Source organism: Phragmites australis, chromosome 22 (assembly GCF_958298935.1).
Source record: "Phragmites australis chromosome 22, lpPhrAust1.1, whole genome shotgun sequence".
NCBI classification, from domain to species: domain Eukaryota; kingdom Viridiplantae; phylum Streptophyta; class Magnoliopsida; order Poales; family Poaceae; genus Phragmites; species Phragmites australis.
In genome coordinates this window covers 5,737,338-5,808,550 of record NC_084942.1, presented here as the reverse complement: position 1 = coordinate 5,808,550, position 71,213 = coordinate 5,737,338, and the positions used below count along the sequence as shown (strand labels likewise).

General features: G+C 47.9%; 3 protein-coding genes across 4 annotated transcripts; 2 read left to right on the top strand and 1 right to left on the bottom strand.

The window, feature by feature from the left end:
- Positions 1-27,577: 27,577 nt before the first annotated feature.
- LOC133904845 (3'(2'),5'-bisphosphate nucleotidase) lies at positions 27,578-31,393 on the top strand. The gene is made up of 8 exons (XM_062346437.1): positions 27,578-27,873; positions 28,433-28,508; positions 28,759-28,832; positions 28,918-29,120; positions 30,255-30,465; positions 30,607-30,705; positions 30,783-30,936; positions 31,025-31,393. The coding sequence occupies exons 1-8, from the start codon at positions 27,604-27,606 to the stop codon at positions 31,195-31,197; spliced, it is 1,260 nt and encodes a 419-aa protein (XP_062202421.1). The 5' UTR covers positions 27,578-27,603; the 3' UTR covers positions 31,198-31,393.
- Positions 31,394-43,532: 12,139 nt separating this feature from the next.
- LOC133904482 (3'(2'),5'-bisphosphate nucleotidase-like) lies at positions 43,533-44,306 on the top strand. Its single transcript, XM_062345997.1, has 3 exons — positions 43,533-43,631; positions 43,915-44,068; positions 44,152-44,306. The coding sequence occupies exons 1-3, from the start codon at positions 43,533-43,535 to the stop codon at positions 44,304-44,306; spliced, it is 408 nt and encodes a 135-aa protein (XP_062201981.1).
- Positions 44,307-44,858: 552 nt separating this feature from the next.
- Positions 44,859-48,634, bottom strand: LOC133905338 (2-oxoisovalerate dehydrogenase subunit alpha 2, mitochondrial-like). Of its 2 annotated transcripts, none has more exons than XM_062347107.1 (9): positions 48,212-48,634; positions 46,765-46,902; positions 46,481-46,663; positions 46,214-46,371; positions 46,035-46,134; positions 45,840-45,966; positions 45,616-45,755; positions 45,342-45,527; positions 44,859-45,256 (listed from the first exon to the last, which is right to left on the bottom strand). In XM_062347107.1, the coding sequence occupies exons 1-9, from the start codon at positions 48,446-48,448 to the stop codon at positions 45,089-45,091; spliced, it is 1,437 nt and encodes a 478-aa protein (XP_062203091.1). In that variant the 5' UTR covers positions 48,449-48,634; the 3' UTR covers positions 44,859-45,088. The 2 variants fall into 2 exon arrangements, with proteins under 2 accessions (XP_062203091.1, XP_062203092.1); XM_062347108.1 differs by having other exon boundaries at positions 45,840-45,951.
- Positions 48,635-71,213: the final 22,579 nt, after the last annotated feature.

The following is a 71,213-nucleotide window of genomic DNA, read 5'->3' as shown; positions in this document are numbered from 1 at the left end:
ACCTCCGAGCACCCAGCACCCCGAGGATAAGGATGGGCATTCTCGGGAGAGAGTGCTCGGGGATGTGAACAGTACCCCCGAGCACTCGGTACCCCGACGACTCAGAAAGGCCCCCGAGGGGCCTGCCGATGAGGTGTCAACCAGCCAGAGGTCCGAGGCCGCATTTAATGAGCGTGCGTGGCCTGACACCTCCAACTGCTCCCGCCGCGCTCAGCGTCAGTTCCTACCACATTTTGGCAGAGAGGCGTGGGGTCGTTAATTGCACAGGTCCCGTCCCGTGCCATCCGGCTTGTCTCGGGATAACGTCATGAGGATCAAGGCGTTCCGTCTGCTGCACTGCTGTGGCAGGGGAACAAGACAGGGCTAGCACGCCGGGTTGCTCTGCGGCTGCCCTGTGGGCCCTCTCCACGGCGCCCGTTGCCAGGGTATTTATGGTGACGGGCGACCGGGCGTGCGACGCATTTTCCACCCCCGGTCACTTCACCCAGAAGAAATGATGACGCCCTTTCCATTTATGGCGTCTCAGAACTCGAGCCCCCTCCTTTTCCGTTCGGGGCATGTCGTGGCCGGCGAGTACTTAAAATAGCCGGCAACACAGAAGGGAGAAGAACAGCATCGACGACGAGAGACAACACCAACAACAACGAGAGACAACACCATCAACAACGAAAGAAGAACAACGAGAGTCCAGGAGTAGACACGAAGAACACAGCGTAAGAGAGACACTGTGAGCAAGGTTGAGCACAGTTCCAGCCGAAGAACAAGGAGCCTCAAGCTCATAGTTAGGCCAAATTCTTGTAACCAGCAACATCCTTGAGGGACTTCCTCGGGACAGTTATAGCATCCATACAGGAGTAGGGTATTACGCCCCCGTGCAGCCCGAACCTGTCTAAATTCCAGTGCATTTACTTCTTCTTGCACTAGGTCATCACCCCCACCACCGACCGTTGCATTAATTCCCATTTATTTCTCTGATGAACTTATTCAGGATCATCCCCCCGGCCGAATCTCTAAAAAGGGGTCTCTCAGGATCCCTGCGACAGGAGTTAATCCTCCAACAGCTGGCACGCCAGGTAGGGGGGAAGCATCCCTGAATCTGTTTGTTTGTTTTCTTCCACAGAAAAATGGCCGGTGGTCACCGCCTCCAGCGTTCCGGCTCCAGTTCCAGCGGGGAAATTCAGCCCCTCGCACAGGAGCCCCAGCCGCTGCTGCGTCCCAGCAGCAGCCGCGATCTGCACGTGCGGCGTTCCCCTCCCAAGGGGACCAAGGTGCAGGGCCCAGCCGGGCCGCCGCCACCGCCGGTGCACCATCCGACCCCCAGCAGGTGGTCGAGACTCCGGCCGCCAGGTCCGCATCTGGACAGCGCCGGGCGCCCCTCTGGCGTAGGCTCTTCTTCGGTGAGGCCAGCCCCGGGAGCGCGCTGCTTGCGGCGCATGCTCTCCTCAGGCATCCGCCTGTCCAGGCGACGGCAGAAACCCCGGAAGGCCGCTGGCTACAAGAAGTCGCCGCCCTGGTCGGCACAGCCCGCCGCCAGGTGTTGGCCGAGAGTTCTCGCGCCACCACCCAGCGTGGCGCCGCCAGAACCAGCCCATCAACGGGTAACGTTCGCACTGGCCGGGGGCATCCAGGCGGAGCGCCGCCCCCCTGGCCGCGTCCGGAGCCCAGGACCTCCGCTTACGTCTCAACGAGCGGAGGGGCCTGGAAGATGCGCGTGTCACTCTTGAGCGCCAGCAGGAGACCCAGTAGGAGGCCGAGGCTAAGGACCTGGCTTCCTCTTTGCCGGCCCACGATCGCCAGGATTCGCCGGCTCACCGGCGTTAGCCGCCAAGGAACGCCACCCGCGCCACAGGGTACGGCACCAGCTGTCGTGCCTTCACTAGTGAGCTCCGCCGGGTCAAATGGCCCTCCAAGTTCCGCCCTGAGGTGATGGAGAAGTACGACGGGTCCATCTACCCCGTTGAGTTCCTCCAGATATACACTACGGCCGTCCAGGCGGTCGGTGGCAGTGAAAAGATGATGGCAAATTATTTCCATGTTGCCTTGAGGGTCTCTGCCCGTTCTTGGCTCATGAACTTACCCCCAGGATCTATTAGCTCCTGGGATGACCTTTGCCACCAGTTCGTGGCTAATTTTCAGGGCACATTCATGCGCCCCGGCTTGGAGTGCGACCTCCACGCCGTCAAGCAACAGGAGGGGGAGACGCTATGGCGCTTCATTCAGCGTTTCAGCCAGGTCCGCAACACTATCCCGCGGATAGCCCCCCACGCTGTCATCGTCACCTTCCGGCAGGGCGTTCGCGGCGATCGGATGCTCGAGAAGCTAGGTACGCACGAGATCGAAACCACTGCGGAACTCTTCGCGCTGGCCGACAAGTGCGCCAAGGCAGCGGAGGCACGGGCTTGGCATGCTCCACACCCCGAGCGCCCTGCTGCCGACCAACCAAGTTCTTCCCGCTCTGACAGGCGGGAAAAGAAAAAGAGAAGAAGGCGCGAGGCTACTCCCGTCGAATCGGCCCAGGGCCTCACCCCTAGGCCGGCCCAAGAGCCCGGTCGCCGACAAGAACGCCGGGCAGCCGCCGATAGACGGCCTGCGCCAGCGAGATCCCCGGCCAGGGCCCCTCCTAGGGCTCCGGCTCCCGCAAGGGCTCCAGTCCCCACCCGGGCTCCCACTCCAGCAAGGGCCTCCGCTCCTGCGGGGCCCGAGCCAGGCAAATGGTGCCCAATCCACCAGACCAGATGGCATGACCTCACAGAGTGTCATACGGTCAAAGGCCTCATTGAGCAGCGCCAGAGGGAGCGTGACGAGTCCCGCGGGCCCCCGGCAACGCAGAGCTCAGCTTTCAGGAGCCCGAGCATACCGTCGCCTTCATCGACGGAGGCGCCTATACGCCTTCCTCACGGCGTGGCATCAAGACCATGCGCCGCGAGGTGTGTTCGGCAACCCCGAGCGAAGAGGCCACAAGGCCCCTGAGATGGTCGAACGCTCCGATCACGTTCAGTATGGCCGATCACCCCGCCAGTACTGCAGGCGTGGGGCGACTGCCCTTGGTGGTGTCCCCCACCATCTGCAATGTAAAGGTCGGCAGAGTGCTGATCGATGGGGGTGCAGGCCTCAACCTCCTATCCAAGGAGGCCTTCGAGAAGCTGCAGGTGCCCTCCAGGCGCCTAAAGCCGTCGCTTCCATTCTGCGGAGTGACACCCGGGCACTCCCTGCCCCTCGGGCAGGTCGAGCTACCCGTGACCTTCGGGAGTCGGGACAACTTCCGCACGGAGAACATCCTCTTCGACGTTGTGGAGCTCCCCCTCCCCTACAACGCCATCCTTGGGCATCCAGCGCTCGCAAAGTTCATGATGGCTGCGCATTATGCGTATCTCACGGTCAAGATGCCGGGCCCAAGAGGCCCCATCTCCGTGACCGCCGACTCCGGCGGTGCCGTCTCCTGCGCCGAGCAGTCATACCTGGCCTTGGTCTTAGCTCAGGCCGAGGTCGAAGGCTGTCCAGGGGGCCTAGGACCCTCTTCATCCAAACCCCGACTCACCGCCGACACCTCTGTCCCTACAAAGGAGGTCGTGGTGGGCGAAGACGCCTCCCAGGTCATCCGAATCGGTGGTGACCTGGACGGCAAATAGGAAAGCGCGCTCATCACCTTCCTCCAGGCTAACGCCGACGTGTTTGCATGGCAACCGTCCGACATGCCCGGGATCCCTAGGGAGGTGATTGAGCACCACTTGGCTGTGCGTCCGGACGCACGCCCGGTGAAGCAGAAGGTCCGGTGGCAGGCGCCTGAGCGCCAGGAATTCATCCGGGAGCAGGTCAGCAAGCTCCTTGATGCCGGATTTATCCGAGAAGTCCTCCACCCCGAGTGGCTGGCAAATCCAGTTATGGTCCCGAAGGCCAATGGCAAGCTCCACATGTGCGTGGACTACACCGATCTAAACAAGACTTGCCCTAAAGATCCTTTCCCTTTGCCCCGCATAGATCAGATTGTAGATGCAACTGCGGGATGTGATCTTTTTGTGTTTTTTAGATGCAAACTCTGGGTATCACCAGATTCGCATGGCCATAGAGGATGAAGAAAAAACTGCTTTTACCACCCCGGTGGGGACTTATTGTTATATGTCAATGCCTTTTGGTTCGCGCAACGCTGGGTCTTCTTTCCAGCGCGCTATTCGCATCACCCTTGATTTACTGGTTGGCCGCAACGTCGAGGCCTACATCGATGATCTCGTGGTCAAATCCTGAGACCGCGCCACCCTGCTCGAAGACCATGCCGAGACTTTCAATAGTCTCTGCACTACCCGCCTGAAGCTCAACCCCGAGAAATGTGTTTTTGGGGTACCTGCGGGCAAGCTCCTCGGTTTCTTGGTTTCCAGCCGAGGGATCGAGGCCAATCCAGAGAAGATCCGGGCCATCGAGCAGATGCGACCCCCGGCTCGACTCAAGGAGGTTCAGCGTCTCGCCGGCTGCATGGCGGCCCTCGGGCGCTTCATCTCCAAACTTGGGGAGCGGGGGCTCCCCCTCTTCAAGCTTCTAAAGAAGAGCGGTCGTTTCGACTGGACGCCGGAGGCCGAGCAGGCCTTCCGCAACCTGAAGAAGTATCTCACCTCACCACCCGTGCTGCTGGCTCCGTCCGAAGGTGAGCCACTACTACTCTACGTATCGGCCACTCCTCAGGTCGTAAGCATGGTGCTGGTGGTAGAGCACGACGAGTGCACGGGGCCAGGTGCTGGGTCCCAGCTCTCGGCCGCCCTCGGGCACTCCCCCGTCCTTGCGGCTCCCCCCAAGCAGGGGGTCGAGCCCAAGCACCCAGCCAGCCCCGACCACGTCGCCGAGCCTGGGGGCTACAGCAGCCCCTCGGGTGAGGCCGTGGTTCGGGCCCGCCGGGTACAATGACCGGTGTATTTCGTCAGTGAAGTCCTCCGGGAGGCCAAAACAAGGTACCCCCAGGCTCAGAAGCTGCTCTACGCCGTGCTCGTCGCTTCCCCGAAACTGCGCCACTACTTCCAGGCGCACAAGGTCTCTATGGTTACCACGTACCCACTGGGACCTATCCTCCGGAACCGAGAAGGCACCGAGCGTGTTGTCAAGTGGGCGGTGGAGCTGGCGGAATTCGACCTGCAATTTGTCAATCGCCAGGCGATCAAAAGCCAGGCACTCTCTGACTTCGTGGCAAAGTGGACACCCGTCCCCGAGGTCGTCCCAGAAGAAATTTCTGCATATCCCGAGCACGATGCGCCCTGGTACTGGATCATGCATTTCGACGGTTCCCTCTCGCTGAAAGGCACGGGGGCTGGAGTGGTTCTCACCTCTCCAACGGGTGAAGAACTCCGGTACGTCGTGCAGCTACAGTTCCGCGCATCCAACAACATGGCAGAATATGAAGGTCTCATTGCTGGCCTCCGAGCCGCGGTGGGCCTCGGGATTCGTCGCATCCTGGTCAAGGGAGATTCCCAGCTGGTAGTCAACCAGGTATCCAAAGAGTACCAGTGCACGGATCCCCAAATGACGGCGTACGTGGCGGTAGTCAGGAAGCTGGAGAAGCGCTTCGATGGCCTGGAGCTGCGGTACATCCCTCGCCGCGATAACGCTCTGGCCAACGACCTCTCCTGCCTGGCCTCCTCCCGTGCGCGTGTCCCTGCCAGAGTCTTTGAAGAAAGACTCACATGGCCTTCCGTCCTGCTTGCCGAACAGGGCGAAGGGGAAACCTCGAACTCAATTCAAGGGACCCCGGCGGTGCCCTCAGTGGGAAGCCCCGTCAGGGTGCCGCCGTCCGGCGAGTGCGCTACACTTGCTGAATATTCTCAAGATGCCTCGTGGATGGACGACATCCGAGGGTACTTGAAGGAAAAGTTCCTCCCCGGGGATGAGGCGTCTGCCGAAAGAGTTGCTCGGCAGTCCAAACGCTATGCCATAGTAGATGGGGATCTCTACCGGCGTAGCGCAGGCGGTGTTCTCCTGAAATGCATCTCCCGGGCAGAAGGTGGCGAGCTTCTCGCTGAGATCCACGAGGGCGAGTGCGGTGGCCATGCATCGTTCGGCACGCTGGTCGGGAAGGCCTTCCGACAAGGTTTCTACTGGCCTACAGCCCTCCAGGATGCTTCCGAGCTGGTTCGGCGCTGCAGAGCGTGCCAGTTCCATGCAAAACAAATTCACCAGCCAGCTTAGGCTCTTCACACCATCCCCCTGCCATGGCCTTTCGCGGTCTAGGGGCTGGACATTCTGGGTCCATTCCCCCGAGCAATCGGGGGCTATGAGTACCTCTACGTCGCCATCGATAAATTCACCAAGTGGCCGGAGGCGGTCCCAGTCATCAAGGTGACTAAGAACACGGCGCTCCAGTTCATCCACGGCATCACCTGTCACTTTGGTGTCCCGAACCGGATCATCACCGACAACGGTACCCAGTTCACAAGTGCCCTGTTCGGGGACTACTGCGAAGACCTCGGCATCAAGCTCTGCTTCGCCTCCGTCGCTCATCCTCGGAATAACGGGCAGGTTGAGCGTGCCAACGCGGAGATACTGAAGGGGCTCAAAACCCGGGCCTATGACGTGCTCGCAAAGCACAGGAAGGGGTGGGTCGACGAGCTGCCTGCCGTGCTATGGGCCAATCGGACCACGCCAAGCCGCGCTACCGGGGAGACTCCTTTCTTCCTCGTGTACGACACTTCTCCCCTCCAAGCTCACTCTAGGCTCCCCTCGGGTGCATGCCTATTCTGAAGGCGAACAGGAGCAGAAGAGGCGCGACGACGTCAATTACTTAGAGGAGCGTCGGCGGCGTGCCGCCGTCCGGGCAGCTCGTTACCAGTAAAGTCTGCGGCGCTACCATCAGTGCCATGTCCGGGCCTGGTCTCTCGAGGTGGGGGATCTAGTTCTCCGACGCATCCAATCACGCGAAGGAAAGAATAAGTTGTCCCCTATGTGGGAAGGCCCCTTCACCGTGATCGGGGTCTCGCGAGAAGGCTCCTTCCGGCTGGCTGCAGAAGACGGGCAACCGCTCCCCAAGCCGTGGAACATCGAGCACCTGCGCAAGTTCTACCCGTAGATGGCCATGCTCGCGGCTCAGGTCAACCAGGCCGGGGGCTTCCCCCCCCCCCCCCCCCCCCCGCCCAAGTTGACCGGGGGCTACCACTAACTGGGTAAGTCACCCAACCTTGTAAAAAATTATCAATTCAGTATGAATGTTAAAATGCAATCATGTGTCAATTTCATTTTTCTGGATTCCATATGTTTAATCTGTCTGGTGAGATGCTCGATTGTGCGAGAAAAGTTCGCTCTCTCTTTTTCCCCGCTGATAAAAGAATCCCGATCGGTATGCGCGTGGGCAGTTGCCGCTGACTTACGTCTGATGTGGTAGGCTGTGGTGTTCGGTGTCGTGGCAGGCTCCCGGGCACTACCGAGTCCCTGGGCGCCTTGGGTAATCCTATCGCTCGAGCTGCTCGAGTAGTCCAGAGCCTAGGCCCCAGGGGCGGGCTGTCGGTGCTCGGTCTGGTCTGTCATACCCGGGCGCCACCGAACCATGGGACCTCTGGGTTATACCTCTGTCTGCTCTTGTCCGCCGGTCTGGGCATTCGAGAGGTCTCGGGTCGAAAACGAGGGCAGTCTATAACAAGTACCGCACTAACAGAGCGCACCAAATAAGGAATTTCTCCATTTTCTCTTAAGTCACAGATCGACAATCAAAGCAAAAGCATCTCGACCGCGAGGGCCTCGATGCCTAGGTCGCTGCTTGGCCCCAAGGGTCCTCGGGTGGTCCTACCGCTTAAGCATGAGTGGTCGAGATCACCTGACCCCGGGCTCCTCACACGCCCCTTGGTGCTCGGGCGCCCCGACCGTGGGAACCAAGTCCCCAGGCACCCCGAGCTCGGAGCGCATACCCCTCCTGGATCGGTTGGCCGAAAGGCCGACAGCTATCCGGTGAGTGGCTAAATTCAGACGAATTTACGTTCAATAATATTTTGTTCCCGAGTCATCCTTGGGGGCCCTCGTATTCTAATCTGCCCGGTGAGATGGTCTCCTCGCGCACAAAGCCCTACCGTGTGTCCACGTTTTCCTAGAATGACAGAACGGTCCGTAGAAAGGTGTACCGTATGTGCGGTAATGTCCGATCGAAGTCTCTCATGGTGGTCGTGGTGTTTGGTCTGCTTTTAGGGCCCCGAGCACTACCGAGTCCCTGGGCGCCCTGGGTAATCCTATCGCTCGAGCCGCTCGAGTAGTCCAGAGCCTAGGCCTCAGGGGCGGGCTGTCGGTGCTCGGTCCGGTCCCTCCTAAGCCCGGACACCACCGAACCATGGGGACTCTTGGTCGCATTCCCGCCCGCGCGTGTCTCCGGTCTGCTGACTGAGTGGTCGCAAGGTGGAAAAGTGTTCATCGGTCATGGCGTGCTCCGTGCTGGATCAATCTATCTCCCGAGCAAGAAAGTTCGTGCCTTTGTCTTTTGACTTAGCTGATGCGGACTCGCGAGGGCTCGGGGGCTGAACGCACCGAGAAGGACAATCGGGATGACTTCGTTCTCGAGGAAGGAAAGGTCGGGATCAGTCCGACTGAGTACTCCTCGGGGCACCAAGAGAAAACATCATAAACAACATCAAGCACTCAAGAGAATACTGGAGTTGCGACCCCAAGGGAAGGCTTCCATTATATTCACAAAGAAGGATAGCTGTTCTGAGGGATCACTCCCATATTTACATCAACTCAAAAAGAAAAGAAGAAGAAAAGGCTACTACAAAAAGCCTAGTCGGAGTCGGAGTCAGAGCCTTCGTGGTCGCTCCTCGGGGCTGGGGGCGGCGGCACCTCCTGCTTGAAACTAGCCGCCACCACGGCGGCGGTGCTTCGAACTGCCTCCCGAGCGACCTCCTCCTCGGCTTCGACCACCCCTTCCTGAGCCGGCTCCAGCGGGAAGTTTGGGTCTCGGCTCCGGTAGCAAGCCAGGACGTGTTCGGCCACTACTTGGGCCAAACCACGCCCCTCCCGGGCGGCGAGTTCCTAGACAGCCCAGGGCAGCGCCTCGAGGCGCTCGCAGACCTACTGGAAGCCTAGGGCGTACCGGCCAGGGCCTCCCACCTTCGTCTCCACGATGAGTTGCCCGAGTCCGGCCGCCGCCACGGAACGCTGCATCCGCCAGAGGATGTCATCCAGCATTAGCTGAAGGCTGGCCCGCGTGACAAAGGCGGCCTCGAGCTCCTCCTTCGCGATCCGCAGCTGTTCCTCGAGCCCCTGGCCCCCGACCGCGCCAGAAGAGCCGGCGCCGGGTGCGTGGCCGGCGGCCAGCTTTACCTACCCCGCCAGCTCGGACAGGGCCTGCTCGCAGGCGGCCAGCTCCGCCTCGGACTTGGCGATCTGCTCCTCCCTAGCAGCAGCGGCCGCCACCGCCTCGGCAGCCTCCGACTCCCGGTGGGCCAGCAGTCCTCTCGGGCACCAAGTCCGCCGCCGTTATCTCGGCGTCGACCTCCCCGATTGCGACGTCCTCCTCCCGGCGTTGGAGATCCCCTTCGATGTGCTGGAGCTCCTCTGCCCAATGTTGGAGATCGGCGCGGGTCCGGTCGACCTCGCCCTCCTGACGAGCTAGGTCAGCCTGGAGGGCCTCTTCTGCCCTCTCGCGGTTCACGACCGCCTCCTCCCGCTCCTTCGCCCGCCTCTCCCTGGCAAGGGCCCCGGCAGCTTCTTGCCGCGACGCCTCAGCCAGGCGGGCGGCGTCTTCTCGCTCCCGCGCAACTTTCGCGCGGGTGTCCTCCAAAACCTTCCGCTCCCGCATGACCTCCGCGCGGGTCTCCTCCATAGCGCGCTGTTCGTCCTCGTTGGCGACGCGCACCGCGACGAGGCGGGATTCGAAAGAGCGCCAAGCAGTGGTAAGCTGCGCTCTCTCCGTGGCCACAGCGACGCGCTCTGCCTCCAGCTGCGCCACCTCCTCCGCTACGGCCACCTCCAGCCGCCCCATCGCCTCCCGGACGCTCCCCAGCGCGACCGGGAGGGGTTCGGCGGGCTGGTTGGGCGGCGGCTGGGCGCTGGGTCCTCTGCGAGCCTCCCTCGGGGGGCTCGGGGTCCCCGAAAGTTACCGCGCGGTCGCCAGCCCCGCGCTCGACGCGCTAGGGGTGGGCTCAGACGGCGCCGGGCGCTCGGGCGGCGGCAGCATCTCTGTCCCGGCCGCCGCGTCAGCCGTCACCCTCTCGGCCGCCACATCCGCTGGTCCCAGCAAGGACATCGCGTCCGCCGGCTCCGGCCCCGCCGCCGCGTCCGCCAGTTCCGGCACCGCCGCCGCATCTGTCTGCCCCGTCTCCGCCACCGTGTCCGCTGGCCCCGGCCCCGCCGTCGCACTTGCCAGCCCTGGCTCCGCCGGCGCGCTCGGCTTGGGGGCTGGCGCCGGCCTCGGCGCCTCCAGCCGCCCCTGGCCCTCAACGGCGCCCGTAGACGGCCTGCAGGGGAAGGACAAAGATCAAAACCAAAGTCCAGAGCTTAGTTCGGGCGAAGCACGCCCAAGAAGGAATGAAGGACAAGACTTACGCAGTTGTAGGCCTTCGGTACTGCCATTTGGCTGCCGGAATCCTGAACTCCGGGCTCGATGGCGTCGGCCCGGAGTCCTCCCTCCTCCTCTTCCGCCGGGGGTTCTGCGGGGCCGCGCGTGGTCTCCGGGCGCCGGATCGGGCCCCAGCCGAACAAGGCGCGGCTCCAGAACTGGGAATGCCGCCTCCGCCGATGGCGACGGCGGGGACTCCGTCACGAAAGTGAAGATCCGGGGGTGCTTCCCCCGGTCCTCCGACACCGCCGCCGCTCCGCTGCCGGCGGTGCCTCCTCCTCCGGTGCGGTGGTTGCTACCTGCAGCGGCCCCACTGCTGGCCTGCGGCTCGCTGCTCGCGGCGCCCGGGCCACCAGTCCGCGCCAGACCACTTGCGGCCCCCTCGCCGGCCGCCTCATCCAACCCGGGGATTTCAGCAACCTCGAGACTCTGGCTCCTCGGCCGGTCGACCAACCCCTGGGCGTCGAACTCCGGCAGCTTCGCCTGGATCGCCACCCGCTCGGGATTGGCGCAGAGCGCTATTTCTCTCCACGGGAGCTCCGTCGGGCTCATCTCATCCACGCCGGTCACCACCCGGAGCATGCCCCTCAGTTCCGGCGTGCCCAGGTCCCAGTCCGCACCGATCTGGGTCCGGGTGATGTCCTCATGCCTGGTGTAGAGCCAGCAGGGCCAGACCCGCTCCCGCAGGGGCGCCAAGCGGCGGCGCAGGAAGTCCGCCACCACCATCACCGAGGTGAGCCTAGCGTCGCGCAGGAACCTGATGAGCTCGAAGACCGGCTCCAGCCACGCATCCAACGGCAGCGGTACCTCCACGGTCGCCTTCTGGGGCTCCACCGCCGCCTCCGGCAGGGTGAGACGGTCGTGGGGGTCGATGTCGACGTAAAACCAATCGCGCCGCCACTCCTCCCACTTGCTTCGCAGCACCTGGGGGATGTATCGCTCCCCCATGCCGTCCCGCAGCCGGAGATTGCAGCAGCCCGCGACGTCCACGGTAGAGTAGCCCCTCTTCTTCGCGGCAGGAGCATCACCGACGGCGCCACTCCCATGAACATCTCGCAGAAGTGGGCGAATACCGCCAGGATGACGACCGAGTTGGGGCTCAGATGCACCAGCTGAATACCGTAGGTGTCGAGGACTTGAAGAAAAAATGTCAAGAACGGCGGCACCAGCCCAGCCGCTACGAAAGATGTGAACAGGACGATGCGCCCGGGGCGGGTCGTCGCCGGTGGGAAGCTCGCTGGCGTCACCACCAGGGCCCCCTGCTGGCCCTCAGGGACCAACAACTTCCTGATCTTCCCCGTCGCCTCTTCGTTCATTAGACGACACTCCGGTAATACGCCATCCAGAGTCCCGTCGCGGCGGCTTCCTCCAGCTCTCGGCATTTCGTCGGGGGGGGGGGAGATGGTCTGGATGGCGGAAAGGAAGATGTGCTCTGATCGCCTAGGAGATTCTAAGGGCTCAAGAGCGCGAAGGAAGCAAGAGCAGGATCACGAGATGGCGTAAAGAGGAGGGCAGTTCGCTCCCCTCCCCCTTTTTATACCTCAGAGAATTCAAACGTCTCCTGCCACGGCACACTCGGTGGGACGGTTTCCTCGATCGACGCAACTGCCAGGCGAGTCTCCCACAGGTCGTGCGGTGTCAGCGGTTGCCAGGCGTACTTTCCTCGATCTGCGCAGCTGCCGCGCGTGCCGCCCGTCCCGTTGTTATCCCCATCGGGAGTTGTTTGGACGCGTGTCCATTCATCTCCCCGTTGGGCCGTACCAAAGGCCCGGACCGAAGGGGCCACCTTCTGAAAGCTTGCCACGTGGCATCCGCGCCGGCTTTGATCTCGTTCGCGACGAAGGGCCCATCCGCAGTCTCTGGGCCATCGCCTGCCAATGGGCCCGGGGGCTACTGTCGGTGTATCAGGAACCGGGGGTCCCCGAATAGCGAGGTCAGGCCAGCCATCCGCCACATGGCGCCATCCCACGAGGTCTCTCTTGTGGGATGAGAAAAGGCCAAGTCCCCGGAGAAGGTGCTCGGGGCCAGAAGGTGCTCGGGGCCACAGTCAGTGGTCCCCGAGCACCCCAGTTCCCCGATGATCCACAGAGTCTAAGTACCAGGAAGAAAGTGCTCGGGGAGGTGCCCGGTCACCCCCGAGCACCCTAGTCCCCCGACAATCAGAAGAGCTAAGTTCCGGGAGAGAGTGCTCGGGGCTACGTGCGGCACCTCCCGAGCGCTCGGTTCCCCGAAGATCCGTACAAGAGTGCTCGGGAGAGAGTGCTCGGGGCTGCACGTGGCAGCCCCTGAGCACTCGGTTCCCCGAGGGTTCGTGCAAGAGTGCACGGGAGAGAGTGCTCGGGGAGGTGAACAGTACCTCTGAGCACCCAGCACCCCGAGGACAAGGATGGGCATTCTCGCGAGAGAGTGCTCGGGGATGTGAACAGTACCCCAGAGCACTCGGTACCCCGACGACTCAGAAAGGCCCCCGAGGGGCCTGCCGATGAGGTGTCAACCAGCCAGAGGTCCAAGGCCGCATTTAATGAGCGTGCGTGGCCTGACACCTCCAACTGCTCCCGCCGCGCTCAGCGTCAGTTCCTGCCATGTTTTGGCAGAGAGGCGTGGGGTCATTAATTGCACAGGTCTCGTCCCGTGTCATCCGGCTTGTCTCGGGATAACGTCATGAGGATCAAGGCGTTCCGTCTGCCGCACTGCTGTGGCAGGGGAACAAGACAGGGCGAGCACGCCGGGTTGCTCTACGGCTGCCCGGTGGGCCCTCTCCACGGCGCCCGTTGCCAGGGCATTTATGGTGACGGGCGACCGGGCGTGCGACGTATTTTCCACCCCTGGTCACTTCACCCAGAAGAAATGATGACGCCCTTTCCATTTATGGCGTCTCGGAACTCGAGCCCCTCCTTTCCGTTCGGGGCATATTGTGGCCGGCGAGTACTTAAAATAGCCAGCAACACAGAAGGGAGAAGAACAGCATCGACGACGAGAGACAACACCAACAACAACGAGAGACAACACCATCAACAACGAAAGAAGAACAACGAGAGTCCAGGAGTGGACACGAAGAACACAGCGCAAGAGAGATACTGTGAGCAAGGTTGAGCACAGTTCCAGCCGAAGAACAAGGAGCCTCAAGCTCATAGTTAGGCCAAATTCTTGTAACCAGCAACATCCTTGAGGGACTTCCTCAGGACAGTTATAGCATCCATACTGGAATAGGGTATTACGCCTCCGTGCGGCCCGAACCTATCTAAATTCCGGTGCATTTACTTCTTCTTGAACTTGGTCATCAGCCCCACCACCGGCCGTTGCATTCATTCCCATTTATTTCTCCGACGAACTTATTCAGGATCATCCCCCCGGCCGAATCTCTAAAAAGGGGTCTCTCGGGATCCCTGCGACAGGAGTTAATCCTCCGACAAGGCCCCTGAACATCCGAGCTCCTTCTCCATCGCCATCACCTCCTCGTGCTCCTCCAAGCTCTCGACAGTTTGCCTCGAGACGTGCTCCTCCTCGAGGGTCATCTTTCATCAAAAGCGCTCTCAAAGCAATCTTCAGAGTTTGCACTCACAATGCTACTCAAATCAAGGAGCAAGGTGTTCGCTTAAAGAAAATGGAGAAGCGTCAGAAAGAGATGTACACCACCATGAACCTTCAGCCACCTTATTCACCCATCGCTTTGGATGAAGCGGAGAGTGCACCAGTTGAGTTTGAAAACCCTTGGGCATGGTATGATGAAGCCCAAGCAGCTGCAAAGAGTTCTCAACAACAAGCGCAAGATGACTCCTTCGACGCCGCTCATGGCAACGACTCTGAAGGGAGTGATGATGAAGAAGATGATGAAGATGGCAGCAGCGATTAGGCTCTCTCTTTTTTGTGCTTGATGCCAAAGGGGGAGAGAAAGTTATCCATTCCATAGTTTCCTAGTTTCCTTAGTTTTCTAGCCTTGGACTCTGTTTAATTCTTAATCGTTGTTGGACAATTGGACTATTGTTTGTGATGAACCTTGTGATTATTTAAATTTGTAAGACTTTTATGTTAGTGTGATGATTGTCGTACTTTCTTAAGTTAAGTGTGGTCCATATTCTGTCATAAAGCATTTTGTCTTCTTAAGATTGTATCCCACGGATTCTAGGATATAGGGGGAGCTCTTGCGAATTTAAATCTTAAATATGTGCATTTGTGTATAACTCGAGTTTAAACCAATGCACACATTTAGGGGGAGCTCACCATATCTTCTAGAATTCAAAATCCTACTTCATATATCTTTGTGTAAGCTTTAATCGTGTTGTCATCAATCACCAAAAAGGGGGAGATTGAAAGTGCATCTAGGCCCCCTAAGTGGGTTTTGGCTTATTGATGACAAAACGATTAAGGAACTAATATGTTTATTTAAGTTATGAACAGGTTTAAGTATTAGTTGAAAAGAGAAGTGACGTTTGACGCTCGTCGAAACAAATGGAGAATCAACGAAGAGTACTCAATAGGATTTAAATTCTTTTATTTTTGAAATTGAGTCTAGGATAGCCGCTCTATTAAGAGGGTTGCTTTTGATTGCTTGGTTAGTGTCTCAATGCTCAAGATATCCCTTAGAACCAACTTGTTGAGAGACACAATCACCCATGGACACCGAGCTAGTTCTGCAAAAAATTCACTGAGTCCGGATACTCCGGTGTTCACCGGATACTCCGGTACTCAGTATTTAGTCTGGAGTCTCCGAGGTAGACTCCGGCAAAGAGTCTCGGTTACGGTTTATTTTTATTGGAAAAACACCGGAGTCTCCGGTGTTCACCGGATACTCCGGTAACTTATGGGTTATAGGATTGGAGTCTCTGAGGGAGACTCCGCCAGAGAGTCTCGGTTAGGTCTTTATTTTAATTGAAAAAGACCGGAGTCTCCGGTGTTCACCGGATACTCCGGTAAGAGATTTAGTTTTAACCGGAGTCTCCGAGAGAGACTCCGGCAGAGAGTCTCGGTTAGTTTTTAATCTTTTTGATAAAAAGACCGGAGTCTCCGGTGTTCACCGAATACTCCGGTACCTGGAGAGGCCGGAGGGTCCGGCTAGTCTCTGGACCTAGTGTTTTTGGAAGCCCTGTCAGGACCGGAGACTCCGGTGTTCACCGGAGACTTCGGTAATTTAACAGAACTGTAACGGCTAGTTCTGACACGTTCTGTGACCGTTCTGACGCCGTTTTTGGATTTAGGGCCGGATACTCCGGTGTTCACCAGATACTCCGGTCAGTTCAGACAAAACAGTAACGGCTAGTTTTTGAGAGAGTTCTATAAATGCTCCCACACCCCATGGCATTTAGAGCTTGCTGTTGCTGGTGAACTTTAGACCTCTTAAGCACTTTAAGAGCATTCAAAGACCCTCCAACCACCTCTAGTGCAAAGTTTGCAAAAATTTAGAGAGTTTGTGTTTGGAGAGGGTTTAAGCCACTTGAGCATTGAGTTCTTCATCGAGCATTCGCTGCAATCATTTCTCTTGAAGCTTCGTGCTTCTAGATGGCAAGACGTCGCCCATAGAGCACCCAAACTTGTGGATTGCCACGGGAAGTTTGTAAATATCTTCGAATTGAGTAAGAATTTCTAGCTTGATCTTGGTGGTCGCTAGAAGAGGATAGGGTTGGAAAAGACCCGGCTCTTTGTGAGCTCCTCAACGGAGACGTAGGCACTTCTTTGTGAGGTGGCCGAACTCCGGGATAATCTCTTGTGTTCGTATTCGTGCAATTTGCTTTATCGTGTGAAATTTGTGATTCTTCATACAAATTGCTCTAGTGATCATCTTGCTAGTGTTAAGTGTTATTATAGCTCTGTGATATCCAGTAGACCTAGCTTCAACCTTAGATTCTAGCTACTTGCTTTAATTCGTAGTTGTTCTAGAATTCCTGTATAGACCGGAGTATCCGACCTTCACCGGAGTATCCGGCAGATTTAATCCGTTGTTTTAGTTTTAATTTTAAGAAAAGCCTATTCACCCCCCCCCCCTCTAGGCACTTTCACTAACCCCTAGAAAGCTTCTCCACACCAAGGTGAGACTCCCTCAACCATTTCCCCATCATTTTCAAGCTCCAACCAATCCCTCATTAGTTTAGACCCAAGATCCACTCTAGCCATAGACTTCATCCATGGGGTCCTCGAGTTTGGCCCCGTGCATGTCATCCAAACCACCCAAGAAACACTCCCTAGCCTTGTATAGTATTTTGGTACCCTTCTTGATCGAAGGCATCACTGGAGCCTTCGCCGACGATCACACCAAGGTGCAGTCAGCCAGACTTAGTGGTCTGGCCACCACTAGGGCTAGTATGACCATCGGGTTGTGACTTACACTATGTCAGAACAGCACATTAGTGATAGGTGATAACCGTCATTAGTAACGAGTCTTATACCCATCACTCCAAAGGCATCACTAATGATGACACATTAGTGATGGGTCACAGTTGAGACTCGTCACTAACGTTCGTCTCCTATGGCCTGCGGGGTTTGTTGCCCATCACTAATGATGGTCTTTAGTGGCAGGTAGCAACAACACACGTCACTAATGTGTCATCATTAGTGATGATTGTGTACAGAAGCCCGTCATTAAATATCGCCATTAGTGATAGGATTCCATCACACACCCATCACTAAACACCATCTTTAGTGACGGGGTTCTAGAGGACGTCTGTCACTAATGACTAACATAAGTGACATGTGACAGTTTCATCCATCACTAATGTGCTAACTCCCCTCCCCAGTTTTCCCTATTTCCTAGCTACATCCTGAAGTAAAGTTAGGATTTGACAACCGTCTTCTCCTGCAAACATATCACAACAGCAAACATATATCCACCAGCAAACATCCACCATATCGACATTAGGTAACATCCACCATATCCACAAAGATACATCCATCATATCACTCAAGTTTAAACAATAACGTACATAAGTCGAAAGTGTAAATCAAGATAACTAGAAATTACATAAGTCCAAAGTGCAACCACAAAATACATAAGTCATTTTGTCGTCTCCCTATAATGGAACTCGCCTTTCGAAGAGACGACTTTGTTCAATATGAACGAGACGATCTATCCTCTAATGTTGAAAAGTGCAGACTCCTCGATGTTGTCGTGCGGTAAGCTGAATTCCTATAGAATAAAAATTGATGAGGACTTCACTCTTTTGGATACACACACACCGAGTATTCCTCCAACAATAGGTCCATTAACACGAGCTCGTGCACGTCAACTAAATCATGAGGTGAGCTCGTTCCTTAGTGTTCCTTTATATTTTGATAAGGATGGGATGCTACTGAATAATTGTGATGTATTGTTACTTAGGAACACGGGAGAAGAACAGCAAGGGCGCCCAAGCCAAGGTGGAGGTCCAATCAAGTTCGAGTCCGTTTCGGAGTCCAGGACCAGCCTGCACTAAAATCGTCGCCTAGGACGCATACGGACTCCGTTTTTGACGTTCTACACATGGTTCGAAAGCTAAGGAGATAAGCTTTCCAACGAGACTGGTCCCATGTCAACAGGAATCGTCGAAACAAGTGGGCGTCCAGAATCTATCAGGGTGCTGCGCCACCATCTTTTGGGCCGTTGGGCCGTGTAACGTGTTGGAGTCCGTTAGGGACGCATCCAGGGGTCCTTGGCCAACCCTAGTCTTTTATATACAGTAGCCGCCGCCCTAATTAGGGTTGGGTTTTGCTTAGATATTGATCTACACACAGATTGTGAGATTTTCGTTCTTGTTCCGGACCGACTAGGCCACTGCAAGTGTTTGTGGAACCCCGACTTCGAGTGCTTGAATTCGATTCGCAATATTTCAGATTGCATATTCTACGTTCTTGCTTGTGTTCTCGGTACGCTTGTAGAGATTGAGCATTCTTGGCGAGGTCAACCGCGCGACACGGTTGATAACCAACGGAGCTGTGGTGTAGTGATTGCAAGGAAGACGATCTGTTCGGGTCGAAGTCTTTGGATCATCGACGTCGAGTTCTCCACCTACCGACTTATCGCTACCTATCCGAAGATCAGGCCAACATTACTCATCAAAAATAGTAATGGAAAAGTATGCAATTAGTGTGAGCAAAATCATTTTATCATCGGATATTAGTAATGAATGAAAGTAGTTATGAAAAGACTAGGCAATTATCTTACATCTGGGGATTTCATATCATTTGCTGCCATTATTAGCAGCATGTGACACGCAATGTAGAAGCCGTAAGCGTTGCTCGGTGATTGTTGCTGGCACTGGAGAGAAAAAACCGCAATTTTCTCTAGAACTATACAAGAGGGTGTGTATCCGGAGAACAACAGGGAGATACCACCGAATATTATGGTTCTAGAGAAAATTTCTGTTCTAGAGAAAATTTTAGCAATAGTCTTGACAATGAGCCAAGAGGGTATGTATCCAGAGAACAATAGGGAGATGCCACTAAAATTCTCTCTAAAACTATATAAGAGCATAGAAACCTACTACTCGGGCCACATATCCTCGAACTGTCTAAAGTTCATGGACAATTCGGGAGCATCTTCTTATAAATATGATGAGTTATCAAACACTCCCGAATGGGAGACGTATGTGACACAAACTAAATTGACTTTCAGAATTTTCTTACAAATTTAGTTTTATTTTCCTAAATCTCATCATCAAAGAAAAAATGGATAATGCAGCAGATAAGCATGACCTTACGATGATTTAATAACATTTCACATAGATAATAATTGAATATCATGTGTAAAGAAAGAATTGATGAAATATCGAATAGGATTTCTGGATTATTGTAAAATATGCGACATTATTAGCAAAAATAATATTCCAACAATAACATTAGAAGGACAAATATACAAATAGTCTATAAACATGATCTTACAAGCATTGAACAAAAGCATATCATGAATAATTGAGCTACAAATGTATAATAGCATATGAACATCGAGTTTGTGCATAACAATTGCTCTTTCATTATCAATTCAGTTAGCCCCAGGGCTTATAATGTCCCTGCTCCCTAACTTTCTAAAAATTCTTCACCAATTGGGCAAGACAAGAATACAACTAGTGACTAATCCTGGAAAATTGCTGCTGCTCTACATAATATAGCCACCATTTTTAGAGAACAAACTACCAGTACGACACAAAACCAACTAGCATTTAGGAAAATGTACAGCTCATGCCAAACTACATTTAAATGGCTCTCTGAACAATTAACCAAACAAGAGTTTCTCAAACTGATAGCATAATAGAGATATCACCAAACCAATTAACAGGTGCTAGCAGCAGCAGTAATCCAACCAGCGCAACACAACACCATGCAAAGGATCTAAACTAGAGTATTGTAAGAATTGCTCAATCTCAGAATTTAACAATCATCATCGAGTTAAGCACATCTTAGGCAACAACACTGTCCAGCACAGCAGCACGACAGAGTTACCTAAACAGTAGAGCAGTCAAGTGTCAGCGAGGAGGGGATGGTAGGCATCAGCGTGGAGGAGGCGCCGAGCATCAGCAAGGAGGGGGCGATGGGCGTCTGAGAGGAGGAGGTGTCAGGTGTCAACGAGGGGGGCGGGTGTCCATGAGGAGGAGGCATCAGGCGTTAGTGAGGAGGGGGCGACGTATTGGGGAACGGGTAGACTACACTAGCATAAAACAAAATTTTCTCTACCACGTTCAACCTATAAACCATGCGAGTAGGGAATCATAGATCATTACTACTAGACACGTATTGTAGCAGAAGAAGAGTTAAAGTAGACCAATCCAACATTGAGCATGTCAATGTAGAAGAAGCAGCTCTCTGACCAGCTCTGAGCAGGTGCATTGCGCTCCTCAACCAGCTCCGAGTAGTTACGTTGCTCCTCGACCACCTCTGTGACCACAAAGCAAAAGTAGTCAATCATGTCGACCACCTCATTGACCATGAAGAGGAAGTAGTCGATCTCATCATAGTGTCGTTATTGTTGATCAGCACCACAACAACGGCAGCAACACCTCCACGGTATCCACACGTAAAGGGATGAAACATCGTACACCAATGTGCTAGCACCACATTCGGCTAGGGTTTCGTATGAAGTTCAGGAAGAGGTGGCAGCCAAGATTTTTGGTGGTCGAAAATCGATGTGCCCACAGCCCCTGCCTCCTCTTATATAGAGCACACTAATGGGCATTTGATCACATTAAAACCCATCATGACTCTAAACCCTAAAATACCTTTAATCATATTAAATCCCACTTGCAGATCTAATCTACATATACGATCACCTTTTGGACATATCACCAACACGACGATGGCTGTCGAGGAGGAGAGGGTGGAGGTGGTGAGGAGGAGGGGGCGGCGGGCACAGTGGGCATCGAGGAGGAGGGGACAACAAGCATCAAGGGTGTCGATGAGGAGGGGGCAGCAGGCGTCTCGGGACTTAGGCAAAATCGAGGGCTAAGGTTCTCGGGCATGTTGTATATACATTGTCTGGTCGAGCTGCTTGACGCAGAAATAACCCTAAACATCACTCACTAGTGGTGGGTGATAAGGACACCCATCACTAATGAGTTGAGCCTCCCGAGGCTATATTTAGTGACGTGTGCCTTCTTTACCCGTCATTAATGACTCCATCATTAGTGATGGGATTTTAGGTGACTCGTCACTATTATCTTTAGTGATGGGTCGTTCTCACGTCATCACTAATAACCCCTCATTAGTGACGAATCTTGGTCGGGTCCTAACCCGGGCCATACATTAGTGACGTGTTATCACTGGAGTTGTCACTAATAGTGCATTAGCGACGTGTTTTGGTCGGTCGTCACCAATAGGGTGTCACTAATGGTGGTTTCTTACGTAGTGTTGGTCGGTCAAACTTCTAGTCAAACTCCATACTCAGGAGTCAGACCACCACTAGACCCAGTTTGACCGCCAGACCCAGTGGTCTGATCGCTATGGGTCCGGTCTAACCACACGCCTACTCAATACTGATTTCTTCTCTATTCAACCCCCACGATCTGACCGCCTTCTGGGCCGGTCTGGCCGCTAGCCACTCAGACGTCTACTCAATTAGCATATGTCGTGCTAACACTTGACTTGCAACCCTATGATGCATAAGAGAAAAATGATGAGTAGGAACAAGGTGGCGGGGAGCCAGAGGTGTTTGTGACACGCTCGCAGTAACCTCGGTGCCATAGGGGCATGTGCAAGTGTGTAGTTTTGGGTATGAGAAAGGTTGTCTTGGGTGCCAAGAGGATGGACCCGAGTCGTGTGGGTAAAGATGTGCCCCCTGTAAGGTGTAAGATCAATTCGAATTACCGCACTCTCGGTTATGAGCATGCTTATGTCCATCCGCATCAATTGTAGAGTTATGATGTTGGGATGTATGTGGTATATTGGGAAGTGCTTAGTGATGGTATATGTCGAGATGAGTTTGTTCTACTGACAGTTATAGTTATGTTTATGATCTCATGATAGGAGGGGTACGTTTGTTAAGTTTGTAGATGCTCGCACTCTTAAGTTATAAAATACTTTTGCATATCAATTCATTTAACCTTGTAGTTGACTCCTTCTTACGCATCCCTAAATGCATGATCCTTGGAGTCAGGTTATTATATGTACCCACTATAGAATAATTCTTGCAAGTATATTCGTACTCACCTTGCTTTTGTTGAGTTTTTGCAGGTGAGAAAGAAGTAGTGTATGGTTACTTTATGCCCGCCGATATTGGTGACAGGCAGGATTAGTGTGGGCTACTCGTGGTGTTTCAGTGGTGCCTTAGAAAAAATGGTGCCACCTCTCTTTTAATGTTATAGACATTAATTCCGCTGCGTAGTGCCTCTAATTGGATAGGAGATGAAACTATTGTATTTTGTTCTCCTAGCATTTGTGATATTTAAAACTTTGAACTTGTAATAACTTAAAGACTTCTAATACATTTACATTACATGATATTTATTATGTCTTGATGTGATGGAACTTATTGTAAAGATTTTTGTTCCGATCTTGGGTACAAAACACATGCTAGGACTACCAGAATTGGATTCGTATTAATCATTGATGACTATGATTATTGTGGTAAGACGTGGGTTAGCACGTGGCATGTTAAGAGACGGACATGTGCTAACTCTCATCTTATTAAATGATCATTCTAATGATTAATTCGAATACAATTTGGATGGTTCTTCATAATATAGTTCTTTATTTTATGTGTGTGTTCTTTTTTGCAGAGATATACTCTTTTGTCATTTTGATAACCAAAGGATCGAAGCTTCCATTTACTTTTTAGGTATGCTTGTTTAAAATTGTTTGTATTTAGACTAAGAAGGTAACTACAAAATAAGTTTCTGATTGCACTAAGAAATATGATTAAACACTAAGAAATATATTATTACACTAATAACTAAGGTCATCATCAATGGATTACAAAATACTCCTAGATAATTATGCTCCTTGTCATTCCATACAAAAGAAGTCTAGATTACACAAAAACTAACATCCGAATTGCAAAAGATCAACTAAGTATATGCTATAGGTAGCCTACTCTTCTTATGCTAGCTTAGGCTTCTTTGCCAGCGGGCTGTCATCGTCTGATGAAGACGATGACCACTTCTTCAGTGGCGGCGGGCTGTAATCGACCGATGAAAATGGCGATGACTTTGATAGCTCATCATCATCATCATTATTGACAATGATGGGGTCGTTAGGACTTCTAGTAGTGGCAGCCTTCTCCTCCTCCTCCTCCTCGATCGAGCCCTCAAAGTTGACCATGTCCTCCTCCTTCTTTTCCTCCTTTTCTTCCTCTTCATCATCGATGGAGGAGTCCTTGGCATCGGCCGCATCCTCCTCCTCCCATCTCATTGCCGGGAGGCGTGGGGATGGATTGTCCTTCACATAGTGCTCTGAATCCTCATCGCTCAGGGAGGAGGCCGAGAGGTAATCGAGGGAGGAAGACCCATCGGAGGAGGTTAGCATTGCCTCCGAAGATGACGACGACGACAATGATGATGATGACGGTTGTGACGGAAGAGAGACTGGAGGTGGAAGTGGTGGAGGAGGAGAACCTATAATGGTGGTGTAGCTAGGATCTTAATTTGCTAGCATGCTAGATGAGGAGGAGCGACGCTTTATGGATGAAATGAGGAGGGATGGGGGTGGTGAGCAGTACTAGTATTTGTATTTAATGGTTGTTGTTTGAGCAAGACGAAGGGGCAATTGCTTCGTTCTTTCTTACTTGGATCTTTGTTTTTCTTGTTTTAAGTTATAGTTCTCTATTTTATGTTTATGTTATTTTTTCAGATCTACTCTTATGCATTATTTTGATGGCTAACTTTGCTAGAAGGATAGTTAGGGTCAGCCCAATGGTGGCTAATTACTTGGGCCTTGTTGATATGAACAATCGACTGCAATACGGATAATATTGTAGTCAATTTCGGTAACAGACCAACTGCACTACAGACCATATCTCAGTCGGTTTCGACAAGGAACCAATTATACTACTCAGCATAGCACAAGCAGTTTATGTTATGAACCAACTGTAGTCTTTGGTTAGCTTAGTCGGTTTGTGATAGCAACCAACTATAATAAAGATTATATCGATCGTTCTTATAGTTGGCTGGAGTAGTTGCTAATTTTTACAGTCACATTCTTGCTGTCGTTTCAAGCCCTGAATAGAAAAACGGTTACCAGCCGACTATAAAAACTATTTCTATAGTAGTAGAAGGATTGATGACAGATCGGGATGCCTCGACTCCAATTCTTGTAGTGGGAACCTCCATTGGATCTCAAGAATCCTACACCTAGAGAGGGTTGAGGGGAGGGAGCAATGTGAAGGTGCCTCCATTGCATGTCGCTTGACCAGAGCTCATAGGAGGACTCACTGGTGCATGGTTAGGGACCTCCCTAGAGGCACTCTGAGCTGCGTGGATGCGGGAAGAGTGAAGCGAGAGGGCATTAACAGCCCACACACCTTTCCATTTTTATGGCAATAACTAAATTACATTTAAGACTGAAAAATGAGGATAAATTTTCAGTTAATTACTAGAACAATATTAAAGAATGCCACAACAATTTCATGCCTCGAGTAATTCGTGCACAAATGTTTTTATAACGTGCACCAATGTTTTTATAATGTTTGTTAATCAACGTATATATGTAATATATCTCAATGTGCAAGATGGAATAAAACAATTCATCAACTTTGAGAACAATAAAAGTGAATTAAATAATAATCTTTTAAGGAATAACATGATGCAACAATTAACTGGTTTAGATTTTCTGAGACACAAAAAAGGGGACATATTTTAGATATTACATACATCTAGGAACAGAAAAACTAGAATGTTAAAAGCACATGTATTAAAAATTTGTAAAATGAAAATAATGAAACTCAACTCAAACTTTCCAACAGTTATGCCATGCAAACCTTGGCACCATATCTTGCAATTGTTTTAGGGTAAGGGAGAGAAAGAAAATTGTATTCTCCATGTCTCTTGTGTGCTTTTTCTGAATATTTTGTGGCTTGTTCAATTGTTGGTATTTACCATAGCCTATAGTATCACATGATCAATACATTGTAAATCATAAATGTTGACAAATTGAATGTACATGTGTGGAAATATCCAAATCCAGGTATTCAGTATTAATTTGAAATTGTCCAAAATCTAGTTGTTTATAGTAAATACAGTGATGTTTACTGTAAGCAACACAAATGATGTTGTTACCTCAGTTTGTTTTAATCCAACTCAAATCGCAAGTCTACGATGGGAACGTAAATAACATGAAAAGCATACTTTGCTATATATAAACAATTAGCTCACAGTTTTTGTTTTGTTTTGCATTGAAACAAATATTCTGTTGGGTGACAATTAATGAAAAACTTAGGCAATATTCCCAGTGGCTATCTGGTTAATATCAAACGTTTTCTTTTGGCAAAAGGTAATCCGACGTGTGATGCCTAAACATCAAACTAGCCAAAATCAACATTGTTGCATGTGATTTTGAGTTCCTTTACAACGCACAAGTATTTGGCCAGTAAAAAAGTAAAACAAATATCATCACTAAAGGTACAACACAATGGCTCCCACTCTCCCGTACGACTTAGCTAGTAGTAATAACATCCTAATGCTTCATGTGAACATAAAGGGTTTACATGATCATTTGATTGTTGTTGTATGGCAACATCCTGATTAATGTTTCCATTACAAAATATCTCACATTGTTCTTAAAAAAACATGTTAGTGTATATGTTTCGTAACTTTCGCCTTCAAGCTTCACAAATTGTTTGTTTAATAGTAATATTGGAAAAAATCTTGATCTTGCATGCTCAAAAAAATTCTAGAATACTTTCCATGCATTACTGATTTCAACATACCGGATATTAATTTGGATGTATGTTTTACGGTCTGTACTCTTTGCTATTCTATCTTTTCAGCTTCCAACAATGTTTTGGTGCTGCTTATTTTTAATAAAGCAGATATGAGTCTTATAGAAAATCAATTAAAACATATGGAGCAAATTTGGTCTTTGTTGTTAGGCACAACCTGAATGATTCGGAGCTTGTTGATTTGATTGTAAAACCTCGTAAGAGAAATCCAATAATTTATGTGGTCTTATCGTGGGTGGGTTGTCGACAATTCCCCGTAAAATTGACAAAAGTCACATATTTTAAGTGTCATGTGAAAATTTTTACCAAAAATGATGTGCTACGAGTACATATATGTGATTTTTTTTTTTTGCAAACCGTAAAGCTTCGGATCATGTCTTGTCCGGAGAAGAAACTTTTTGCCCCATTTTTGGAATTTTTTTTGTTTATATATTTTTTCTTTAATATTTGCAAGAATACACGTCCGTTTAAAAAAATCGTACAAGTAGACTACCGTAGCCTGTCTATTAGACGAGATTAAGTTTTCGTACGATGAACGGATGACACCTTGTGGACCCTACCTATCAAGTAATAAAAAACCGGTGGATATACGGGGCCCACAAGGTCTCGCCCGTTCAGTGGCGAGACATTAATCTCGCCTGCTGAACGGACGAGATCTTACGCCAATAGGTCCACCAAAACATATCGCCCATTGATCACGCTAGTACTTTCCGCATGCACTGTTCACCAAGCCATGTCTCATGTGTGTACGTTTGTGTATTTCCATATTATTTTTTAAAATCTCGATTTTATCTGGGAGTATATGAGTGATCTAAAAATTCTAAACATTTTCATAAGCAAACTAGAGCTTACTAGCAACTCATTTTAATTGGTTTGATCCAAAAAGCCTAAGCCAATGTTTAATTAAAATTCTCCAAAGCACCCTACTTTTATAAATTATAGAAATTTTTAATGCCTTGAATAAATTCCAAAAATCAGGGAAAATTCACTAATATTCTTATCATATAATGTAATAATTTATAAAAAATATTTTCAACCCTAGATTATTTGGTGAAAAAGTGAGTTACTTTGTAATGCTCTATTTATTTGTATTTTTATCATTTCATGTGATATTCTCTTTTTAATTTAATTTGATATTCTCTTTTTAATTCAATTTGAATTCAAATAAATTCAAGATGCACTACTTTTGTAAATTGATTGTGCATATTGAATTTGTTTGAATTCAAATTTTACTCTCAGATAAATTGAGATTTAAATAAAAAAAATATGAAAGCACACAAACGTACCCACACGAGACATGGCTGTGTGAACAATGCACACGAAAAGTACTCGCTCAACCAGTAGGCAATATGTTTTGGTGAACCTAATAACATAGGATCTCAGCCGTTCAGCATGCGAGATTAAGATCTCGTCCACTAACCACGCGACACCTTATGGCCTCGCATGTCTATCGATTTTTTATTACCTGACAGGTAGGACCTACAAGGTGTCACTCATTCATCGGGTGAGAACTTGATCTCGCCCGATGGACGGGTGACGGTAGGCTACTTCTGCGATTTTTCCAAACGGATGTGTATTCTTGCAAATATTTAAGAAAAAATATAAACAAAAAATCCCATTTCTGGACGTGTCGGAGGAAATTTCCATGGGCTCAGGCCCATCGATGCAGTGCATGTGTAACGACGGGCGGCTCATGGGCCGTTCGATTGCGCGCGCAGGCAACTTCATCTCTCACCCCCACCCCTACGCCTCCTCAAGTCCAACAATGGCTCCGCGCGTGGGCCTCCTCCCGCACGCGCTCCTCGCCTCCTCCATCTCCTCCCGAGTTCTCAACTCGCCTCCTGCTCGCCTCCCTTATCCTCCCTTCCCCACCTACCGCCGGTTCGCCTCCGCTCCACCGCGCCTCCGGCCTGGGTGCCAGCCGCCTCTCCTTACCGCGTCCGCCATGTCGTCGTCGGCCCCCGCCGGGAATCCCTACGCCGCGGAGCTCGCCGCCGCCAAGAAGGCCGTCGCACTCGCCGCCCGCCTCTGCCAGGTGCCCCCTGCCCCTCCTCCTCGGTTCTCTCTTTCTTCCACCCCTCGTGCGGTGCGACTGTCGTATTGCTGGTACTTTCCTTTTTTTTTTCTCTCTCTCTCTCCTCCCCCTCCCACCCTTCCATTCTCAGTGCTCGGTGCCCTGGAGGTGGGGAAGCGCTGCTAGTTCGTGATTACTCATCGATTTGGATTTCAATTTACACTGACAAGACAAAATTACCTTCCCGCAACAGTCTGAATTCTTGTGTTTTGTCCGCGTGGAATGGAGAAGAAACGAGCAGTAGAGCGTGCCCTACCGTTCATTATCCATCTCGCTATAACGTATTTGAGGGCATAACAACTGCTGCAATGTATCCATGGTTTTTAGTTGATCTCAAATTTGGATTCTGGTATAGGATAGTATGACTGTGGGTAGTCTTGGCTGTGATTATCAGCTTACTACTACATTCGGGGCTCAAAGCCTTCCAATAGGATAATTGAATCCTCTGTTTTCATGTTTGGATGCTTGCTTCTGCAGTTCGAATCTATTGCTATCAATCTGTGTGTTTTTTCCTCCCCAGATGGTGCAACAAGACATTGTGCAATCTGGCGTTCAGTCTAAGGCAGACAAAAGTCCTGTCACGGTGGCCGATTATGGTACATGCTGATCCTGCAAATGTCCATCTGCAAGTGCCTGTATTTCTGAATTGTTGATGGTAGTGCGAAAACCATAATTTGGAGTTAGTTGAGTAGCTTTCTAATATTTTTAGAGATGTTAGGAATGAGGATTGGCTAGGGATGGAAAGAACACTCGGGATGATATGTTGTTCGTCAGTCATTGTTAATGTATGAAACTTGTTGTTTCCCAGCTTGCTGTTTACTTACTACATTTCTTTCGCACATGTAGGATCTCAAATATTGGTCAGTCTTGCCTTGAAGATGGAAGTACAATCTGACTCATTTTCATTGGTGGCTGAGGAGGTAATTATATTTTTTTTCTATTTACTTGTTTCGTGAAGAATTCATGTGTATTTTTGTAATTAATTGGCACCAAATGCTTATGTAGGACTCGGAAGAATTGAGAAAAGATGGTGCTGAAGAAATTTTGGAAAATATTACTGATCTTGTGAATGAAACCATCTTTGATGATGGTTCATATAGCATCTCATTTTCCAAGGAAGGTATCCTCTCTGCGATTGATGATGGAAAGTCTGAGGGAGGCCCATCCGGACGACATTGGGTGCTAGATCCAATCGATGGGACAAAAGGGTGAGTTTGATAACTTGAACCAACAGGTTTCAGATCCTTGTACTGCAATAAAATGCCGGATTATTTCCACCATTTGCTGCACCATCTACTATAGATTTTTCTATGTCTTCCGGCTGGTCTAAACTAAGTGTTGCTGCTTTCATATGCTCCTTTATAATAGAATAAGGTAACAGACACCATACATTTATCATTTCAGACTGGAGTTGCTGACCTATCTCTCTATTTTTCTAATGTCTCTATTTTTCTAATGTCTGCACACTAAGATGCATTCATTCATTGCTATGTATTCCTTTATTATTAACGTATAATTGAAACATTTCCTTCTCAGTTTTCCTAGAATGCACTAAATTAAACCGATAAATTCAATATTGCATAGAGTCATGGACAGACATGGCAATATGTCATTTTTCTATAAATGATGCAAGCTTCTACATAGTAAATACTAGTGTTACATTAATTTGTTTTTTTGTTTTTACTTAAAATACAAAAACACTGATAAAGTTCAGTAGTTATCCATATTCCACTCTGTTTTCATGTTAACCATAGGCTAGGCACAGATGACACAGATTAATTTCATTAGATTAAAAATTAGTCATGAAAATAGTAAAGAATAGCACATCAAATTGGTACTTTCCAATTGCAACATTGGAAAATCCTTTTTCCCTTGACATACCATAGCACAAACAATTTGGTAGGAACGACACTAACATCTGACATGTGTCAGAACCACCTAGTACCAGAATGATGAATGCTGTGGAACCTGCAAAATGATACCTAGTTGAAGTGTGGATCTACTAAGGAAATTTCGTGAACTACTTCTGAGCACACCATGTGTGGTTCTCCTTCCAAATAAGAAATGTAAAGTGATGATATTGGTGGCGAACTGACCACACCAAATTCCCACTTGGCTTCTTTCCTACACTAGATTCTGATTAATCATTGTAGTGCGATCAGTCATAAACACGTATTGGCAGTTTACCACTGTCTGAAAAGATTTTTTTTCTGTCATTCATTTTCCCCTTTTGTTGATAAAATAATGGCATATTTTGTACCGCCTTTTGCTACTACTGTTTCCCCATCATGCTAATAAATGCCCTTTCCTCATCCAAACTTTGTTTCTATAACTTGAATCAGTTTCTTAAGGGGTGACCAGTATGCAATTGCACTAGCTCTGCTTGATGAAGGTAAAGTTGTCTTGGGTGTATTGGCTTGTCCAAATCTTCCTTTGTCATCAATAAGCAACCTCAATGGTAGCTCTTCGGGGGATCAAGTTGGTGCCCTGTTTTCTGCTACAATTGGTTGTGGGGCTGAAGTAGAGTCCCTAGATGGCTCTCCGCCACAAAAGGTAGCTCTTTTATTTGATATGATGACTTTAACCTACTTCCTCGGCTCTGGGTTTAAATTTTTTATATTTGTGCTCACTTTTTAGCTAACTAAGTTTCAAACTTTAGGGTTTTTACTCACTCATGGCTAACTGTAATTTTAGATTAGTGTTTGCTCCACCGAAAATCCAGTCAATGCCTCATTCTTCGAATCCTATGAAAGTGCTCACTCCATGCATGATTTGACTAGCTCTATTGCAGAGGTTGGTCCCAAACTATTCTTTGCTTAGTCCAAGTCCACGAGAGTTACATAAGTAATCCAGTGTTTGAATGCTATCAGAAACTTGGGGTTCAAGCTCCTCCTGTTAGAATTGACAGTCAAGCAAAATATGGTGCTCTGGCCCGAGGTGATGGTGCCATTTACTTGCGCTTTCCACACACAGGTTATAGAGAGAAGATATGGGACCATGCAGCTGGCTCAATTGTAGTGACAGGTATGAAGCTCTCCCCCTTTTTTTCCTTCACAAAAGAACGATTCAAAGAGTTATATTTACTTACATTTGCTGTCTGTTGTTTTTGCAGAAGCTGGAGGTATAGTAACAGATGCTGCAGGAAATGATTTGGATTTCTCCAAAGGGAGATATCTTGATCTTGACACAGGCATCATCGCAACAAACAAGCAGTTGATGCCGTCGCTCCTAAAGGCTGTCCAAGAGTCTATCAAGGAGAAAAACCAGGCTGCTTCCCTCTTGTAGCTGTTATAGTGATCAACAAAAATGTTAGTTGCAATACTGTTTCCCATTCGTACTGTGTCATACAGGGGCACAGCCTTTCGTTGTGACATTGCAATTTCATGTTGTACCGTATTTGTTACATCTACCCAATGGGTGATCAGGCACCACTCTTTTTACTGAACAAAAACAATCGGAGAAGTTCATTCAATTTGCTTCAGTATACAAGTCCAAATAATTTAACTGGCTAAATGCTTAAGGAAACCGTGGAACTGCATATGTCAGTATTGATGATTTGGTACTGTCAGTATAGATGATTTGGTACAACTGCCCTGTTTTGGCACATGGCAACTGTATATGCTTATAATCTGAAGGCTACTCGCATTTTTATCATCATTAATAATTATGCAGTACCTCTCATCTCACTTAATTTGCTTGAGCCTTGGACTCGTCTTCTGCATCTGGAAATTCGGATCTCTTGCCGATTCTATAGCAAGATTTGATTAGATTATTTAAAATAGTGATTTGGTTTTGATTGCTGACACTAACCTTTGAAGGTATATATGAATGTCAAGCCAAGTAGGGCCTGTATTTGTACTGTTTGATGTGAGTTATCGAGTGATAGAAATTTGGAGCAGAAGCTGAGGAAGAGAGCTGTGTTGCACATTTTAACCTTCATTTTCCAAACTTAGAATGCAATCATAAATTCAGAGTGGCCTGAACTGGTTTTCCTGCATCAGGAAATCGGATCTTTTGCCGAGTCCTTAGCAAGATTTGATTAGATTTTGTAAAAGGATTATTTTGTTTGGAAGCATCGCAACGACCATGTGCTCAATGGAGCCTCCCCGCATATTCGACAAAAAAATAATGACATAATAAAAAGGGTAATGACGACGCGTATGACACTTAAGCTCAGAGTGGCAATGGAAGTGACTGTCAAACAAAGGGTAATGTACCAAATATTTGTTTTAAATCATCATGAGTACTTCATCGAACATCATATGCTTATGAACGGGCATGTAAAAAACTTTAGAATGCCTCGAGATTGAACCTTCATTTGCAACCTTTAGAATGCATCTTAAATTCCAAGGAAAAAATAGTAGCCTTATGAGGAAGAAAAATTAAATCAGAGCCACATATCACAGCTAACCAAAGTTATTTGATATAAAAAAAACAAAGTTGTTTGAGATAACAAAAAAACCAAAGTTGTTCTCAATTTTTTGCGTCCTAGTGCAATTTAGGGTCTAGTTGTTATAACTTTTCCCCATCCAAATTCTCTGGCGAAGTGATTTTACGGGAAAAATGATTATGTGACTGAAAGTAATTTTCTAACGATTCTCTAAGATAATTTTACAGAGAAAATGATTATGTAGGAGAAGTGAATTAAAAGAAGTTGATTTTTTTAGTTCTTAGTATATAGTTAATTTTAAAAAATCACTTCAAAAACTAAAAACTACAAAATACCGTTTAGGAGAAATTTCTGTAGGAGAGCACGGCCAAACATGCCCTTACTTTTCTTTTGACTCCATTAGCTCCGGCACCGCACCTCCGCCATGTCCCAGCCTCCGGAGGTCGCCGGCAACCCGTACGGGGCAGAGCTTGCTGCCGCCAAGAAGGCCATCGCCCTCGCCGTCTGCCTCTGCCAGGTTATGTGCTTCCTCCCAGATCTTTCACTCTGTTTCCCGCCTTTTCCTTCTGGGATCCGGTTTGTAGTTGGGTGCCTGGGTGGTACATTTGCACTTAGTTAAATTTTAATTTGATCAGATGAACTTAGTTTATAAATTTCTGAATCGTTGGGGCTGTTGCACGTTTAATCCTGAGCAAACTTAGTTGCATTTCCGTTTCTTTCTGCATGTGCATGGAATTTAGTATTGCATGGCCATTTCATTTTCTGCATTAGGATGAGTTAAGTAGGTGCTTAATTTCTGCATGGGTTCTATTCAGCGAGCATTCAAGTCTGCATTAATAAGTCAATTAGTGGGCATTAGTAGCATTAGTGTCTTGGGTAACGTTTCTGTATGGTAGTGTGCCGTTTGTATTGTGAGACCTACTGTTTGGCTTATAAATAAAAAGAGAAAATATAAAAGCAGTGACAAGTTAAGCGCAGCACAAATAATTCTTGTGTTTCCTGCTCACATGTGTTTGTGTTCTTGAGCTGGCATTTCCAACATTTAGTATTAGAGCTTGTGTTGTTGATCCAGGGGCAGCTATGTCATCGTGGGCTTCTAGGGGCGCACAGTCGAGGACTCCTCCGCGCCGAGGACGCCGCTCACCGTCACCTCATCCGCGTCGACCACGGCACCGTGACGACGGTGGCCGCGAGATGGTCGTGCAGCGCGTCGTCAAGGAGGCATCAGGCTCGGTGGTCTATCCCATGCTCACACGGACGAACTACACCGAGTGGGCCCTCGTGATGCGGGTGAACTTGCAAGCGCAAGGCCTTTGGGAAGCAATCGAACCCGGTGGCGGTGACTGCCGCGACGATAGGCTGGCGCTGTCCGCCATTCTCCGCGCCGTGCCATCGGAGATGTTGTCCACTCTCGTCATCAAGGACACCGCCAAGGACGCTTGGGACGCGATCAAGACGATGCGCGTCGGCGTCGAGAGTGTTAGAGAGGCGAACGCACAGAAGCTGCGACGCGAGCTCGGCGAGATCGAGTTCAAGGATGGCGAGTCTGTCGACGACTTTGCCATGAGGATCACAAGCCTCGCCAACAACCTCCGAGTACTGGGGGACGAAGTCACTGATGTTGAGGTGGTGAGAAAATTTCTGCAGGTCGTTCCAAAATGTCTCCAGCAGGTCGCCATCTCCATCGAGACCCTCCTTGATCTGAGCATGATCTCGATCGAGGAGGTGACCGGTCGCTTGCGCGCTGTGGAGCAGAGGTACAAGCTCGGCTCTACGAGCGGCAATGGCGGGCAGAAGCTACTCCTCACTGAGGAGGAGTGGCTAGCTCGCATGAAGAAGCGCGATGGCGAAGGAGGATCCAGTAGCAGCGGCAATGGCGGCTTCCATCGTCGTCATGGCAAGAACCGTGGGCGCGAACGCGGCAACGGGCCACGCGATGGCAACGCCAACACGTCCGGCCAAGGAGGTGGCCGGGACCAATGTCGGAACTGCGGCAAATATGGCCATTGGGCCAAGGATTGCCGCAACAAGCCGAAGCGGGCCGAGGCCCACCTGACACAGGGCGACGACGATGAGCCCACACTTTTGATGGCCAAGGCTTGTGTCGCGTCGCCCAGCACGTCCACTCCGCAGCTGGTCGAGGCAAAGGTATTCGTACAGCTAGATCAAGAGGAGGACCGCGACGATTGGATGTGGTACCTTGACACCGGTGCCACGAACCACATGACCAGGTCGCGCGCTGCCTTCTCCGAGATCGACTCCGGAATTTGAGGCACTGTCAAGTTCGGTGACGGCTCCATCGTCGACATCGAGGGGCGTGGCACGATCTTGTTCGCTTGCAAGACCGGTGAGCACCACGCGCTCACGGGGTGTACTTCATTCCCCGGCTCACCACCAACATCATCAGCATCGACCAGCTTGACGAGAACGGCTGCAAGGTGCTGGTCGACGGCGGCGTCCTACAGATCTGGGACACGGATCGACGACTGCTGGCGAGGGTGCGGCCCTCCCCCAACAGGCTGTACATGCTCAGCCTCGACATTGTGCGACCAGTGTGTCTGTCGGCAAGAGGCTTAGAGGAGGCATGGCGCTGGCACGCGAGGTACGGGCACCTCAGCTTCCAGTCCCTGCGCAAGCTCTCCAAGCAGGCCATGGTACGAGGGCTGCCGCGGATTGATCACATTGATCAAGTCTGCGATGGCTGCCTCGCCGGGAAGCAAAGGCGAGCATCCTTCCCCAAGCTAGCGAAGTATCGCGCAGAGCACGTCCTCGACCTTGTGCACGGCGACCTCTGCGGGCCGATCACGCCAACGACGCCAAGCGGCAGTCGCTACTTCCTGCTGGTGGATGACTTGAGCCGCTACATGTGGCTTAGTCTCCTCGCAAGCAAGGACCAAGCTCCAGTGGCAATCAGGCAGTTCCAGGCCATGGCGGAGGTGGAGTCGGGAAGGAAGCTCAAAGTACTCCGCACCGATCGCTGCGGCGAGTTCACGTTGGTGGAGTTTGGAGACTACTGCGCCGAGCGTGGTGTTCAGCGGCAGCTCACGGCCCCCTATTCTCCGCAACAGAATGGGGTTGTTGAGTGCCGCAATCAGACAATGGTCGCTATGGCCCGATGCATGCTGAAGGCAAAGGGCCTCCCCCGAACTTTTTGGGGTGAGGCCGTCTCCACCGCCATCTTCATCCTCAACTGTGCGCTGACTCGAAGCGTCAACGGGAAGACGCCATATGAGGCCTGGCATGGCGAGCGGCCGGCGGTGCACTTTCTTCGCACCTTCGGTTGTGTCACGCATGTCAAGAACGTGAAGTCTCACCTAAAGAAGCTTGACGACCGCAGCACTCCAATGATCTTCGTCGGCTACGAAAGCGGGTCCAAGACGTACCGGGTGTACGACCCCGTCAACAAGCGTGTGCACGTGACGCGCAATGTTGTGTTCGACGAATTGGCGCAGTGGAAATGGAGCTTAGAGGAGCATGAGGCAAATGGCGACGACTCCTTCATTATGGAGTACGTGATCAACAGGGAGCCAACGCGTGACACGCGTATGAGCTCCCCGAACCATGGCCGAACACCTCCGCCGGCAACACCTGTGGGTGCAGCGGATAGAACTCTGGTGGCAATCGAACATATCACGCCACCCACGCATGACTCCGGGCTTGATGCGGATGCTAATGATGATGCTCCTCAGCTCTACCGCACCATTGACAACATCATCGGTCCGACAACGCTACGAGGGTACGCACCGCGCCAACTTGACCTTGACGAGCTTCACATGGTGAGCGCTGAGGAACCAAGCAGCTTCGCTGAAGCAGAACAAAGCGACAGCTCGCGAAAGGCAATGCAGGAGGAGATGGACTCCATTACTGATAACAAGACCTGGAGCCGTGTTGATCTCCCTACAAGTCACCACCGATCGGCCTAAAGTGGGTGTACAAAGTAAAGCGTGACAAGCATGGAAACATTGTGAAGCACAAGGCACGTCTCATCGCCAAGGGCTACATCCAACGACAGGGGGTGGACTTCGATGAGGTCTTCGCTCCTGTTACCCATCTGGAGACAGTGTGACTCCTACTCTCCATCGCCGCGCATCAATCCTGGGAGGTTCACCATATGGATGTCAAGTCGGCATTCTTGAATGGTGATCTCCGGGAGGAGGTGTACGTCGCGCAGCCGCCCGGCTTCATCGACAACAAGCACAAGAACAAGGTGCTACGTCTCCACAAGGCGCTCTACGGTCTCCGCCAAGCACCGCGTGCCTGGAACGAGAAGCTGGACGCCACTTTGCTCACACTCGGGTTTCATCGTAGCAGCTCCGAGCATGGAATGTACACGCGAGGTGAAAGTGGGAGTTGGCTGATTGTGGACGTCTACGTCGATGACTTAATCATCACCGGTGACAACACCAGCGGCATCCTCGAGTTCAAGGGGGAGATGAAGAACTTATTCCGGATGAGCGATTTGGGAGCGCTCAAGTACTACCTCGGCATCGAGGTGCAGCAAAGCCCAGACGGCATCAAGCTCGGGCAATCCGCCTACGTGCTAAAGATTCTGGAGAAGGCTGGGCTGGTGGACTGCAACCCTTGTCAGACTCCAATGGAGGTACGCCTCAAGCTCAGCAAGTCGAGCTCATCCCCGCCAGTCGATGCTACTCTCTACCGGAGTCTAGTCGGAAGCCTCCGGTACCTCGTCCACACTCGACCAGACCTGGCCTACTCAATAGGCTACGTCAGCCGCTTCATGGAGGCGCCATGTGAAGAGCACCTCGTCGCCGTCAAGCACACACTGCGCTATGTTGCTGGGACAAGAACATTGGGTGTTCTCTACACGGCCAGGAAGAAGAAGAGTGTGTGGCCATGTCTGTTGGGATACAGTGATAGTGACATGGCCGGCGATATCGATGATAGGAAGAGCACCTCTGGGATGATCTTCTTCCTCGACGACAACCCCATCACCTGGCAGTCGTCCAAGTAGAAGGTGGTGGCACTGTCGTCCTGCGAGGCAGAATATATCGCCACGGCCTCCGCGGCGTGCCAGGGCGTTTGGCTGGCACGGCTTCTGAGTGACATGCTCAGCTCAGAGCCCAGCGTGTCAGTCCTGAAGGTGGACAACAAGTCCACAATCTCGTTAATCAAGAATCCAGTGCATCACAACCGGAGCAAGCACATCGACACAAAGTTACATTTCATCCGGGAGTGTGCAGAAAAAGGCCAGATCGACGTTGAGTTCATTGGAACAGCTGAGCAGCTTGGTGATATTCTCACCAAGTCCCTTGGTCATGTCAAGTTTCAGGAACTCCGCGCGAAGATTGGCATCATCAACATCAAAGAACTGCATCAGGATTAGGGGGAGTTTGTTGCACGTTTAATCCTGAGCAGACTTAGTTACATTTCCGTTTCTTTCTGCATGTGCATGGAATTTAGTATTGCATGGCCATTTCATTTTCTACATTAGGATGAGTTAAGTAGGTGCTTAATTTCTGCATGGGCTCCATTCAGCGAGCATTCAAGTCTGCATTAATAGTCAATTAGTGGGCATTAGTAGCATTAGTGTCCTGGGTAACGTTTCTGCATGGTAGTGTGCCGTTTGTATTGTGAGACCTACTATTTGGCTTATAAATAAAAAGAGAAAATAGAAAAGCAGTGACAAGTTAAGCGCAGCACAAATAATTCTTGTGTTTCCTGCTCACATGTGTTTGTGTTCTTGAGCCGGCATTTCCAACAGGGGCTTGCATTGGGGGAAATGAGGCCTTGCGTTATGGATCAAGTAGGCATTTGATATTGAGATGGAAATAGCTGAATGTGTTAAACAATTTACTGTAGTTTGTTTGTCTGTTTGGATTGCCATTGTATTTACTTGTTTCTTCTTGGTTTGTGTTTCCCACTGTTTCTTCGGAGAGTGCAGCGGGACATCTTGCAGTCTGACGTTCAATCGAAGGCAGACATAACTCCTGTGACAATCACAGATTATGGTAATTGTTGGTACTGGAGTTGTTGTAATTTATAAAAGAATGTGGAGAGCATGTCAATGATATGTTCGTCATCAGTTCTAGTTACTATATGGATCTCTTTCGAAAAATAAAATAAAACATATGGAACTTGTGCTTCTTCTGAACTTGATTTTATTGCTCATTTTGGTTTGATGACCAGGATCACAAGTATTAGTAAGTCTGGTCCTGTAGATGGAACTACCTTCTCATTCCTTTTCAAGTAGCTGAAAACCAACATATGCTTCTCTTTGTTATGTTATTGAAGGAACTGAGGCTCAGTCCGGGGGGGGGGGGGGGGCGTGGGGTTGTTGTAACTTGTAAACCCCCATCATCCGGTTCGAGTCTATTTTAACTCGAATTTAGGTGTCTATTTCTTCTTAATAAAAAACCACCTAATTTCTCCTAGATTGGGTTTTGGTTTGTTATGTTATGTGAGAAACTTAGTGAATAAGTGCATTGGTTGCTATGTGTGATGAGTCATTGACAATGCTTGAATTGAGTTGGACTTGGTTAGCATGTGTTTGTTGATTCTTGTTCTTATTCATAATTAACTCGAGTTGAAGGATAATGAAACTGGAATGATTTTCTCTGAGTCTAAGTGATTTACTCTCACCGGATTATCAAGTGCCTAGGAAATTGGCTTCACTCGATGATCCGATGTGGTGCTGATGCTGACGCCGAAGGTTTTCAGTTTAGCGGCAAAATTTGAAATATGCATTAGATGGTCCGGTGTTAGTTGCTTTGGACTATTTCCAGCAGAGAAGGATCCAAACTAAGTTCTAGTGAATTGTACTCACCGAACAGTCCGGTGATGAGTTATGTGAACACCGGAGAGTACACTCGATCTTTTTTTGCAGAGAGCAATTTTTTAGTGCATGAGAGACTTTTGTGCACCAGATTGTCCGGTGGTGGACAATGTGCATACCAGAGTATATCACCAGACTAATTATTGCATAGAGCAAATTTTCAGTGCGCAGAAAGAGTTATACTCACTGAATGGTCCGGTGTTCAGAGGATGAACATACAGGAGCATCCGGTGTTCACGATTTCTGCATGATGTACTTTAATTTTAGGATTTTTGTTTTGAACTAACCTGGAGATGGTTTTGGAGTGGGAGAAATATGTTTGCTTGTTTCATGGTGTGCAGATGATGGATGTAACTTAGCGGTCGACGACGGGATGATTAGGGCCAAGCGGGTGTTTGGTGTCGGACGGTCAAGGAGGCCGGGCGGAAGAGTGATACTAGCAGTACACGTGGAGGTCAAGCAAAGCATGATGTGATTGATGAAGACGACGTGTTGATAAAATCAAGCGAAGATACCGGTATAAGTGACAAAGTAGCCTAAGGGATCGAGAGTGAGAGAGACTTGCTGACAGTAAAGATCGTAAGATGAAAGACACACGTCGATATCAGAGCGCTTGTTTGAGGCAAAGCAAGTGACGGCTAGTCACACTTTGAAAAGCGTGCTAGGGTTTTGCGGTTTGGTCACAAAACCGCGGGAAGACTGGAGGGTCATATGGCATCATCGCGAAGCTTGCGTCGAGGCGAAGCTAAGTCGTGAAAAAGCTATGGCCGTTCGATTGACGGAGCGAAAAATGGACCAAAATGCTCTGGTGGTAGGTAGGAGTGTATTATTGGTGATGGGTAGATCTATTTCGGTGGTAGGTAGGAGAATTAGTAGATCTGTTCCGCCAAAAATGGGAATGGGTGCTAGGGTTATGAACTTATAATCATGGAATCGACTCGATCATCAGATTATAAGTTCATTCCATACCGGACCAGACCGTGCACATTCTTATTATGAGAAGTGGTCATTCGAGCCTATGGAAATAGGATACTCTGTTTACGTAGAAATCCCTACGTCCTTACATTCTATTTAGGATTAGGAATAGGTGTAATCAGACCTGCTTTTGACATATCTTTCCTATCCTTATTTGAGTACCATATGCACCTCTTTGGGCTTCTATTCAATCGAGAAATTGGATATGTGCTTATGACGTAGCACCCGGTGGATCTTTAGCTAGCGTGTATCATCTTACGAGAATACAGTATGGTATAGATAACCCAGAAGTATGTATAAAAGTCTTTGCCTAAAAGGATAATCCTAGAATCCTGTTTGTCTTCTGGGTTTGGAGAAGTGCCGATTTTCAAGAACACGAGTCTTATGATATGGTGGAAATTTCTTATGATAATCATCCACGCCTTAAACGTATCTTAATGCCTAAAAGTTGGATAGGCTGGCCCTTACGTAAGGACTATATAACCTCCAATTTCTATGAAATACAAGATGCTCATTGAATGATAATAAATTCATGCTCACTTATACAACACAACTCCGGATTTTATTCAAGTCAAGGAATATTTTTACATTCTATTCCTAGACGAAACGAAATACCTATTATATAGTCCTTACGTAAGGGCCAGCCTATCCAACTTTCAGGCATTAAGATACGTTTAAGGCGTGGATGATTATCATAAGAAATTCCCACCATATCATAAGACTCGCGTTCTTGAAAATCGGCACTTCTCCAAACCCAGAAGACAGACTGGATTCTAGGATTATCCTTTTGGGCAAAAACTTTTATGCATACTTCTTCTGGGTTATCTATATCATATTGTATTCTCGTAAGATGATACACGCTAGCTAAAGATCCACCGGGTGCTACATCATAAGCACATTGGGAACGTAAATAATTGTAACCATATACATATAAAATGATAGCAATGTAATCCCAATCCCTTGCTTTTATTTGTAAAGTCTCTATTCCTTGGTGATCGAAGCCCAAAGATCTATGAACCACCTCATGCTTGACTAGACAATTAGATAACCAACCCTGCTGCATTGTCTTGATCCCTCCCCCTTTGTATAAATATTTCACATTTCAAATGCAAGTTTTAAAGATTGCACTGTTATTTCTTTTTCTACACAAAAGAACCCCTCCTAATTCACTAATTTGGAGGAAGATACTGGACTTTTGGATTTGAAAAAAGTTTCAGAAGATATATCTAAAGTAGATGGTGATTGATAGAGCAATTCTTGCTCGTAAGTTCCAGTATGAGTACTACGCCGAATATAAATCAGTGATGGGTGTTTTGAGAACAAGGAAACTTAAAGGTCAAGACACCGTCTTAGATCTATAAATAAAGGGGTAGGGTTGTACAGAGAAGGTAAGCTAGCCATTTGAGAGCCTAGTAATAGATTTTGGAGGAGATGGGATGATACGCTTAGTCTTTGTAATAGGCTAGAGTTTCTGTGGGAGAAATAATTTTGTAATCTGCCGAAAATAGGGCTGACTTCTGTGCTAAATGAAGTTTATTTTCTCGCATGTGTTTATCTCCTTCTAGTCTCCAATTTAGTTCCCTTCCCTTTGGTGTAAGTTTTTCTATTTTCTTGTTAATTTTCGTTTTTGCCTTTGAGCTGTGATTTTTCAATCTTGGAAAGTTGTTCTTCTTATTGTTAGAGGCATAAACGTTCATATACTCATGTATTTAAGAGGGTCTTGAATCTCCTTGCCTCTAGATCATCAACTTAGAGAGTTATTTTTTCGGTAACAATCTTTTTATTTCGTTCTTCGTTCAAGTTTCAAGCTTTTGTGCACAAGGCATATGGAATAGTCTTGAATAGATCATATGGTTCATATTCCATCTATAGTATCATGTTGCTTTGGAATTTTCTTTCTCGCTTTGTCTCAAAGTTTATGCTTCCGTTTATATATTTTTGAGCTGCGTTGGGTGAACAAGGAGTAGGCTATCTATTTGGCAATAAATTTGTTAGACACGCATTTACCTCTCTCTAGTCGTCTATCTCGATCCTACGTTATGTTATTGTACACAGAACACAGAAGTACTTTCTTATAATTAATTAGTGAGATGTACTTTCACAGGATTCAGAAGACTTGAGGAAAGATGGCGCTCAAGAAATTCTAGAACACATTAGTAAACTTGTAAATGAAACCATCGTAAATGATGGTCCATACAACATTCCGTTATCTAAGGAAGGTGTGCTCTCTGCGATTGATAGTGGAAAATCTGTGGGAGGTCCATCCGGGTGACATTGGATATTGGATCCAGTAGATGGAACTAAAGGGTGAGTTTGATAACTAATACCTATTCATTGCATGTTTGACCACTGATTACAGCTTATCCCATACAGGTGCTCAGATTCAACAAAAGTAGATCTGCCGAATTAGATTGGCATACTCGAATCAAGTCATTTACCAATGTACAACTCATCTCTGGTTTCCTAGATCTATCTAGTCTAAGTAAACTAATACATTTGGAAGTCATAACATCAGTTACCATAACTTCAGTTACACATGGACATAGAAGTTGACATGGGATGGGAGAACACAGCAATATGCCATTTTTCTTCTTCTGTAAATTAGAAACACTGGGGGACTTGACTTATGAAATGATGCTTTTGTATTATTGGAACTATTTGTTTTATATGCACGAAATGCATCAGCTTCACAAAGTTGAAGTTTTTAGGCCATCTCCAGCAGAGGAGCCATTTTTCAGATTCGGCTGCTACAGTGATTTTGCGGAGTACTGTTTTGTGTACTGTAGCAACAACAGCAGAATCGGTGCCATGCGCTACAGTACAGCGGAGAGAGAAAGAGCGCTGCAAATCTGTGGGACAACTGTAGCACCCAGTAACACTGTAGTAGTACTGTAGCACACTGCTGACAGAGTCAGGTCCGGAGGAAGAAAACAATGTCTGGTACTGTAGCAGTATTGTATCAACGCTGTAGCTGTATTGTTTACAGAGGCTGACAGCGGATCCGGAGAGAGAAAAAGAGGAGTAGAAGGTAGAAAATAGAGTAGCTACTGGAGATGAAAAAATAAGGGATACTGTAATAGTGTTTTTGAAGATGAAAATTTAAGGTAGTTGCTGGAGATAACCTTAGTAGTATCGCATATTGCCTTTCCATACACATTAACTTGGTTAAATATGAAATGCGTAAGTTTAATAAAGTTTTCATATTTTTAACAAATGATTATGAATAGATCAAGAAGTCATTTTAATACTTTTTATTCCATTTGATTAAAAGCTATGACAATGCAGCACCTTCGTTACTCCGCCTAAATGCCGTTCTAATCTAAATTCTTATTGTGAAAACTTGATGCAGTTTCATAAGGGGGGACCAATATGCAGTTGCACTTGGGTTACTTGACGAGGGCAAAGTTGTTTTGGGTGTGTTGGGATGTCCAAATCTTGCTTTAAAATCAACAAATAAACACAATGGTGGCTCTTCTGGGGATCAAGTTTGGTTCCCTCTTTTATGCTACAATTGGTTGTGGAGCTGAAGTTGAGGCATTAGAGGGATCTAAGCCACAAAAGGTAATTAACGCTTTTGATTTTATTCATGAGTCATACCCACTTCCACTTTTTCTATGTTTTCATTTCTTTCTTGTTTTACCCTCGCTTTTCTAACATACGCTTTAGATTAGTGTTTGCTCTATCGACAATACAATCGACGCCTTATTCTTTGAATCCTATGAAGTATCACACTCCAAGCGTGATTTGACTAGCTCCATTGCAGAGATTGGTCCTTGACAATTATTTTCTTAGTCTAGAGATCTCAATAAATATATAAGTGAATACTTTGTTTTTATGTTATTAGAAACATGGTGTCCAAGCTCCTCCAGTTAGAATGGATAGCCAAGCAAAATATGGTGCTCTAGCACGTGGTGATGGTGCCATTTATCTGCGCATTCCACACAGAGGTTACATAGAAACGGTTTGGGATAATGCAGCTGGGTCAATTGTTGTCATAGGTACATAGTTATATCACTGGAAATGATTAATTGAACAATTAAATGATCTATTTGCTAATTTTACCCGTTTCTGATATTTGCAGAAGCTGGTGGCATGGTAAAAGATGCATCAGGAAATGATCTGGATTTCTCCAAAGGTAGACATCTTGATCTCGACAGAGGCATTATTGCGACAAATAAACATTTAATGTCATTAGTTCTGAAGGCAGTCCAAGAGGTTATAAAAGAGGAGCACTAGGCTGCTGCTCTCATGTGGCAGCTAACAAATTGATCCCAAATCTCAAATTTGTATCACAATACTAGTTTACACAACCTCGTGTACAAATAAGTACAACTTGTTGCACCACACGCTGTTATATCTTGTGAGTGAGCCATATGACGGTCACATGTCCTTTATCTAAATAAATAGATATGAGTTTATCCAATCAGGCTTAGCCTTTGTTTTGTGCATTGTTCATCTTTCAAGAACAATCTTAGTCAAAATTGACCGAGTTTATTATCTTGGTTCAGCAAATACTATGGTGACTCCCATGCCATGCAACAGGTCTATGATAGAATAAATGATTATTACATATATATGTGGTTCATAATGATTATTCTATATAAAAAATAAAGATAAGCAAACATATTTTTGGTATATATGAGGAACAAAATAAAATAAGTTCAAGATTGTAATTACATCAGGGACAAAAGTACAGGCATAATATGAGAGATAGGGGGTTCTAGTTCTGAACTTCTGATATATTATAAAACTAAATATTTTATATTCAGCTTTAAAAAAAATATTAAGGCATGTTGTGCTGCCGTTGAAATATCTCAGTATGGCATTATTCCCCATAAATATCAGCAACAGTATAGTACATCTATCAGGTTGCTGTGAACATCAGCCGACTGCATTATTATTTTAGAGCCTGTTGGATCAGCAGTTTATTGGCTGAATCACTATTATTGTTTATTAGTGCTATGTACCTGAATCATCAATACTTACACAACGACATCGCATATCTAAGGCCAAGAAAACTAAACAGGCACATCAATTGGGTAGTCAGCAGGGTGTTTCATGATTGTATCCCGCAGCGATTGCTCTTGTTCGCGTAGGTTGGAAGGAATTTGATCATAAACATCAGTGAATAGCTCAGCAACCGGTGGTTTGGGCGTTCTTTCTGCTACCTGAATGGCTTGAAGAAGCTGCACATTTGTTAACAGGCAGTTTCATATGTCATGTATCACAGTGCACTACAAACACTGAATCTTTGTGCAGCAACAATATTACCTCTTGTCTCACTCTGCTCCTGAGTTCAGATTCTTCAGCATCAGACCACCAGTCATTCCCCTGAACCCATTTTCTGTATTTGGAAATGGGATCCCTTGATGTGCGCCAATGCTCGATCTCATCAACCGGCCTGTACTTGGTTGAATCATCGGATGTCGAGTGATGGCCAACTCGATAAGTCAGTGCCTGAAAGTTCACTAGTCAATACTCAGATCAATTATATTCTGAAGTTTTGTTGTTTCAGGTAATGCAACTTCGTTGAGCTATTGTGGACCTCGACTAAGATTGGTCTTCCTTCAGTTATAGCCATTTCCCGGGCAGCATGGACTGCGCTGTACACAGCAAGAGCATCATTGCCATCTACTCTGATACCGCGGATCCCATAAGCCTGACCACGGATAACCACTCCATCACCTGCAAGAGCACTTGAATGTTAACCCAACATTGCATCGATCACTTGTAAAGGCCATGATTCATCACGGAGACACATTTTCGTACTTCTGAATTGTTCAGTAGTTGGGGTGCTGATTGCCCAGCCATTGTTGCGGCAGAAGAAGATCACCGGTGCTTCCATAACAGCTGCAAAATTCAGTGCCGCATGGAAGTCTCCCTGAACATTTTTCATCTGTCAGAAACACTGGGTATCAAGGTACTAGTAAGTAACTGATCAGTGACTGGTGATTGTTCATCTACCTCACTTGTGCCGCCATCGCCGATATATGTGACGGCACATGCGTTCTTTTTGTCCATCTTCAGAGAGTAGGCAGCTCCAACAGCATGAGGGAGCTGCGTACTGGGAAACAAACAGGAATGAAAAATCTGTCCTTCAGTTGCAAGAATTTTCTGACATGAAAGATCTAACTCCGACTTACGCAATAGGCGATGAGACCGTGAAATAATTCAAACGTCTCGATCCGTAGTGAATTGGCATTTGCCTCCCTTTACCATAATCCAGCTTGTTCCCGAAGCACTGGTTTGCAAACTCTTGCAGTGTGAAGCCGCGCCATAGAAGAACACCAGGTTCCCTGTACTACATTTTGGCTCCACAGGTTCCAGCCAAGAAAAGGACAGTGGGTAAATCACTTGTATCAGTAGTATTCCGAGATTAAGCTGAACTTTTTTGGAGCAATTGAACAAACCTGAGGCAGCACAATGTCATCGATAGTAAGTGCAGCAGCAGAGGCGATGTTGATCGCTTCCTCACCATTGGAAGTGAGATAAAAGGAGATTCTACCCTGCCTCTGTGCTTCATAGAAGATGGTATCCATAATCTGGAGGGTAACCATGTCGCTGTACATTTTCAGAGCCACCTCCTTACTGACCTGACAATAGTGAGTAACATTCATTCAGAACAAAATCTTCTGATCTTCTCTAGCAGCATATTTCAAGAGAATTCCTCACTATGGAGCGGTGAGCAGCGTACCTCTCGGAATCTACTGCCAGATATAGTTCTTCCGTCATCATCAAGAACGCGATAACAGTTGACCCTTTCCCTTTGCGACTCTGGAAGGAAGTTCATTTCAGCAACAAATGAAACCTTCCCACCAGGGAAGTCTAGTACCTGAAATGGTAACAGTAAAAATTAAGAGTCACACATACGAACAAATTTTGCGCTGAAATTGAAAGGCACAGCAACATTAGTCTACCATTGACCTTGGAGGCAATGGACAAATTATCCATTGAAGACAACTGATCACTTTGACCATGGCAAAGTGAGCATCACAAGTGTATAAAACCAACAGCAGTAAAGACCAGGAGAGACTCATAATCATTTGGTATCACCCTTCGACTCTGAAAGCAGAGGTAGTCTATAAGTTAGTTATTTATTTTGACAACAGTAGTAGATTGGTAGCAAACACAAGTTTCTATTTGCAGCCATAAGCTTATGAAACACAGTCAACCACACCAAACCCATTGACGCAATGACCCGTCCATCCTTATCTGCATAGTTTAGTACTTGTTGTCAATTCTATCCACAATTGTGATGTCCAACTTTTCCTTCTTCTTTTTTTCGTCGACGCATGGGAGGTTCATGAAAAGAATTGGCCGCGAGTAGACAACTTGGCGTGTCGAAACTTGAAACTCGGCATCTCAGGGGAGAAGTGAAGAGGACAAATGCAGTGGAAGAAGTGCTTGAGAAAAGAAGCACCGAGCTACTGACAAATGACACCAAGAAGGAACTGGAGAGGATACCGTATTCTCTCTTTTTTTGAAGACTTTTACGGTACACCTAAATAAGTGCATGCCGTCCATTTCCTTCATCCGGTGATTTAGATTGATCCAATGATAACCTATCGCCCACCAGTATCATAGGTATCATTAAAGAGTATCATGGGTATCATAAGGGTAGGATTGAAAAAAAAAAACCATGAGAAACTTGTAAATTATATGTTTAATTAGGGAAGGTTAAAATGTTAGTTTATTCCTCGGATAAGCTTTCACTTGTTCTGTTCATTTCATTTATTAGGATTTTCACCCTCCGTCGGCTGGTATGGGTGACGAAGGTCCGAAGTCCGGTCAGTCAATGACGTAATTATCCCTAAGGGTACTAAGATAATTACAATAATACCTACTAAAATGGACGGTTGGATCATAATAATGATACTCTCCACCATTTAATATCATGGTGTACGGTAAATGTTCTCTTTTTTTTTATCTAGCGCTAAACCTTTTCGAAAGCATATTTTGAGGCATGTCTGTCATCTAGTATAGTATCCAGGATGATCCTTGAAGATCCCCAAAAGAACAGCAAAATTGTTGTTTCAGAATTTCATATTCGTGCTAATCTATCGGATCCAGATTACAGAATAGACACAAATCAGGAAGCATGTCAGACACCAGCACGTGCGGTGGTCTGGTGGAAAGCCTACCTGATCGTCGCCGGCGAACCCGTTCTCCGGTTTCTCCACGATGCTGGTGCTCTCACCGGCGAAGCGCCGGACGGAGCAGAACCCACGGCTGAACTCCGCCGCCGCTGGCGGTCCAAGATCCGGCGGAGGTGAGCCCAAGAAGCATGGAGTGGTATCCCCGTGGCTAGACGGGAGCGGAGGGAGCCTTCTCGCGGCACGGCGCGCCAGCTTGGACGCTCTGGCCAGCCAAAGCGCCATGTCATACGCTGGCAATTTCTCACTGCACAGCTAGCTCGAATGCTCTAAAATGGTGACAGCTGGCCGGCGAGAGTGGCAGTATCTATAGGTGGCGGTGTTGGAATTGGGTAGAGCCAGACGAGAAGCTCGAGCAAGCAGTGGAAGATGAGAGAGGAAGTGAGCTGGAAAGAGCGAGTGGAGGTGGGAGGGAAGAGCAGACGGGCACGGCTCGCCGGGAGAGCGACGAACGTGGGGCCCACTGTCGGTGACGGTGGCTGCGTGTGGGGCCGGGTTGGCGACGGAAATGGACACGAGCTGCACCCGGGAGGCTGGAGCTTTGGTAGGAGAGACACAGGTATTTGGGGTTATTTTGTTCGGATGGAAATTCTACATGATTGAGTTTTTAAAAAGATATTTTAGCTTAATATTTTGATGTTAAAAAAAATAATTACTATGGATCTCATATGTCATACCCATAACTTGTAGAAAATTTAGCATGGCTGTTGTTAGAGGGTGAACTCCTCAAACGGGGATCTGGAGGGATCCCCTTCGAGATTCGGCCGGGGGATGATTCTGAATCTGCCTTGGGGATGAAATAAATGGGAACCGGTCGGGCTGGTGGACATGGAGAGAAACAAAGGGGTTTATACAGGTTCGGGCCGCACTGAGCGTAATACCCTACTCCTGTGTGTATATTGTATTATAAGGGCTCTTGGAATGCCCTTTCTGGATCTCCAACTCTCTAGATCTAGTGTGTATTACAAAAGTATTTTTGTCTATCTATCTTGAGCCCGGGTCTTCAAGTGCCGAACTCTCTGAGCTTGATCAACTTCCTTCTGAGCTTTGTCTTCTCATCCACTCTCCAGCCAGAGACCGAGAGAGCGAGAGAGTCTGAGCCTTCTCCTTCTTTTTTCTCCATCTTTCGATCCTCTTTTCCTAATAAAGTGCTCCCCCTCTTATACAACTAGGGGAGGCTTGCGTGCCCAGCATGGGGCATAAGTCCCCATAACTATAAATGGAGAGCAACCATCATGACGCTACAGTTTGATGTTACAGGGGTTGACAACACACCCTCTGAGCTGTCCCATCGGCCCTCACGTCCCAGCTTTAGCAGGCGCAGGGGAGGGGGCCCGCCGGGCAGCCTCTAAGCCGTCCCGCACGCTGCTCGGTCAGAGTGGGTCTGACACTGCAGGGGGCGCAGGCGATAAGCCTCGTTGCATTAAATGTCCCCACGTCTCCCTGCCAAGCAGTGGCAAGGTCTGACGGTAGGCGTGGGGGAAGTGGTCAGAAGTGACAGGCCATGCTCCTGTTGAAAGCAGCATCGGGCCTCCCACCGATTGACACCTCACCGCTGAGCCCTTGTGGGGTCCAGCGGCAAGGTGCTTCTAACGTCGTTGGGGAACTGTGGGTGCCCGGGGGCCACGCCCCGAGCACCCCCTCCCGGTACTGTTCATCTTGGGTCGTCGGGGAACTCAGGTGCTCGGGGGCCACTGCTCCCGGCCCCGAGCACCCTCTCCCGGTACTGTTGGCTTCGTGTCCTCGAGTACCCGGGGGCCACGTGTCCGTGGCCTCGAGCACGCCACTGCTCGGAACTATCTTCCTTAGGTTCTCGGGGAACTCGAGTGCTCGGAGGCCACTGTTTATGGCCCTGAGCACTCTCTCCTGGATATACCTTTCCTTGGTCCTCGGGGAACCGGGTGCTCGGAGGTCACTGTTCACGGCCCCGAGCACTCTCTCCCAGGTCTAACTGTTCGGGTCCTCGGGGATCCGAGTGCTCGGGGGGCCACTGCTCGCGGCCCCGAGTACTCTCTCCCGGTACTGGGTAATTGGGTCCTCGGGGAACCGAGTGCTCGGGGACCACTGTTCATGGCCCCGAGCACTCTCTCCCGGAACTTGTCTTCCTTGGGCCCTCGGGGACCTCCCGAGGAGGCGATCCCTGAGGCGTGGAGCCACGTGGCACTGCTGTTGTCCTGGCCTCGGGAGTCGTTGACCCCCCGATCCTATTTCACCGACAGCAGCCCCCGGGCCCATTTGCAGACGATGGCCCAGAGACTGCGGATGGGGCCTTTATTTCTTCGAGGCTGACTTCAGCATGGGTGCCATGTGACCTTCTGTTGTTTGATGATGTAGAGCGGCTTGGAGGGTGTCGTCGACGAGGTACGCTGGTCGCTGCGTCCGGCGAGCTCCGACTGCCGCCCCGCCTGGGGTGGGGCCTCGCCACAGCCCCTGAGCTCGCGCGGAGGATCCTGTGCCAGGGGCGCGCAGCCCCCGGGCGCTCGCGGGTAGGATGCTGCTGAATCAAAGAGACATAGACAGACACAAATTTCTTTGCTCGGGAAACAAAATCGCCTGGCACGGTACACGCCATGACTTGTGAACGCTTTTCACCCTGCGACCTCTCAAATGAATAGACCGGAGACACGCGCAGGCGGAAAAGCCACCATGAGTCCCCCACGGTCTGGTGGTGCCCGAGGGAGGACGGACCAGGCCGAGCACCGACAGCCCGCCCCTGGGGTCTAGGCAGTCCCGACCAACTTTTTGCTCAAGCGGTAGGATTACCCGAGAACCCAGAGGCTCGGTAGTGCTCGGGGTACTGCCACGACAGCCGGACACCACGGCCACCATGAAGGACTTAGGTAAGCGATCGTCGCCTGTGCGGTACACCGACTATTGTTTGTTCTTATCGTTTCGGAAAAGCGAACACGAAGGCGGGGTTTTTGCGCACGAGGAGATTGCCTCACCGAATAGATTAGAATACGAGGGTCCCGAGGAGAAACTCGGGAACAATAGTTTATTGCAGATGCATGAAAGGGATTTCATAACTTTGGTGACTCACTGAGTCGGGGGCCGGGCGCCCGAGAGCGTGGATCCCCTTGCACAAGACGCTTGAGCCCTTGGGACATCCTTTTAGCACCCGAGTACTGCAAATTTGATGATGGAGCCAGAGGCTAGGCGGTCCCGACCACTCATGCTCGAGCAGTAGGATTACTCGAGGACCCCGGAGGCTCAGGTGTTTCTCTGCAAGCTTAAAGACAGGCAAATACTCTTTGCTTGGTGCGCTCTGCTAGTGCGGTACTCACTATGGCCTGCTCTCATTTTTGACCCGAGACCTCTCGAATGACCGGACCGACGAAGTAGATAGACAGGCATGACCAAGAGGTCCCTTGGTTCGGTGGTGCCCGAAGGAGGACTGACCAGGCCGAGCACCGACAGCCCGCCCCTGGGGTCTAGGCTGTCCCGACCAGCTCTTTGCTCAAGCGGTAGGATTACCCGAGAACCCCAGAGGCTCGGTAGTGCTCGGGGTACTGCCACGACAGTCGAACACCACAACACACCGCACTAGACTTAGGTCAGCGATCGTTGTCTGCGAGCATACCGACCAACATTCGTTTTATCAGCGGGAAAATGAGAGAGAGCGCGTTTTCCACGCACGAGTCGAGCAACTCACCAAGCAGATTAAACATATGGGTTCCAGAGGAAAAACTTGGAACTAGAGGGCTATAGACGTATGGAAAAAGACTCATACTGATGTGACGAATTTAAATAGCGAGTGATAACTCACAGGGCTGTTATCCAGCTCCGGCCGATGCCTAGCGTTTCTCCCACGGCCTAGACAGGCGGGTGCCCAAGGAGTACTTGCGCTGCAAGCAAAGCACTCCCAGGGATGGTGTTGCCGGAGTTGGGTCTGTGCCGCGCCGGTGCTTGGTGTTGTCCTGGTGTTGATCTTGCGGCAGGGACGATTGCCGCTTGCTGTGGGCTTGGCGGACCGCCTGCGGCTGTGGCGGCCCTGCTGGGCCCAGCGTCGCTATCCCCGAAGTAGGGAGGCGCCAGATGAGCCCACCGTTGTTGTTGTTGAGGATGAGCCGGAGCTGGGGCCCCTCCTTGGGCCCCATTTTCCGCTTCTTTGTTGGAGCCCGAATCAGGGTGTTGAAGATGATGCCCACCAGCCATCTTCTCTTGGAAAAAGAAGGCGAAAACAGGGATGCAACCCCCTTACCTGGCGCGCCAGCTGTCGGAGGGTGAACTCCTCAAGCGGGGATCCGGAGGGACCCTCTTCGAGATTCGGCCGGGGGGATGATTCTGAATCCGCCTTGGGGATGAAATAAATGGGAACCGGTCGGGCCGGTGGACATGGAGAGAAACAAAGGGGTTTATACAGGTTCGGGCCGCACTAAGCGTAATACCCTACTCCTGTGTGTGTATTGTATTATGAGGGCTCTTGGAATGCCCTTTCTGGATCTCCAACTCTCTAGAGCTGGTGTGTATTACAAAAGTATTTCTGTCTATCTATCTTGAGCCCGGGTCTTCAAGTGCCGAACTCTCTGAGCTTGATCAACTTCCTTCTGAGCTTTGTCTTCTCATCCACTCTCCAGCCAGAGACCGAGAGAGCGAGAGAGTATGAGCCTTCTCCTTCTTTTTTCTCCATCTTTCGATCCTCTTTTCCTGATGAAGTGCTCCCCCTCTTATACAACTGGGGGAGGCTTGCGTGCCCAACATGGGGCACAAGTCCCCATAACCATAAATGGAGAGCAACCATCATGGCACTACAGTTTGATGTTACAGGGGTTGACAACATACCCTCTGAGCTGTCCCGTCGGCCCTCACGTCCCAGCTTTAGCAGGCGCAGGGGAGGGGGCCCGCCGGGCAGCCTCTGAGCCATCCCGCACGCCGCTCGGTCAGAGTGGGTCTGACACAGTAGGGGGGCAGGCGATAAGCCTCGTTGCATTAAATGTTCCCACGCCTCCCTGCCAGGCGGTGGCAGGGTCTGACGGTAGGCATGGGGGAAGTGGTCGGAAGTGACAGGCCATGCTCCTGTTGAAAGCAGCATCGGGCCTCCCACCGATTGATACCTCACCGCTGAGCCCTTGTGGGGTCCAGCGGCAAGGTGCTTCTAACGTCGTCGGGGAACTGTGGGTGCCCGGGGGCCACGCCCCAAGCACCTCCTCATGGTACTGTTCATCTTGGGTCATCGGGGAACTCGGGTGCTCGGGGGCCACTGTTCCCAGCCCCAAGCACCCTCTCCCGGTACTGTTGGCTTCGTGTCCTCGGGGAGCTCGGGTACCCGGGGGCCACGTGTCCATGGCCCCGAGCACGCCACTGCCCGGAACTATCTTCCTTAGGTTCTCGGGGAACTCGAGTGCTCGGGGGCCACTGTTTATGGCCCTGAGCACTCTCTCCCGGATATGCCTTTCCTTGGTCCTCGGGGAACCGGGTGCTCGGGGGCCACTGTTCACGGCCTCGAGCACTCTCTCCCGGGTCTAACTGTTCGAGTCCTCGTGGATCCGAGTGCTCGGGGGCCACTGATCGCGGCCCCGAGTACTCTCTCCCGGTACTAGGTAATTGGGTCCTCGAGGAACCGAGTGCTCGGGGACCACTGTTCATGGCCCCGAGCACTCTCTCCCGGAACTTGTCTTCCTTGGGCCCTCGGGGACCTCCCGAGGAGGCGATCCCTGAGGCGTGGGGCCACGTGGCATTGCTGCTGTCTTGGCCTCGGGAGTCGGGGACCCCCCGATCTCATTTCACCGACAGCAGCCCCCGGGCCTATTTGCAGACGATGACCCAGAGACTGCGGATGGGGCCTTTATTTCTTCGAGGCCGACTTCAGCATGGGTGCCACATGACCTTCTGTTGTTTGATGTTGCAGCGCCGATGACTACTGCTATGGGCGACGGAGCTTGGCTGCTGCGTCTTAGCGACATTGTTGCCCTCTTGGTGTGAGTCCTAGCTAGCTCGTGTTGGCGATGTTGTCAGCGTGCAGCTCGGCCAATCCACGAAGGCATGAGCAAGGCCGAGTCCCCAAGCCTTCTCCTCAACGTCAGTCTCTTCCAGCTAACCAAAAAAAGTAGTATTTTTTTTTCTCTTTCCTGCCTTATCCACCAATATTAACTCGAGGAAAGCGTCCTTCTTTCCTACTTCCGTATTATTCAAATATGCCTTTCAATGATTCACCTACCGGGCCCTAAGAGACCATCGGTGCGTAGGTTGTGCGGTGGTGGCTCATCGGCTACGACATGCAGAACGAGTCCTAACTTGATGGCATCAACCCGCCCGCGGAGGTGTGGCGGTCAGCCTCATCATCACGCAACCTCACTACCACAAAGACTTTTATACACACGGTTCAGAAACCTAAGAAACACCTTTTCAAACTATATGTACCGAAGGATATTTATAAATCATATTTATATTAGAGCCGTTTTAATTTGTATAGATGACTGTAAGGATCGGTGACGTTTTAAGAAGTGTGGATTAATACACTTAAAAGTATTCGATTTCAAAAACTTCACAAGATAAATTTATATTAATTTCTATCTAAATATATTCTAGGTTTATCTAGTATATTTACTCTATCGTTCAAAATGTTTGTAACCTACTATAAGAAGGTAAATTGCAAATATATAAGTACGAAAACGTAAATAAGATAGAGAGAATAAACTCGACGTAAAGAATTTTTATCCCGTGGTATCGATGATATGAATGTCACTCCTTAGCCCATGTTGGCACTTCACCAAAAGGATATACTCCCAGTCGTCAAGACTCTTCTGATCACGGCTCTTGAGCCAGTAAGCCATAAAGGAAAGGCTCACATCAAACCTTTCTTCCGATCACTTGCCACCGTTTTTATTTCGTAGCTTGAGCCACCAAGACAATGAATTTAATATAATTAATTCCTTTTTGGGGGTTAAACCACACCCCTTCTATTATGTAATTCCAACTTTTTTTTATTACCAGGAATTTGTAGTATATTTTGTGAAAAAAAAGAAACTCCACTCTTCATTGTTGATAAAAAAAAAATCCCTATTGACTCCTTTGGATATGCTAGAGTCTCCATGTCCCTGTACAAGCTTCTTGCCGCCGCTCTACACCAAGTCGGAGGCTCAACAAGCATGAGCCACCAATACTCACGGTGCCATCGAGTCACCAAGACTCCAAGGTGCTGGCGTACCACTTGATACGCTCTAGGATCACTACTTGATCCACTCTCTCGGTAGCAACACCTAGCAATAACTCTCTTTAAGCCTATTAGCATTAATCACTCTCTAATCTTGTGCTTAATTAGCTTGGATGATCACTCTAAGCACTTTGGTGCTTGGATATCTTCACAAGTATCTATGAGCTAACCCTGGATAGCCACACCTTTAAATGATCATGTGCATTGGTGAGAGAATAAACACGATTAAATACATTAACATTTAAAGATAATAAAATGATACTCTTTGCTAATGCATCGAATTGTCTCTCTTTATTGGAAAATTCTAATGTCTTGTTATTTGCAAGCCCGAGGTTAAGTGTTTATGAGCTTCTCCTGGACAGTCACACCTTCAAATTATCGAGTGGAGGGGTATTTATCCTTAACCCCACGGACTAGCTGTTGCCCCAATGGCTTAACTGTACTGTATACGTCGGATGATTCGGTGTAAACAGTATTGTACCCACCGGACCATCAAGCGTGTACATCCTTAAAAAAACTAGCCGTTGGATCTTCACTCAAACCCACTGTGAACACCGGATGTTCCGACGTGTTCACCAGCTCCATCGGCGGACCTACGACGTGTACACTTGAGCCAACCGAGCCACTTCTTCTCTGCACAAAATGCTCTGGCATAGCCAATCTTCAACGCCGGACTATCTAGCGTACACAACCACGCCAAACTGTCGTTTAATTCTTCTCTGCAAGAAATACTCTAGTATGTAGAATTTCATAGTGCTGAACCACCCAGCGTGTAGCATCTTCAAATCCTTCCTCAAGACATACTCCGACGTGCAACTTCTTCATACGTCAGACCTTCTGGCGTGTACAAGTGCCATGAGCTGAAACACTTCGACGTGTACAACACCTCTATCGCCGAACCATCTGGCGTAGTCATTTTTCTTGAAACTTCTCCAATTCAACCAATCTTTGTCCCGATTTCGGTGGCTTCTTCATGTATTGCATCCATAAGACATACTAAAGCATATACTTGACAAAAATGTTAGTCCCATTGATTATATTGTCATTAATCACCAAAATCATATACATGCTCTAAATATGGTCGCTGCAAACTCCCCAAGAGTATGTTTGCTATATTGACCCTAGTCTGGAGCCGTCTGTATGTGCATTTGTATAGACGGTTCTAGTTATAGAACCGTCTATACTAATCATTTATATAGTATTGAATTTGTACATTACTGAATTTACACAACCTGTGTGTATGAGCAACAGATCATACACAAATAGATCAAACAGATATAGTCTAATACATACATAGCAGATCAAACAAATCATACAAAGTCACACATAGATCATAAGCAAATTTGTACTATTGATTTTCCAAATAATTGATGAAAATTTACAAAATTCATAAATAATTCATAGAAACTCCAAATGAGATGATTTTTTTTGTCAATTTATGGTTTAATGTGTACTATCAAAATTTAACTTCAACGTTAAACATATTTATGTTGTCAGAAGTTGTTCTTGCTTGAGGGTAGTGTTGCTGTCTCAAAGAGGGAACTCATCAAATTGATTTGTACTATCATTTGTACTTGTCAATTTTAACACCTTGTGATAGTACAAATTAAATCATAAATTTACATAAAAATTTCATCTCATTTGGAGTTTGTATGAATTGGTTATGAATTTTGCAAATTTTAATTAATTGTTTGGAAATCAATAGTACGGACGGTCGACGATAAATACCCGTCTGTACATTTAATTGTACAGATGATTCATAATGTAGAACCATATGTACTAGTAATAGTGTAGACGGTTCAATGTTATGGATTGTTTGTGCTATTAATTTTCTAGATAATTGATTTTAATTTGTAAAAATCATAATTAATTCATACAAATTTCAAATGAGATGAAATTTTTAAGTAAATTTATTATTTAATCTGTACTATAAGATGATGTAGGTCTCATTCATGTTACTTTAACCAAAAAATTAAATCGAACATCAAACCTATTTATTAAACTGAACTAAAACTTGCAAAATTCATAACTAATTCATACAAACTCCAAATAAAATGAATTTTTTATGTAAATTCATAACTAATTCATATATTTGTATTGCATTAGAATATATAGGTACATAACAATCAAATTACATCATATAACTTAACAATTAGCCATGATCCATCTAAAAATATATGGAGTAAATTAATGTTAAATTAACCTAATAAAATAGAGTTACCTAGCTAGCTTTTTGTCCAAAAATATGGAGGTGTCATGCATGCATGCATTAACCATAGAAATGAGAATTATTTCAAAAATAATGAACAATTATCATTACATTATATACATGTATACGTTAACCATAGAAATGATAAATTAATTAAAAAATAATTAATGATTATCGTTACACATTATATACATGTATACCTATAAATAAGGGCTAACATTAATTAAAAATGTATTGTTAAATAGTATCTAGTATCTAATTGTTCTAGATAAATTTATTTTTTTATTACTTGAATTTTGGTATATAAATATAAAATTATCAATAAATTAACAATACATATATTTATCAATAATTTTATGTGTTTATATACCAAAATTCAAGTAATAAAAATCATAAATTTATCTAGAACACTATATTAAAGCTAGCCATTTATAATAATATATAATTAAACCTAGATCTATATTTTGAGCATCATTTACCCCTAGAACAATTAATTCTACATGACCATGAAAAAAATCTACATCTACATCTAGATCTAGACATAGTTGATCTCCGAAGACCAAATTCAAATACAAATCTAGATCATCTAATACCTAGAACAATTCTATATCATCATGAAAAAAATCTAGGTATAGATCTAGCTAGTTCTCTAAACCAAATCTAGATCATCTAAACTAAATTAGAATATAATGCTCACCTTAGAGTAACAAATGCCAATGAATCTTCAAGTTTCCACCAAAATCTAGCAGTATTTTGGTCAAAATTATCTGCCTCTTCCTAAAAACGTTGTGCACAGTATAGAGAGGAGTTCCTCCATTCTGTTTCAGACAAGATCGAGCAGGAGGTAGGGGATTATATAGCCAATACTACAAAAGGTTCCAAACTGAAGCCATTTGTACTATTATTAGTAGTATAGATGGCTCTAGTTTGGAACTGTTTGTACTATTGGTTTTAGTACAGACGGTTTCCATTGGGAACCTTTTATAATAAAGAACCCCACCAAGTTGGGACTACTCCTCATCATTCTATCATATGGTTCTATTTTTGAGTCGTTTATGGTAATCTTTGCACAGAACGCTCCATAGAACGATCTGTATTGGGGCAACCCACTAAATCATTTCTGTAGTAGTGCCTGATGACATTGACCTGCCATGGAGGCATGACAGTCGATGTCATAGTCCTGACGACATCAACGATTACTCCCATGGAGTGGAGGCATGGAGTCTAGCTAGCGTCAATGGGGCACATGGTTATTCGATTTGTTGCTTTGCCCATGGAGGCATGGTGGTGGCAGATTGGCGCTATCACAACAGTCCAATCTGAGCTCGTAGAGGTGAGGCTCCAAGAAGAGGACTAGCAGTGCTCATCGTCGAGATCATGGCTTGGTCCGTGGAGGCATGACCGTGTCAGACTCGTGACGATGGTGTCCCAATCGAGTCTGTGGAGGCGTGGCTCAGATCAGGCCAATCACACATCATTGCAACGAGTTCACGGAGGCATAACTTGGCCAATGGCAATGGCGTTGGTGCTCTCCCAAGGAGGTAGCTGATGACTTAGGGTTCTGGCTAGAGGTCGAAGGCTCATACGTGCACCCACAGAGGCGAGGCAGCATGTGGCCTTGTCGGTCGGCCCGGTGCGCTAGCCCACAGGGGCAACGGTCAAGCGTGCTAGTCGGTTTGGTCACTTGCTAGGGCAGGCTGATGAGCTGACCCATGAAGGCCTGTCGGCTCAGCCGGTCACCATCAACTAGAGCTAAGGCTAGAAGAACATAGAAGAACAATTAGCAAAAAAACCAAATTGAAATCATAACACTATGTATCTTTAGATCGAGAGACTCGTGCTGATAATGTGTTGTAAAATTGTACCAATAAATCAAGAACTAGAACAAGTGACACATATGTAGTCCCAAAATCCTTCTCCACTTTATTGATTCGCATTGGTACGAGTACGAGAGCTCCCCACCCCCTGATTATATAGGAGGGTGGAGAGGAACCTTTCCTATTACAAACTACTGCTTCATGGATTTAGATACAAAATGCTCCTTGTGTTAGATGGCAGTTACTTAATGGATCCTTCTTTGTTGGATGGAAGTTACTTAATGGATCCTTCTTTAGACTCTCCTTCTTTCCCTGATTCCTATTCTAGCCAGTTTAGGTGAGTTTGCACACCTAGGCTACTGTTTCACCTCATTGACAAGAATTATGTGACCGCGAGGAGAGAGAGAGAGAGAGAGAGAGAGAGAGAGAGAGAGAGCGGGCACGGCTCTCTGGAGAGCGACAAACTGGAGGCACGGATCGGTGAGGGCATGACCAGTATGTTGATGTGAAAAAGTGCCACTCCAAACACCGAGCACCTCATGTGAAAATTCCTAGACCAAAAATTCCAGGCGGGACCAGATGTTCCAATCGACCGATTAGAAGTTCCGATCTATGTATCCCGCGGCTTGTTCTTGGTTGTCGAGATCAAGAACGGGAAGCAATTAAGGTTGGAAAAGTGATTTATGGCAAAAGGGATAAAACAAAAAGATAAAAGTAAAGTGTGTTTGTTAGATTGGATGTTGGATTTTTTCAATCAGCCATGACCCTTTATATTTATAGGGAGGGTTGGTCTTGCCCCATTTTGAGTCAGAATCTCCCAAAACCTACATTCAAATCCAACTCGATCTCTTCCCAAAAATCCAAATCCGAGTCAGATCTGATGTTCCAATCGGGAATATCGGATGTTCCGATACAAATCAGAAGGTCCATTTTTTTCAAATATCGACCTCTCGGTTTGGACAAAAATATTTAATCGGATGTTCAGACCCAAACATCGGATGTTCAGACCCAAACATCGGATGTTATGGTCCTGTCGGAAGGTCTGGTTTTCTGAAACATCGACCTCTCGGTTTGGAAAAAATATTTAATCGGATGTTCCGATATGTTAAAACTTTCCGAACTCTGACTGAACACCGGATATTCCGGTGAAAACAAAATTCTGAAGACCGGAACATCCAGCGAGTTGAACTGGGTTGAAACCTTTTGCAACTCACTTGCTCTGACCCATTCTACTCACCAGATGCTTCGGCGATGACGTGGCCTAAGCACCAGACCATCCAGCGTTCACAAAAATATTAGCCGAGCCATTTTTTTGCTATCAACACATGTCCCCTATTTTTTTGGTAAAGCTTGCTTACTAAAAAACATATCTTCTCACTTTCTACCTTACTTAGGACGATGATCAAGACATCAGCCATGAATATTCCTTAGGACGATGGTAATCAATACATTGGCCATATTTCTTTTAAGCATCTTGCCACATACTAGGATAGTATTTCTTCAAGTATCACCCATTAATAGCCCTAGGCAATCTCTCCCCTTACAAGGTTTCTAACAAATAAGAATTTTCAGGAATGATACTTACAATTTTGTATGGACATTCCAAACTTGGAGACCATTTGCCAAACTTGTTATCTTTTGACTCTACAAGCAAAATAATCATACACACAAGATCTCTAATCTAAAATGACTTTACTTTTACCTTCGTATTGTAAGACTTAGCCACCCTTAGTTTATTCTTCTCAATCTCCCTCAAAGCCTTCAGTTGTTCATCCGTCACTTCATCTATCCTATCAATCATTAGATCATAATAATCCATACCCGACAAGTTATTCTGCTCGGCCAATCTCTCGAAGCATTAAGATTCACTTCAACAGGTAAAACAACTTCTTGTCCATAAACAAGTTTGTACGATATTACTTTAGTTGCACCGTATCTAGATATATGATGTGCCCATAAAGCCTCCGATAGAACCTCATGTCATCTTCTAGGATGCTCCTCTATCTTTTTCTTGAGAAGCTTAATCAAAATTTTATTACTAAACTCGACATGACCATTGGCCTAAGCATAATACGGAGATAAATTGAGAAGCTTAATTTTAACGGCTCGGCAAATTCACATACCTGATCCGTAGTTAAAGTTTGTGAAATGCCGAATCTATGAACAATATGCTCCAATATAAAGTCAATCACCTCCTTATGTGTCGTGTTCTCAAAAGAAACAACTTCAGCCCATTTGGTGAAATAATCAGTAGCAACCAAAATAAAACGATGACTTTTAGATGATAGAGGATGTATTTAACCAACAAAATCCAAGCGTCATCCTGGGAATGGCCACGGTTTGATAATAGGCTGCATCATAGCAGCAGGAACTAACTGAATATCACCAAACTTTTGACATGCTTCACACCCATTATAATACCTGAAGCAATCATTAAGCATAGTAGGCCAATAGAAACCAGCTCTTTTCAATAACCATTTCATCTTCTGTGTTGATTGATGTATACCACATATGCCTTTATGTACTTCTCCCATAGCAATTCTTGCTTGATTCGAATCCAAGCACTTGAGAAGCAAACCATCCATAGTTCGACGATATAATTCGTCATATAATAATATATATTTGAAGGCTTGTCGCTGAATCTTTCTATCAACACTTTTGCTTGGATCCTTCAAGTAATCAATTGAAGGCCTTCTCCAATCCTTAAATTCAGTCACTTCAACATTTTCTCCCGCCAGAGAAGACATAACCGAACTAAAAAACTCATGCTCGGCTATACAATGATCAACACTTTCAAGCATCGATCTTCCAATCACAAATAATTTGCCACTATTAACTTGATAACCATATGATTATTATGCTAAATCATTAGCTCTAGAATTATCATCTTTAGACACATGATTGATAGCAAAATCATCCAAAACAACAATAATGTCTAGACACTTATCAAGATAGCTATTTAATGATCCGTCAAAACATTGATAATTACCAGAAACTTGCTGCACAACTAGCAATGAATCACCAATAACTTCTATATTCTTTACACCCATGAAATTTAAAATTTCTAATCCTAACAAGAGAGCTTCATATTTGACTTGATTATTGGTACAAAAATAATCTAGATGACAAGATGTTTGAAAAACATCACCTCTAAGCGAAACAAAAACAAGACCAACACCTTGTCCAACTCCACAAGCCGAACCATCAAAATAAAGCTTCTATAGTTTAATAGATATGTAGCTGACTTCTAAATCATGTTTATCATCAATCCGATGGTCAACAATAAAATTAGCTACAACTTGGACTTTCATATATTTCAAAAAATCATAAGCTAAATTTTATTCTATAAGTGCATAAGCTCATTTACCAATTCTACCACTTAAAATTGGTCTTTGCAACATATATTTAACCACATTGGCTTGGCATACTACTACACAAGTACTGAATAGAAAATAATGCCTTAACTTTGTGCAAGCATAATACAACGATAAGCATAATCTTTCAATAAAGACATATCTTGTCTCCGCTTTTAAAAGATGTCGGCTCAAGTAGGCAATTGCATGCTCCTTGCCATTAATTTCTTGTATCAAAACAACGCCAATCACACACTCTCCCGTAGCAACATATAGCCGAAAAGGCAATCCGGCTTTAGGCACCCGAAGCACCGAATGAGTAGACAAATATTTCTTGATTTTATCAAATGCAAGTTGCTATTTTCCCCCAAGTAAATTTGGTCTCATTCTTCAACCGAAGTATAGACGTAAAGGCACTAACTTTTTCGGACAAGTTTGATATAAATCTTCTCAAGTAATTTATCTTACCCAAAAATTTCTGCATATCCCTTTTACATGTCGGTGTCCGAGCCTTTTGTATAGCCTCTATTTTTGTAGGATCCATTTCTATGCCCTTTTCATGTATCATAAAACCAAAAAACTTCTCAACCGACACACGAAAAACACATTTGAGTGGATTCATTTTCGGACTATACCGACACATCCTTTCAAAGGCCAATCGTAAATTGGCTAAATGAGAATCATTACTATCCGATTTAACGACTATGTCATCAATATATACTTCTAGTATGACACCAAGAAAATCATGAAAAATTAAATTCATAGCCCTTTGATAAGTAGCACTGGCATTTTTTCAAGCCAAATGCTATGACCACCCACTCAAATAAACCAACAAAACCAGGACAACGAAAAACTATTTTAGAAATATCTTCCTCGGCCATAAAAATTTGATTATAACCAGCATTACCATTAAGAAAACTAATTATTCTATGTCCTGAAGCATCATTAATCAACATATCGTTATAGACATAGGATATTCATCTTTAGGAGTAGCTTTATTCAAATCTCTAAAATCAATGCAAATTCGCAACTTACCGCTACTTTTCTTCTCAACCGGAACGATGTTGGAAATCAAATCCGCAAACCTGCATAGCCTAACAAATCCAGCTTTCAATAATCGGCCTATCTCTTCTTTAATCCGATCATACATATTAAGATTAAACCTCCTTGGTGGCTGTTTATAAGGCCTAAATCTCGCTTTATTAGGTAACTGATGTTCTACCAACTCTCAGTCAAGCCCTGACATCTCATGATACTCCGAAGCAAAACAATCGATATATTCTTTAAGCAACTCGATTACTTTAGCCTTGTAATCGGCTTTCATATTTTTATTTACAAATATCGGCCTTGGTATAGTATTATCACCTATATCAACCTCTTCTAATAGATCGACTGATGAAAAACCTTGACCTAATTTATCTAACTCATCTAAATCCTCAATAGACTTATAGATACCGTTCTTATTTAAACGATATTGCTCCATACGCTTTTGTAGCCATTCTAATTTTTTGTCCCTACTCATTGATACATTACATCATTGAGCCAATTATCACAAGTCGGCTTTACAACCATGGATACAAATCCACCCTTGGAGACACTAAGAAAATCATAATTTGAAAGATGAAGACCCGATAAGCACTTGGCATCACCGTATCTCCAATCGGCCGAAGCATCGGCCAAAGCAACATAGGACGAAGTATCCGCATGTATTATCTCCACATCATCATCCACCCCATTGAATTAAAAATTGGTGCAAGGTAGATGGAATATAACTATTTGCACGAATCTAATCACGTCCAAGAATAACACTATTAGTTACTTTGCACCTCAACGACAAAGAAGACTGTGGATAATGTCTTGCTTCTAATAGTGAGCTCCATAGAGATAACACCTTTGGCCTCATTAGAATCACCTGTAAATCTACTGAGCACCAAATTAGTCTTCATTAATTTATCATCATCTATACCAAGCTTCTTGAAAATTGAATATGGCATCAAATTAACTGCAACTCCACCATCAACAAGCATTCTTGAAATCAGCTTCCCATTGATATGACCTTTTACATATAATAGCTTCAAGTGCCAATCCATATCCTTTGGCTTCTCAAAAATAGCTTTTTTGGCCTCAAGTCCAATTGAGCCACTTCACCTTCATCCATAGCACAAAATTTTGAAGGAAACATAAATACCATATTAATATCCATACCTTCGGTTGGTGAAGCATTATTAGTATATGTCGGCAAATCACCATAGTCAAGAATTCCTCATCTTTCATATTATCTTGCACAGGCGCCGGCGTTGTTGTCGATGAAAGAGCTGTTGTAGGAGCTGCTATGGCATCTAGCTTTGGTATCCACATTTGGTTCACAGGTTGCATTGGTTTAACCTCATTGAAGGTAGCATCCCGCAAATTTTCAGCTTATTGCTCTATCAACTCTTGCTTGCGTAACCACTGCAATCTTCTTTTCTTTTTGTGAGATGAACTCGAGGGACACCACCTCAGTTGTAGGTACTTAGAAATAAGTTTTCTACTACTTGCTTCATGATCATTGGGCTTTAAATCAACTTGGATAGCAATAGGCACATGTTTAGACTTGACCGGATTATCACCAAAGATAATCGGTCCTTTGCCAAGCTCCTCGATGACCACTTTTATGGAACCAATTTCAATAATATCAGCAGGAGTAGTCCTTGTCTTATCAGCATTAGAATATAAATTTTGAGTAGAAATACTATTTCCCTTGACCTGGTATACTTCATTCACAACTCTAGCATGTTGAACATCACTAGACCGATTTGTATGCTCTAATCGGTCATGGACATGACGTGATATTCTATCAAATACTAGCCTTTGTGGTGCTACCCATCCCAGATGAAAAGGAGAAAATTGCATAGGAGGAGGGGGCATCATGATACAAAGAGTGTCCCGATCTTCATGATGTAGGATCACAAAGCCGGATAATAGTGTAACCTGGCAAATAAAACTCGAAGCCAACCACCGCCTCAATACGACAACCTAAATCGAGGATTCGCCCAACCACACTCTCAAAGAACCAACCAACACAACCTAGAATCAATGGACCAGGAGCACCAATTGGGAGCCAATAATGCGGGTGCTTCTATAATCCCGCGAGGAAAACACAAGAGCAAAGGGGTAGAGATCACTCTCTGAAATTGTTAGCACACAACTAAACAATGGGGTTTTCGATTATCAAAAGTCTGCTCATAACAGTGATACAAGGGGTTTTTATACTAGGAACAACCCTCCTAGCTAGGTGTGAAAGGTCGCTGGAGTTTCCTTGATGATAAGCTAGCTGAAAGGTCTAAAGTTGAGGAATCTCGTGCAGCCTGTTCAGCTTTTGGCAGTCTTTAGTAAATTGTCCATTACTCCTTATTAGGAAGTCGAAATGACAAACCGTTGGTTGGGTGTGAAAGTAGACTTGTTTATCTTTACCAAACATATGTATTATGCATGCTGAATCATCACAAGATTGGTCGTGTGACGCATGGAAGTAGAAGCATTTGTCACAAGACTGAGAGTGTTGAAGGTTGTGGAGGCGGTCGAGGCCTCCTCTTCCTGGTATGTGAATTTTATGCCTTTGGCAACAAAAAGAATGAAGTCACAACATGCTGAAATTTCAGCCCAATAACAAAAACGAAAATCAAAACCGGAAAGGAAAAACTTGCACACAAGGCAAGGAAACCAAGAGAGGGAAACTAGAGAAGGGGAATAACAATGTAACATGGCAAATAAAACTCGAAGCCAACAAAGGATAACTAGTTGCAAGCAGTCAGATAATAGTGTAACATGGCAAATAAAACTCGAAGCCAACCACCGCCTCAATACAGCAACCTGAATCAATGATTCGCCCAACCACACTCTCAAAGAACCAACCAACACAACCTAGAATCAATGGACCATGAGCACCAATTGGGAGCCAATGACACGACCACTTCTATGACCCTGCAAGGAAACCACAAGAGCAAAGGGGTAGAGATCACTCTCTGAAATTGTTAGCACACAACTAAACAAGGGAGTTTCCAATTATCAAAAGTCTGCTCATAACAGTGATACAAGGGGTTTCTATACTAGGAACAACCCTCCTAGCTAGGTGTGAAAGGTTGCTGGAGTTTCCTTGATGATAAGCTAGCTAAAAGGTCTAAAGTTGAGGAGTCTCGCGCAGCCTGTCAGCTTCTGGCAATCTTCAGTAAATTGTCCATTACTCTTTATTAGGAAATCAAAATGACAAGCCATTTGTTGGGTGTGAAATTAGACTTCATTATCTTTCCAACCATATGTATTATGCATGCTGAATCGTCACAGGCATGGTCGCGTGATGTATGGAAGTAGAAGCAGTTGTCACAAGACTAAGAGTGTTGAAGGTTGCAGAGGCAGTCGAGGCTTCCTTTTCATGGTCGACGAGGTGATCGATGAGATCGACCATTTTCTCTTCGTAGTCCCTGTTTCTTCTTCTTGGTCGAGGATCACATGGCACTGCTCAGAGCTGGTCGAGGAGCATGCGGCGCTGGTCAAGGAGCACGCGACGTTACTCGAAGCTGGTCGAGGATCACGTGACGTTGCGCGGGGCTGGTCGAGCCCCTTTGCATACAGAGCAATGTCCTTATCTTTAGGTGTGAACCTTAGCAAAACAAATGTACAACATTTAGGTAGTATAAAATTCTCATCAATATTAAAGTCCAACTCAGTAAGAAGCGAGTTCACCTCTTGTTGTATCTTTTTGGCACGGCTTTGTGTAATCATTCCTTGAACTGTGTATCCACCTTCATTTGGTTGGTTTACATACGAAGTGGCTTCATTTATGCTTGGACCAACTTGGTTTACAGGTGAATCATCTTGGCTTACATAACTAGCTAGGATGTCCACATCACATCCACATACCATTATAACCCCACGTTGGACAAGGAGGGAATGACATAGGAGGGGGGTGCCCATGGCCATGGTGATGGACCGAGTGGTGGGTAGATGCTAGTAGAATTATCCTCCCTTGGTTGATGATGATTGTGTACTCATTTCCTTGGAGGTGATCTTGGTCGCTTAACCCCACTCAGCTGGCTCACATGAGTTGGGACGGTGTCGGAGAGTGAACTCCTGTCGCAGGGATCCCGAGAGACCCCTTTTTAGAGATTCGGCCGGGGGGATGATCCTAGAAAAGCTTGCACGGGAAATGAGCGGAAAAGGAAATAAAATGCGATGGCTTGCGGGGACACCGGGTTTTTGGACAGGTTCGGGCCGCGCGGAGGCGTAACACCCTACTCCTGTATGAGTGTTATATCTATCCTTGAAGGAGATCCTTCAAGGGTATATCTGGTTCTCGAGGGAGAGCTGTTTACAAAGAGCAGGAGGCTCTTATGTTCTAGCTAGCTGGTTTCTTGATTGTCTTGTGATCGGGGGTGGTGATTTCTTGTTCTTCGACTGACCTCTTGTTTTTCTCTTGTCCTCCTCTTTTCGTTGTTCGTCTCTCTGTCCTCTCTAGCGTCCTCCTTCCTTTCCTTTTATAGATGCGCCGACCTCGACATATCCTGAATGGGAAAGAGGGGATGCCAATGCCCAGGTGCCACGGAGAAAGGCCTAATCATCTCATTTTGGCGAAGTGACAGGGGCGGTGGAGGAAGGCGGCGCGCATTCGACCACTAGCCGCTGCGGAAGCTTCGGGGTGCCACAAAAAAAAAGGCCCACCGGACAGCCTCAGAGGTGCCCGGTGCGCCCACTCTGTCTTGTTCTCCTGCCAGGGCAGGGTGGCAGGCCGAGTGCTTCGATTCTGGTAACGTTATCCCGAGGTGCGCAAGTGGAAACGGGACGGGACCCGTGCATTTAATGAACCCACGCCCCCCAGCCAGGGCATGGCCGGGTCTGACACTGGGGCGTGGGCAGCCGAGAATGTCAGGATGTCAGAATGCCAGGCCACGCGCGCCTATTAAATGCGGCATCGGGCCCTTGACTGGATGACACTCTGGCGACGGGGCCCTTTGAGTCTTTGAACGATCTTGCGCGAACCTTCAGGGGACCGAGTCCCCGGGGGCTGCCACGTGCAGCCCCGAGCACTATTTCCCGAGCATCTTGGGGGGACCTTCGGGGCACCGAGTCCTCGGGGGCTGCCACGTGCAGCCCCGAGCACCCTCTCCCGAGTACTTCAGTGAGACCTTCGGGGCACCGAGTCCTCGCGGGCTGCCACGTGCAGCCCCGAGCACCCTCTCCCGAGCACTTTAGAGGGACCTTCGGGGCACCGAGTCCTCGGGGGCTGCCACGTGCAGCCCCGAGCACCCTCTCCCGAGTACTTGAGTGAGACCTTCGGGGCACCGAGTCCTCGCGGGCCGCCACGTGCAGCCCCGAGCACCCTCTCCCGAGTACTTGAGTGAGACCTTCGGGGCACCGAGTCCTCGGGGGCTGCCACGTGCAGCCCCGAGCACCCTCTCCCGAGCACTTTAGAGGGACCTTCGGGGCACCGAGTCCTCGGGGGCTGCCACGTGCAGCCCCGAGCACCCTCTCCCGAGTACTTGAGTGAGACCTTCGGGGCACCGAGTCCTCGCGGGCCGCCACGTGCAGCCCCGAGCACCCTCTCCCGAGTACTTGAGTGAGACCTTCGGGGCACCGAGTCCTCGGGGGCTGCCACGTGCAGCCCCGAGCACCCTCTCCCGAGCACTTTAGAGGGACCTTCGGGGCACCGAGTCCTCGGGGGCTGCCACGCGCAGCCCCGAGCACCCTCTCCCGAGTCTCTGCTTTTACCTTGCAGGGTGGTGATATGTGGTGGGCGGCCGGTTTGGCCTCGGGACTTAGGGACCCCTGGTTCTAAATACACCGACAGTAGCCCCCGGGCCCGTTTGGTAGCTGATGGGACAGAGACTGCGAATGGGCCCTTCGTCGCGACCGAGGTCAAGGCGGGCCGAATGCCACGCGGCAAGCTTTCCGGAGGTGGCCCCTGCGGTTTCTAGACATCAAGCAGACCCCAACGGGCAAATGAGTGGACGCGTGTCCATACAACTTCCGAGGGGTGTGATAATCATACGGGCGGCCCGTGCGGTTGCCGCGCAGATCGAGGAAAATACGCCTGGCAAAATGCTGACATCGCGCGATCGGCGGGAGATTCGCCTGTCAGTTGCGTCGATCGAGGCGACACTTCGCCGAGCGAACCGTCGGGGCGGCAGTTTTTGAATTTTGAGATATAAAAGGGGGGAAGGATCGGTCCGTTCCCTTTTTTCACGCTCCCTCGCACTCGCGCTTCTGCTTCCTTCGTGCTTCTACTTTTCTCTCTCCTTCCACCGAAAACCACCCTCTTCTCCGACGAGATGTCGAAGGTCGGAGGGGGACGCCGGGATCGGGCTCCGATCAGCGTTTTGCCGGAGTCTCGCCTGAGGAATGAGGAGGCGGCGGACAAAATTAGGAAGCTGCTGGTGCCGGAGGGTCAGGAAGGCGCTGTGGTGGTGAAGCCGGCAACTCTGACGCCGGCGACGACCGTTCCCGGACGAACGGTCCTCTTCACCTCCTTCGTGGCGGCGGGGCTGGTGCCGCCGTTCTCCGCATTCTTCATGCAAGTGCTGGAGACTTACGGCATCCAGATGGCGCACCTGAGCCCCAACTCCGTCGTGGCGCTGGCGGTCTTCGCCCATCTCTGCGAAATATTCGTGGGGGTGGTGCCGTCGGCGACGCTGCTTCGCCATTTCTTCGTCCTTCGACCGGTGGGGAAGAAGAGGGGGCACTCCACGGCGGATGTTGCGGGGTGCTGCAACCTTCGGCTTCGGGAAGGCCTGGGGGACCAATATATCCCCCAGGTGGTGCGCAGCAAGTGGGAGGAGTGGCGACGGGACTGGTTCTTCGTCGACACCGACCCCCACGAGCGGCTCGAACTGCCAGAGAAGGCGGCGGAACCTCGGCGATCGACGTGGGAGGCGCCGCCGCCAGAAGATGCGAGGCTAAAGCCGGTGCTGGAGCGCATCCTGGAGCTGCGCGAGTCCGGGCTAACCTCCGTTATGGTGGTCGCGGACTTCCTGCGACGTCGACTGGCGCCCTTGCGGGAGCGGGCCCGGCCAAGCTGGTTCTACACCGGGCCGGAGGACATCACCAGGACCCAGATCGGCGCGAGCTGGGATCTGGGGCAGGCGGAGCTGCGAGGGATGATCCGAGTGATCACCGGGTCGGAGGACATGAGCCGGGCGGAGCTTCCGTGGCCGGAGATGGCGCTCTGCGCCAATCCCGACCGGGTGGCTATCCTGAAGCGGCTGCCGGAGTTCGACGCCCAAGGGCCCGTGGACCGGCCAAGAAGCCGGAGTCCCGAGGCCTCCGAACTCCCTGGGCTGGAAGATCTCCTGGGCGAGGAGGGCGTTGGCGGCGCGGCGCAGGCCGGCGACGGGGCTGCCGCAACCAGCAGCCGCCGCGCCGGAGAAGAGGCTGCCCCCGAAGCTGCCGCGGAGTCGATGCCGGGAGACCGGGGAAAAAGACCCCG

Bases quoted from the DNA above. Each gene is read 5' to 3' on its own strand.
- LOC133904845 (XM_062346437.1), top strand. From the start codon at position 27,604: ATGGCTCCGCGCGTGGGCCTCCTCCCGCACGCGCTCCTCGCCTCCTCC. The intron at 28,509-28,758 runs GTACATGCTGAT...TCGCACATGTAG, and splicing joins TGTCACGGTGGCCGATTATG to GATCTCAAATATTGGTCAGT. The intron at 30,466-30,606 runs GTAGCTCTTTTA...CTGTAATTTTAG, and splicing joins ATGGCTCTCCGCCACAAAAG to ATTAGTGTTTGCTCCACCGA.
- LOC133904482 (XM_062345997.1), top strand. From the start codon at position 43,533: ATGGTGGCTCTTCTGGGGATCAAGTTTGGTTCCCTCTTTTATGCTACA. The intron at 43,632-43,914 runs GTAATTAACGCT...TTATGTTATTAG, and splicing joins AGGGATCTAAGCCACAAAAG to AAACATGGTGTCCAAGCTCC. The intron at 44,069-44,151 runs GTACATAGTTAT...TGATATTTGCAG, and splicing joins TGGGTCAATTGTTGTCATAG to AAGCTGGTGGCATGGTAAAA.
- LOC133905338 (XM_062347107.1), bottom strand. From the start codon at position 48,448: ATGGCGCTTTGGCTGGCCAGAGCGTCCAAGCTGGCGCGCCGTGCCGCG. The intron at 45,967-46,034 runs GTAGATGAACAA...TGTTTCTGACAG, and splicing joins GCGATGGCGGCACAAGTGAG to ATGAAAAATGTTCAGGGAGA. The intron at 45,528-45,615 runs GTCCACAATAGC...GTGAACTTTCAG, and splicing joins GAAGACCAATCTTAGTCGAG to GCACTGACTTATCGAGTTGG.